The 71,196-nt window shown below is 38.7% G+C and overlaps 5 protein-coding genes across 6 annotated transcripts; 2 read left to right on the top strand and 3 right to left on the bottom strand.

Moving 5' to 3' along the window:
• The first annotated feature begins 14,291 nt into the window (after positions 1-14,291).
• LOC113119556 (importin subunit alpha-7) lies at positions 14,292-32,347 on the top strand. Its single transcript, XM_026289117.1, has 14 exons — positions 14,292-14,436; positions 19,650-19,783; positions 20,023-20,118; positions 20,332-20,431; positions 20,510-20,604; positions 20,707-20,838; positions 20,939-21,027; positions 21,189-21,288; positions 22,272-22,435; positions 23,581-23,659; positions 23,766-23,891; positions 24,076-24,203; positions 27,429-27,607; positions 28,959-32,347. Exons 1-14 carry the CDS (start codon positions 14,433-14,435, stop codon positions 29,144-29,146), a joined length of 1,614 nt encoding a protein of 537 aa, XP_026144902.1. The 5' UTR covers positions 14,292-14,432; the 3' UTR covers positions 29,147-32,347.
• Positions 32,348-33,129: 782 nt separating this feature from the next.
• Positions 33,130-35,200, bottom strand: si:ch73-130a3.4 (THAP domain-containing protein). Its single transcript, XM_026289121.1, has 4 exons — positions 35,043-35,200; positions 34,009-34,201; positions 33,832-33,933; positions 33,130-33,742 (listed from the first exon to the last, which is right to left on the bottom strand). The coding sequence occupies exons 1-4, from the start codon at positions 35,120-35,122 to the stop codon at positions 33,509-33,511; spliced, it is 609 nt and encodes a 202-aa protein (XP_026144906.1). The 5' UTR covers positions 35,123-35,200; the 3' UTR covers positions 33,130-33,508.
• Positions 35,201-35,624: 424 nt separating this feature from the next.
• LOC113119557 (alpha-taxilin-like) lies at positions 35,625-43,809 on the top strand. Its single transcript, XM_026289118.1, has 11 exons — positions 35,625-35,732; positions 36,270-36,430; positions 36,507-36,776; positions 37,815-37,906; positions 38,431-38,601; positions 38,874-39,068; positions 39,259-39,378; positions 39,510-39,584; positions 41,642-41,734; positions 41,870-41,965; positions 42,052-43,809. The coding sequence occupies exons 2-11, from the start codon at positions 36,277-36,279 to the stop codon at positions 42,355-42,357; spliced, it is 1,572 nt and encodes a 523-aa protein (XP_026144903.1). The 5' UTR covers positions 35,625-35,732; positions 36,270-36,276; the 3' UTR covers positions 42,358-43,809.
• Positions 43,810-45,619: 1,810 nt separating this feature from the next.
• On the bottom strand, positions 45,620-51,766 carry LOC113119558 (probable histone deacetylase 1-B). 2 transcript variants are annotated; one of them, XM_026289119.1, is made up of 14 exons: positions 51,611-51,766; positions 50,700-50,812; positions 50,503-50,620; positions 50,300-50,374; positions 50,056-50,194; positions 49,571-49,712; positions 49,407-49,499; positions 48,236-48,344; positions 48,013-48,153; positions 47,820-47,928; positions 47,447-47,574; positions 47,115-47,273; positions 46,935-46,983; positions 45,620-46,358 (listed from the first exon to the last, which is right to left on the bottom strand). In XM_026289119.1, the coding sequence occupies exons 1-14, from the start codon at positions 51,660-51,662 to the stop codon at positions 46,331-46,333; spliced, it is 1,455 nt and encodes a 484-aa protein (XP_026144904.1). In that variant the 5' UTR covers positions 51,663-51,766; the 3' UTR covers positions 45,620-46,330. The 2 variants fall into 2 exon arrangements, with proteins under 2 accessions (XP_026144904.1, XP_026144905.1); XM_026289120.1 differs by having other exon boundaries at positions 47,127-47,273.
• Positions 51,767-57,141: 5,375 nt separating this feature from the next.
• LOC113119555 (MARCKS-related protein-like) lies at positions 57,142-59,860 on the bottom strand. The gene is made up of 2 exons (XM_026289116.1): positions 59,555-59,860; positions 57,142-58,426 (listed from the first exon to the last, which is right to left on the bottom strand). The coding sequence occupies exons 1-2, from the start codon at positions 59,639-59,641 to the stop codon at positions 57,899-57,901; spliced, it is 615 nt and encodes a 204-aa protein (XP_026144901.1). The 5' UTR covers positions 59,642-59,860; the 3' UTR covers positions 57,142-57,898.
• Between the last annotated feature and the right edge of the window lie 11,336 nt (positions 59,861-71,196).

Raw genomic sequence — 71,196 nt, 5'->3', positions numbered from 1 at the left:
AGAGACCTTTTAATGATTTAAAACCTTAGCACAGATTGCACATGGTGAGAGAATCTGCGGGGAGTCGAGAAGATGAAAAACAATTAAAAGTCAGATGAAGATAAATACTGAACAGAACAGTCCGGAAAACCTCGCAGGTATTGAAATATTTGTTTAGTGAGATTCATTATAAGAGGAATTTACACTAGTTTTTTTTCCAAAGCAATTTGATCTAGTTTGTCAATTGAACATAATAAATCAGTTGAGTGAAGCACAACGAAGGTCGCTTGAAGGAAACTGAAGGGGACAGAAGAAAAGTCATCTGACATTGTATTATAACATAAAGGGACCTGAGAGATGATGATACTACAAACTACATGAGCAAGAATTACATTTAAAGAGACAGTTCACGCAAAAAAAAGCAGATTGTAATAAATGACTAACCTTCATATTGTTATTTCTGTCAAAAATATATATAAACTCTGGTGACAAATTCACTGTAATTATATGTAACACAGCAGTACATTCTTCAAAATGTCTTCTTGTCCATAGAAGAAGGAAAGACATATATTTTAGAATGACAGAATGTCTGAATGATTCTTTAATATTTTCTTCCCCTGGAACAAAGCATGATTTTAAAGAACGTCCTCATTGCTCTTATGCATCCAAGTATGGAGACTGAACATGTCAGGCATCTGAAGGGACACAAAAAAACATCATAAAACTGTTCTAAAATTGTCCATATGTATCTTTTTCACTATCTTCCACAACATACTTCATTTAATGCTTATAACTAAATAAGGAAACGGACTGAAATTGAAGTAGTTATTGAATGAACTGCTGCAGCCAGATCATAGAATCACACAGCCAAACTCACTGGATCATCAGACTTATTAAAGAGCCACACAGATGGGAAATCAAAAATTACCTGTATTACAGTGTATGATGTAGCTGTCCATCAGTGTAAACAATGTGCAAATAATTAAACCAAAAAGTACACGATTTATAAAGTTATTGGCTTCTAAAGTATGGAGTCGACTCTGAATCGCTGAAACGTAGATTTAAAATCTTTTGCCCATCTCTATGTACGTCACTAGAACATTTTGCATAATAATCTCCGCCTACCGCCTTGAGAGAAACGGAACTCTGACCTGCCCCACCCCCCCACACAGACGCTCTGGTTGGTGTGAGAGCATCATGTCGAGTGTGTTTTTAATTGTAAAGGCAAGTTTGTTTTATTTTCACTGCCAAAGAATGAAGATCAGAAGAACCAATGGCTAAAATTCATTTTCACCACAATACCAGAGCAGTACAACAAATTCCTTTGTTACTGATGACTGCTTTTCTAATCTCGGTGAGTACAGCGGGATTTTCAAAGCATTTGGCCATAAAAGATGGTTCATTACCAACTTTATTTAGAACAACAAGCATCTCCGAATCACAATGCGAAGTATAATTATGAAGTTATGTGTCTGTTTTCTCCCAAGCGTCTTATCAGTATGTGTGCTGTCTGCAGCCTTTGTCTGCGCTGATCGTCATGTACAAACACGTCATTAAAATGAAGTGTAACTCCGTGAATACTCAACGAAGAGACATGAGAGAGATATCTAGAGAAAGCTTGACATGTCTACTTTACAACTAAACAAGTGCTGCCGAAAACAGATATTCTGTGATAAAGTAATCCATATGAAAACAACGCGATGTCTGTTTTTTACGTCTCCCTTCATTATATCTAATGTGACCACGCCCCTGCGTTGAACACGCTATTAGGATTCAAACTGAAGCGCGCAGCTTGAATATGCCCACACAGAAGAAAAAGCAGCGAGACTGTTCAAGTTTTTTATTTTACTGTTTGCTTCGCGGTGAGAGGAACAAGAGCTAATTCACCCCAAACAGATGCTAACGCATAGTTTACCGTGGAGGTGTGTGCGGAACAACCAATCCAAACTGCTTATGTTAGTTGACCAATCAGAACACAGTATGCTACTGAAAGGTGGGGTTTAAGGAAACTGAATCTTTTGAACAGCTTCGCGCGAACCGTTTGGGGATCTCTGAGAATTGAGGTAATTTTAAAATGATATTTTGACAAAATGACAATGTTTTTTTAACCTTGGATGGATTTAAACCTAATATACAGGACTTATAAACAGTGATAGGAAGCTTAGAATTTTCATCTTACTGGCTCTTTAATGACTGATTTTATGGACTGAATCAACTTTAAATGACTTATGCCATGATATATCTGATCATCATACAAACCAATTCTAGGATTTCAGAAGACTTGAAAGTGCATGAGTCATACGAACTATACTTTTATCTTGCTTTTGGGTCATTTTTAAAGCTTGAAAGCTCCCATTCACCGTAAGTGCGTATAATAAAGCAACCAGCACATTCTTCAAAATGTGCCCTTTTCTTTTCCATGAAAGAAAGCAACCACACAGTTTACAATGACATGAGGGAGAGTAAATAATGACGCAATCATCTTCATTTCTCTCCGAATGATTCCTTCAACTATAAATAACATCCACACTAGGGCTCTCATGGGATTTGTTTACGGTATCAGAAGACCTTTTACTTTGACAGTATTAGTATTTATAGTCCCATTGATCCTCAGGCTCACAGAGCCTCAGGTTTGAAGATTCGTAATGTTGAAAAAGCCCTGCAACTTGTGACAAAGGATTCTCGCTATGGATTTATGAGGACTGGCCTGTCTCTAAGGCAGGACCAGGGTTTGGTCCAGGGCGAGACTGATTTAGTGAGGGAGAAGGAGATGCTGGCCCCAGGCCTCCTGGTCTCTCATGTCCACTGATCCGGGATAACTATGAGGATTTATGTGCACAGCCGCCTGACTAGTGCAGCTCAGTGTAATAATGAGATCACCTTCAGGGGCCGCAGCTAGCACTCTTCTCTTCACACACATCTCTCTTTCTATGTGTTTGGCTTGAGCGATCCTCCAAATAGGCTCTAACCAACTCTTGACAAATTAGCATGTTTATTGCCTAAAGCCAATCCTCTGATACAGACTCGCTTTATTCTTTCAGTAAATGCTTTCCAAGTTTATGAATCTCAGTGTTTATTTCTCATTTTATCAAAACATTATGTCATATTGGCTGAGTTTCTTTCAACTGAATAAATATGCTCAGTTTTTATAAGAGGAAATGTAAACTGTAATTTGATACATTTTGATTTATTGAATTTGCCTTGTCCTTGTATAATAATGTTGTAGATGCCTGCAAAGTGGTGACACTTCCTTAAGTATCTTTATCAATTTTCATTTGTGCACAATAATTGGGCTGCATTGATCTGGGACCGTTAACATAGCTAAGTGTTTTCCAATGTAACCCCCTCACTTTATCGCATCTTGCTGCATAAGGTGCTATTTACAGCTGTGAGCTTTGACAATGTAGCCTGAGGAGAAAGTTTTCTTTCACTGTGCATTTAAATTGAGGCAATGAAATCTGTTAAAGTGAAATTCAATGCTACTATTCTTGGTAAAAGAAATAAAATGCACAGGATTTTCTTGAAAGTGCATTTGTAGTGTATTTTAAATCTTAAAAGTGTGTAACTGTACTTGCAGATAATTATTAAAATATTAGTACGTTTCTTAACACACTTTTAAAAAGTGTATATTATTAATGTCAAATTGAAATATTTACTTAAAAATAATCTTCTGTTGTGTTCTAAAGAAGTGAACTTATTTGATTCACATATTAATGCAATGTTAAGTTATTGATTAAAATGTGTAATTGCAAATGCATTTTAAATACATGACATACAAATTTCCATACATTAAGAAGAAGAAGAAGAAGATGAAAAAGTTGTAAATGAAACAAAGATTACTGTAGACAATTACAAGACAATGCTATTTCAGTTTTCTACTTCAAAGGACAATGAATTTAATTTTACTTGTTGCTTTTTCGTGAAATTTATTAGCAGCTTCTGAGTGAAGTTTATTTATTCTCCATGTTTTTAGTGTAGAAATAAAAAAAAGCTTGTCAGAATATAAATATTCAGAATATAAATATGAAACTACATATAAAGTCCTATATTAGTCAGTCAAAAAAGCACTCTACAGATCAGACGATTGCATTTAAATGTAATTATCTATGAAGATTCGGGAGGAGCGCGTCAGATACTTAGCCTAATCATCACAGGTGGACCACAATCAAGTAATCAATCCCACAGTATAAATATCGCTGACTTACCTCTATCCATTGACGGTTTATCAGCATGCTGGTTCGCTTCGTCAGTCACCTTATCACAGACCCAATTTTCGTACCAACGAAGAGCGCTAAACAGGGGATTTATAAGACCTGTTGCTTTTGCCGGACCCGAGATCATTTCTACCCAGCCAAACACGGCCGTTGAGCAGCATTAAGCGTCATCGCGACAGCTGCTATCCTCGCCAAGCCACACATCGTGGCCAATAGACCGTGCAACTCCGAGCTCGTCTTGCTCGATACACGATCGTGCCGCCCGAGACCGAGCTCTCGTAGAGCGCTGGATTGCAGCAGAAAGAATCCAACCACGGCTCAGTGTTTCACCACGGCGTTCCGGCCGAGTGGCAGCGTGAGGCCGCTTCCTCTAGCGGCGCAGACTAATACATTTCCAGGCGAAGACGCTAAAAAACAGGTTCTTCTTTTTCTTCATTGGATTTTTACGGCAGTTCGCATTCAAAGTGTTGCATCTAAAAGCAGTTTTGCGGCTAAAGTTTTGTTAAACTACGTCTTGTTGTAGTTCTGTCTTCTTCCAGTAGCGTTTTATGGCGGTTTTGGCAAACCAACGTAAAGGTGCATTACCGCCACCCGCTGATCCGGGGTGTGGATCCCGCATAGATTTGGACTACAGATCCACCGTTCCGTCGGATGATGATGCCACTTTTAACCACGAAGCCAAAGGCATTAGGTTAGATTATCGTAATGCCTTGTTCTCAGGCCTTCCAGCTAAATCGTTGAGCAAGCTTCAGTATTCTGCCGCACGCTTGTACTTCTCCTCGCGAACACATTACCGGTTCTTTCACAATTACACGGGCTTCCCGTAAACGTGAGAATTGATTTTAAAATTTCTATCTTAACATACTAGGCACTTCATGGGACTGCACCTGAGCATCTTTGTGAACTCATCAGTCCTTATATTCCATCACGCTCTCTTCGCTCTACTAACTCTTTCACTTCACCAGCCATAATGTGAGCTAAAGACCATGGGGCAAAGAGCCTTTTCACATGAAGCCCCTAAGCTATGGAATGTACTTCTTCTGCACGTCAGATATGCACCTATGTTGGGTCACAAGTCACATTTATTCAAGACTGTCTGTCTTTAATGAATTGTTGTATTGCTTTTGGCGTTTGTTTCTACAAATAAAATGCATTCTTATTATTATTTATTATTATTGTTACATTCGCCTTACCGCGCACGTTTAAACCTCGCCGAAATGATACAGACATAAGTTCAAAAAAAAAAAAACTTAAGTCTCTGGATAAAAGCGCCTGCTAAATGCTTAATTTAATTTTAAAATTTTAATTTCCATGCAAGTCTCCTGGTAGGACCAAATCATTTAGGGACCTATTTTACCATTCACTGGCGTGATCACTCAAAATTAGTCTAAAACGCATCTGCCCTCGTGTTTAGATGCAGGATAGCAAGCGTGAGTAAAATTACCATCGCCTTTTAAGGACCGTAATACGAAAAAACCGGAAAGTAAATCTCTTTAGAAACCACTTGGAAGCGAATAGCACATAACTGCTGTTAACCCATTTGCTGCAAGCATCGCCAACGCCCCCAGTCTACGTTTCATTTTTACAGCACGTTAAACATCACTCTCTTACTTGATCTGGATAAACCGCGCATCAATTGAAGTCCAAAGACTTTGGCTTTTATATTTGACCAATATTTCGATAAAACATAATTCCAGTGATTAATTTTCCATCATGTCAGGAAAACTATTCCTATTCCTGAACGGTAAACGTCAAAGTGTTAGCTCATGGACAAATGTTGATCATGGATCTAGTCAGAAAGAATCATGAACAGAAACATCTTTATTTTGGGTATATAATTTCTGCCTCCATGCCAAAAATGGGGGGTGTCTGGTAAGGGGTTAACGTTACTGCTATAATCATGTCTTTCGGTACAACGCCTTAAAAAGACTAAACATGCTCAATCGTTTCCAAAAGCCTCTGTTTCCACAGTCCATAATACAACGTGAAAACAGCGTTCCAAACGTATCCGCTCGGGAGTCCGTCTAAAGAGCCCGGAGGCCAAATGAGAGGAAAGATGCTTTTCCAACAGGAACATAATAAGGTGGACAAGGCCTGAGGAATTGTCAAATCAGGCAACAAATTGCTAAGCTGGTAACACAGTAGGCTACCCATCCATTTTTAGCTTGCCCCATCAAATATTACTAACACTTTTTACTCTTCCCACAGCCAACATCTACAGCAGCCGAAGCAAGTAGCCTTTTATGTACCTCCTCACTGCCGCAGCAGTGTCTGCTCCCGCAGAAGCCTTTCCTGTACCTCCCCACCGCCACTGCAGTGTCTGCTCCCACAGGAGCCTTTCCTGCATCTCCCCACCGCCGCTGCAGTGTCTGCTCCCGCAGGAGCCTTTCCTGTATCTCCCCACCGCCGCTGCAGTGTCTGCTCCCGCAGGAGCCTTTCCTGTACCTCCCCACCGCCACTGCAGTGTCTGCTCCCGCAGGAGCCTTTCCTGTATCTCCCCACCGCCGCTGCAGTGTCTGCTCCCGCAGGAGCCTTTCCTGTACCTCCCCACCGCCACTGCAGTGTCTGCTCCCGCAGGAGCCTTTCCTGTATCTCCCCACCGCCGCTGCAGTGTCTGCTCCCGCAGGAGCCTTTCCCGTATCTCCCCACTGCCGCTGCAGTGTCTGCTCCCGCAGGAGCCTTTCCCATATCTCCCCACTGCCGCAACAGTATCTGCTCCCGCAGGAGCCTTTCCCGTTCTCCCCACTGCCGCAGCAGTGTCTGCCCCCGCAGGAGCCTTTCCTATACCTCCTCACTGCCGCGCAGTGTCTGCCCCCGCAGGAGCCTTCCTACACCTCCTCACTGCCGCGCAGTATCTGCTCCCGCAGGAGCCTTTCCTATACCTCCTCACTGCCGCGCAGTGTCTGCTCCCGCAGGAGCCTTTCCTACACCTCCTCACTGCCACGCAGTGTCTGCTCCCGCAGGAGCCTTTCCTATACCTCCACACTGCCGTAGCAGCCCCACTGCTGTAGCAGCGTCTGCTCCCGCAGGAGCCTTCCCTACACCTAAATATATATATAAAAAAAAAAATAAAAAAAATAAAAAATAAATAAATAAATAAATAAATAAATAAAAATAAATAAATAAATACCACACATCACCTCTGCCTAAAGGCATGCAATGCATCCGAGCTTGCGGTGATAGCATCATGTATCGACAATAGCCAAGACGATATTAGGCCCATTTTCCAACCAACGTTTTTATAATAATCATTAGGCGGCCTACCTTAAATCGGCTATCAAACTGCTCCGTTATCCCATCTCAGCACTGCATTTCCCACTCGCCCGTGCTCTCAAAGGATGATGTGAGCCCTTAGGTTAAAAAAAAAAAAAAAAAAAAAAAAAAAAATTCACTGGACAAGCGAGATGACCGTAGTGCCGACTACATGACCTAGCAGTATTTAAATATAGTACTTATACTTAATACCAGTGTATCAGTACGTCCGAAAGTATATATTTTTTGATTATTGGTGATTCCATAGGCTCTTTTCGTGCACCTGCATGGTCAAAATGGTAAATAGTAAGCTCAGAAAGTATAAAGAATCTTTCTCTTACTCCACCCATGCACGATTACATCGTCGATATGTACCATCGATCTCACGTGCTGACAATGACCACTTTGCCGATACATGGCACCTATTTGGGGTACACTGGCACAGGAAATCCAATTTATTTTTGCACTCTTAATTTCGGATACTATGACTGCACCAAGATTTTTTCGGACTCATTATCGGAAGCAGCTCATTGGATTTGCTAAACAATTATTCAAGTAAGCCTCACAGCGTCTACCCTCGTAGACAAATAAATCTTTAGTATCGAACTCCCTGCCAGGCCCTGCAAGAGGGCTCCCGGTTGAACCAACCTTTGCCTTCTCCATTCAACTATCAGCAAAGCTTACTCGTCTGACATCGCAAGTATTACAATCCTGCCAGATGCTTTCCCACTTAATCAATCTTGGACTTTCCATCCGACCTCCAGCGAAGCTTACCCGATTAAAATAGGCCGATTAACCAAAAAAAAAAAAAACGACATTTACCTATCGAACACCAATGAGTACATTGCAGCCCAAACAAATTTTCCCTTCGATGGCAAGATGTACCCATCCAATACCGCAAGTTACGCTTTCGCCGAACACTAACGAGCTCTTCGCAGATAAAACAATCTCAATTTTCCCTCCGATGGCTGGAGAGACTACCCATCTGGTGTCGCAATTTTAATAAATATAATAAATAAAAATAAAAATAAATATAGAAAATAAATAAATAAATGATAAATAAAAAGACACCGGATGCTGGCCATAGCCTCCCGACCAGATAACCTTACCTTTTTCAATCCTATGGCCGGCAAGGCTTCTCTCTTCGATGCCAAGAGCTTGAGCTCCCATCGGATGCTGACGAGAGCCTCCTGGCCAGACAACCTCACCTTTTCCATTCTGCGGCCAGCAAGGCTTACCCGTTCGTTGCCAGGAGCTCACACTCCCTTCGGACGTAGGCGAAAGCCCCCGGCTACCTGCTTTTCCATTTCTGTCTTTCGTACGGAGAAGTTTACCCGCCCAACGCATGGAGTCAAGGCTCCCATTGAACGTAGGCGAGAGCTTCCCGGCTAGACAACCTTACCTTTTCCGTCCTTTGGCCAGCGAGGCTTAACCGTTCTATCCGGGAGCTAAGCTCCTGTCGGACGAAGGTAAGAGCCTCCCGGCCGGACAACCTTTTCCGTCCTTCAGCCAGAGAGGTTTACCCGTTCGATTCCTGGAGCTAAGCTCCTATCGGACGTCGGTCCGAGCCTCCTGGCTAGACAACCTGACCTTTTCCACCCTTGGCCAGCGAGGCTTACCCGTCCGATGTGAGTGCTCCCATCGGACGCCGGCGACAGCCTCCTGGCCAGCCAACCACGACCCTACTGTGTGTTTCAGGTTACTAACCTACAAGCAAGCTGCTTAAATGCTGCAAGTACCTAACACACAATAAACTCTCCTTCCTTCCTATGGTCACCAAGGCTAAACCGTCTCTTGCCAGGAGTAGCAAACTCCCTTAAACGCCGACGACAGCCTAACGACCACGCAAACTTACCTTTTCCAACCTACGGCCTGCGAGGCTCACCCAGTTTGTCCCCGCCGGACGCTGGCAAGAGCCTCCTGGCCACCTATCGTTACCTTTTCTGTCCGCCATCCGGAGAGGCTTACCCGTTCGATGCGCGTGCTCCCTTCGGACGCCGGCGAGAGCCTCCCGGTTAGACAACCTTACCTTTTCCTTTTCTATGGTCAGCGAGGCTTACCCGTTCGATGTGTGTGCTCCCTTCGGACGCTGGCGAGAGCCTCCTGGTCAGACTTGCTTTACGTTTCCACCCTACGGTCGGCGAGGCTTACCCGTTCGATGTGTGTGCTCCCTTCGAACGTCGGCAACAGTCTCTCGGCCACACAACTTACCTTTCCATTTGACGGTAGGCGAGGCTTAACCGTCCGACGCCACGAGTCTCGTCCTCTCGCCAAATCCTGCAAAAAAAAAAAAAAAAAAAAAGCTACCCTCAGCTACTCTCACATCTTTTAACCCCGTCTGGCGAGGCTTACCCGTTCGATGTTCTGAGTTTGAGGCCCCATCGGATGCTGCGAGAGTCCTCCCAGTCGGGTTTTCCTTTCCAACCCTCCCCGTCCGCCGAGGCTTACCCGTCTGTCGCGTGCGCTCCCTTCAGACGTCTGGCGAGAGTCTCCCGGACGGGCCTATGCTTGCCAGCCGCAAGCGAATCTCATCCAGCCGATGCCGTGAGTCGGGATCTCCCTTCGGATGTTGCCATAGTCCTCCTTGTCGGCTGGCCCAAAAGCTTTTTATCTGCCTAACCGAGAGGACCCAGACGTCCGTCATCCTGAGTCTCAATCTCCTGTCGGAGGCTTCATGGGCCCTCTCGGTCAGCGTTAGGCCCTTCACCCACTGAATAGCAGGGGCTATCAGCCAGTAGGGCCCGTACGCCGACACCGTGACCTATTCCGGTCGAGGCAACTCGGGTCCTCCCGGTCGGGCACCACAACCACGCCGCTTCTCCTCATCGGCCGGCAGGGCTCACCGATCCAACGCCAAAAAACTCCAGTTGAGCATCGGCCCGAGCCCTACCGACCGGGCGCCAACAACCACGTAGTTCACTAGCTGGCGGCTGTCCTCCTGTACATTTGCCTTTTTGGGGGGTACTCTAGCTTCGGGCAATTCCCGAGCTCGGAGCCCTTCCCCGGACAGCACGCCAAATACGCATACCATACCTCAGCTAATTATATGTAAGCGTGAACTAGTGAAATGTAATTATCTATGAAGATTCGGGAGGAGCGCGTCAGATACTTAGCCTAATCATCACAGGTGGACCACAATCAAGTAATCAATCCCACAGTATAAATATCGCTGACTTACCTCTATCCATTGACGGTTTATCAGCATCCCTCCTCCACCCCATCTCCTCATTCCAAGTTCACTTTACAATATACGGGGAAGGGGGGGTACTCTAGCTTCGGGCAATTCCCGAGCTCGGAGCCCTTCCCCGGACAGCACGCCAAATACGCATACCATACCTCAGCTAATTATATGTAAGCGTGAACTAGTGAATATAAATTTAACATACAATAAATTTTCATTTATTTGCAGTTAAGTGCGAAAACATTCCATTTAGTTTTCACTGGTACAGTACAGTGTATTGTATTTCTGTAGAAGGCTAAATATTTTCTAAAAGTATATATTTTTTAAATTATACTTAAGTGTCCTTCTTTTCCACAAGAAAACATCTTGTAAGACATTGTCTCTATACGAACTGTCCTTGAATGTAAAACTGTGTTTTAAGATTCTTCATCAGTTCTGCTTTTGTGTTCCACAGAAACAAAACAACAGCATGCAGAACAGAACAGCATGACAAAACCTTCATTCTGGGGGATGAACTATCCCTTTAAATCGAAGTCCTGGAAGTTCCCCTGAAAACACCCAATTATAGTATCAAAGCCTGTCACTCAAAATGACAGCTCAGTTTGTCATATCTGGGTGCCTGGTGGTTGCGAGTGACTCTCATAACTAGCAAAACTAGCACCATGCTTTTGTGACATCTGGCACAGCTGGACCGTCTCTCTCGCTGTCATATTTCTCAACTATACGCTTACAGTGTGCTATCTCTTGTGCCACCTTGCTGGCTCCACATGAAGAGAGACAGATAAAGAGGAAGGTGGGGAGCGAGGAAGGGTGTGAATTTAATTTTATGGTTTATTAATAAAGACGTATCACTTTCTCTGTGCCCACACACACCTCTGTTGAGTAGCTGCACCTCCCTCTTCTGCTATCTGGATCTCTCTTTATTAGGAAGACACAAAGGCCTGCTTGCAAGGGATCCAAAGATAGACGAGTGTGTGACAAGCAGTCAACTCTCATTCTGGAGTATGTTAGAGGCTGGTCATTAGCATATGCCGTATAATTGAATCAGCAAATTAAAAAGCGCATTCACTGACGTGCCTTCCAAAGTGCTTTCGATGGTTATCTTGTTATTTTCCAAATGATACATTGAAGGCTTGATTAGCCAAAATTAACAAGCAAACTACGTGGTCTACGAGGTTGCTTTTCATCAACAAACATGCATATACAATAGAAAATGAGAACAGCCGGCATGGTATAATTAAATGGAGTCTAAAGGGAACTTAATCTGTATTTAATCTTAATTATTAGCTGGCTCTGTAATGCTAGACGCCACAGTGGTACTGTCAAGTGTAAATGTGTGCGTATAACCACAATTATGTAGGACTGGTTATTGATTAGATGTACGAGAGCGCTGGCAGGCTTTAATAAATATGCAGGAGAACAATTCATATTTCTATAAATATTCCCTAAGCCTTCCTTCCTTCCTGACTTTATGGCTCTTAAGATTCACTATAGGGCAGAAATGCAACTTTGATCAGAATACAAGATTTTAATATTTCAAAATTTAAATGATTTTCTATTTGTAGAAACGGTAACTACATGGGGTCCGATAAATACGGAAAAAACTTTTTTTGTGTGTGTAAACAATAAGAGCTGTGTGGCCACATTGTTACTAAAACATATTGCTTATGCCGGATATAGGAATTTCTCAGGGTCACGGCTTACCTTTTGAAACTTGGCACTGATAAATGACCCTGTATTATTTTCCCATTCTTTTAAACTGCCTAACTACACAAGACCAGGTTTGATGGTCCTTAAATTAGGAATTTGGTGGAAAACTGTAAACCACTGCAGGAAAACTGACATCAGTAGGGCTGGAAGGGTTGCAGATGTAAAGCCCTTATACATTTAATTATTTCGCATCACACTAAACCAAGCTTAGTTGCTATTTTTCTATGCATGTAAATGTAAACCCACAGTGTCTCAGGAAAACCATGAACATCTCTCGGTGTGGCGAGTCTCCTTTGGGGCCTTCACTGAGTTAATCCAACGTTGCCCCCAAGTGTTTATTGAAAGCAATGCCACCAGGGGCCCAAACTCTGGAGTGGTTCGATAATTTATCGCTACCTGCTCGCAGAGAATTGAGTGCAGGTGCCGCACATTCTGTTTTTGCGTCACAATCAATTTGTGCCCTGCCGAACGTATTAACGGGGTCACAAGGCTGCAAAGACAATGCACTGTGAGCTCTATATTGCCACATACAGAGCAGAGTAAATTAAAAGGGCCTGATGCAGAAAATTAATTTTAAAAAGAAAGAAAGAAAGAAAGACTTAGTTCTAAGATAGACTGTGTATAGATTTGTCATAAAATTATTGCATTATCCACTAATTTTCTGATTGGACCTAATTATAAAGCAATTCAATTAGGCCTGTTGAATCAGGCCTATTGTTATATGTAGTACCTTGTCAATAGCATGGAGAATAGTTTATGATTAATTTTTCATCATTAATTCATTTTAATACAAGTTAGAGTGTTTCAATAGCCCAACTTTCATTATAGATTACATAGAATTTTTTCTATGGTTCCCAAACTCTACAATAGCCTTCCTGATAACCTTTGGGGTTCAGAGACCCTCTCTCTGTTTAAATCTAGATTTAAAACAAATCTCTTTCGCCAAACATTCAAATAATGCATCTCATAATCTTTTACTGCAGTTATATCTGATCAAATGCACATTATTATTCTTTAGCTTGGGTTAAACAAATCATTTTTGACATCCCGTGGTAATTAGGAATTACACAAGCTACAGTCTGGATCCAGCCCTTACAAAAACCTGAGATGACCTGAGATGAACACCTGGAAAGAGATGATGCAAAGGGGTCCTCAGATGATGCCAACTCAAAACAACTATCTAATAGTTGTTTCAAAACAACTTGAAACAACAACTATCAAATTTTGCTTTAAGTTTGATTGCAACATATAATCGTTGCTTTTAATAGTGCTCGTCTGCTTGATTACGTCATTAAATTTATTTTACCATACATTTCTGCCATATGTACATAGTCATCAGTGATAACTTAATTTTTCTGCAAAGCTACTTTGCAAGATTTGTATCGTGAAAAGAGCTATACAAATAAACTTGATTTTTATTTTTATTTTATTTTATTAAAAAAAAATAAAACAAATCAGCAGTTTTGCAGTTGGGAAGAAGTGATAGGCCTATACTTATGTTGCAATGGTAGTAATAAATATATAAAGTATTCTTTTTTTAATTACTGGGAAATTCCATATAACTTACATAAAATGAGATGTTTAATATGACTTTACTTAAAACAAATACATTACACTATTACATATCATACTGATAAATAGTAGGCTAAATGACACTATTTAGTTTCATTTTTAATCTTATTAGGCTACTATTGGCTACTTCCTTATCCACCTTTTTATGTTTACGTTTTCTCTGTTTTAAGTATCTTAACATTTCTCTTGTTATTGTATGTGTTGAAAGTATCTATATATTGTGTATCCTACTGACAACTCAATTTAGCAAAAAAATACAAATATTATAACGAAATAACAGCGATATAATATTGTCTCCGATTTACTTCTGACACACAGCCTACTGATGACGAGAGGCTCGTATTTTGCTCAGCGTTTCGTAGAACACAAATTGGAAACGCTGTCATTACGTTTGTCTCCTTCGGCTCTCCGTAGATCACCGACATATTGTTTGTGAGGAGCAAATTCTGGAACACAAGGAGAGAGTTAAGATTACAGCGTTGATATAACCAGTCATCAAATCGTATATCAGTAAAGAAAGCACGATGGGTAAGTATCCAACCTATACTCTTTTTAGACGCGTTAGTTCTTTTGTTCGCGGCCTTCAGGGACCAAATCTGTAGCTGAAAAGCCGAGAGAAGCTACATCATGTCAGTTAAAACATGAGTGTGAAGGGCCAGTTAGCTTAGCACATTGCTGTACTCGAAATATGTGTTTACCAGTGAACCTCAGAACAGACATTTGAAGCTAAAATGTCTTTATATAAGTTTTATTGGGTGTTGTCTGAAGGGAAGAAGTCGGTTTTGCGTCTTCGTCGATGTAAACGCTTGGTCACGTTCAGCCACAGATTGTGAAATCGTCTCATGTTTGAGTCTACACGGTGAATGAAGAGGAAATGCTCAGACATTACACGTTGAAGAGCACAGTGAACTGCCATCTTCTACATAAACGATGGTCATAAATGCTGTTTAGGTAGACACCTGACTGGAATTAGGTAGAGTAAACAGTCACTAGGCTCCAATGTCAGCGAGTTCAGCAGTCGGCTCTAACATGTGGTCCACCCAGAGAGCTGGCACTTTCTGTTTTAAATCCGTGTAACACAGCGGATGTAACGGTAGTTGTTGTCAGGTATCTTTGTGTAACCCCTTGGTTATGTTTTGTTATGCATGTACTCATGGTAAATGTCTGTTATGTATGACTTGGACCCTCAGGTTGGTGAGTACTATTGAATGGCCTGTTTGGGACAGGGGCGATACAGACAGGACGGTCAGATTGGGTGACAGGATCTGACTCCTGCTGACTTGTTTTTTTCCGGTCTTATGGGCTACCATTTCAATGAATCATCACAGTGGAAATTAATGTGACATCTGACAGCTTTTCCATGACAATTTAAAGGTTTTCATACACTGGCAGTTCAGTTTGCAATTTGAGTATGGGTCAGTTTAGGCTGCAGGTTTGGCTTTCCATCGTGAACAGAACATCTGTTTCTTTTACACTCTGCTTTTATTTGGGGTTTTATTTCTGTCTTTTTTTGTTCCCAGATCAGCCAATGTTTTATATTTTTGTTTGCCATTACAAAATAATCACTGACCCTGCAACACACATTTCTTTTTCTGTTTTTATAAGGTTGATACAACACAAAATTTTTAGATAATAGTGAATTTCTTGCATCTAAATTTCAGTACCACAGCAAAAACAACTAGCTTATCTAACATAAATTCAAACATTATACATGACAAGTAAACAGTCAGCAATAAAACAAATAAACAAATGACAAGTACAGATACATAAAATGGTACATATAACAGTATTAATCAGGTGAGAAATACTACAGATATTGAATGTAAAAAAAAAAAAGCTTGTTTTGTAGCTTGTTAAAGCTACAAAAGTTGTTAAATGAGTGATTTTGCAGGTTGAACTTTGGATAGTCCACACCCTGATCCCGTCTCTTGTTTGTCCCTAGTGCTCCGTCTTTAAGCCATAGCAAACACACTTCTTTAAAATAGTTCTGCGACAGGGGCCCAGCCCACACTGCTATTTGTGAAGCCCATGTGATGGGCAGCTATGTAATGGAGCACATGAGTCGAGTAGAGTCACAGCTTGCTTGTAGAACAGAGTCATTATGATGTTCTTTCTCTTCTTAAAGGAATAGTTCATCCAAAAAATGAACATCCGACTCATCCTTAATTTGTTCCAGATCCTTATGATTGTCTGTCTTCCACGGAGAACTTCATCTAATGTAATGAAAGTGAACCGGTAATGTCAGACTCTAGAGTCTAGAATAACAAAACAATAAGTTGTTCACTGAAAATCTTGACATCTGTCATTGGTTTACTTAGCATCTCTGATAGATTTTTTTTTTTTCTCCGTGATTTGGTCTGAATTTAATTTATGAATCTGATTGATCAAGTTCTCAAGTTTAGCTCATGATACAAAAATATGGTCTTGATTTTGTGTCCCCTTGAAAGCCCAAGTTCCCACTCCCCATTTATTTTAGTTACATGGAAAACAGCAACCAGTTAGTCTACCATTCAGAAGTTGAAGGTTTGCTTTTTAGATCTTTATTTTTTTATATATATATATATATATATATATATATATATATATATATATATATATATATATATATATATATATATATATATATATATATTAGGGGTGTAACGGTTCACAAAATTCACGGTTCGGTTCGATACGATACACTGATGTCACGGTTCGGTTCGGTTCGATACGTTTTAGATACAGCAAAATGTAAAAACATCTCAACTTTTCAGAATGCCGCAAGCGCACCGCGGGTCATGTGACAAGAACTAACCAATCAGCTTCATCCTTTCCCGTAACAACGTTGAGAGCTCAGCCAAGATGAAGGATCAGCTGATCATAGTTGTATATGGATTGCAATTTTGAAATAAATTTAGTAGCAGAGCTACTGCAAGCGATTTTTAGAGCTGCAAATCCATTTATCCTTCGCTGAAATTTCCGCGTCTCATGGAGAGAGCACGTCATTGTTGCTTAGCAAAGACAGACGCCTCATGAGCGCTTCTGCCCAAGCGCTTTGGAAAGGAGGAGAAAGACGCGCTTAGCGTTTTCCATGCGTTTTTAGGCACGATATGTGAACGGCCCCTAAGGCGCTCGCTCACTCAGCACGCGCTGAAGGCTCGTTGCAAAATGTCGAATGCCTTTAACAGACCAGAAATATAAGATCCTAAAATAACCAACAGGTCTGGTGTTTGGGTTGGATTCCCTGTAAGCTATAGTTTCTAAATGCTGCAGGGATAGTTTGCTGCGTGCATGTTTCTCCTTTTTTTCGTCTTTTCCCAGATAGTACTGACGCATATATCCCAGATATTCCCGCTGGTGTTTTTTTTTATTTTTTTTTTTTATTCCCGCTGGTGTACCCTGTCATGTTGCAGATGCAACATACCGTTGTTTTTTTATCCACCACTCTCTTGCCATCACCATTATAGCTTAAAGGGAATCCAAAGTGCACCCAAACACCAGACCTGTTGGTTATTGGAGGATCTTCTCATTTCTAGTCTGTTAAACGCATTGGCTATTTTGCAACGAGCCTTCAGCGCGTACTGAGTGAGCGAGCGCCTGCTGAGTAGCCTAACATAAACATATAAGATGGTGTTTTTTTCTTCTTCGGGAGTGTCAGGGGCGTTGCCTGTTACGTTGTTTGGGTTATTGGGCTACCTTGTTGAACGCATATCATTATATTTCTCTCTCTCTCTTTTTTTTTTTTTTTCAAATATAATTAATTACTCCAACGAACCGTTCGGTATACATAATGCGTACCGCGTACCGAACCGAAAGCGTCGTACCGAACGGTTCAATACGAATACGCGTATCGTTACACCCCTAATATATATATATATATATATATATATATGAATTAAATATTTGTATATGGTAAGATAAAGAAATCAAGTTACAGTAAAGACTTTTATAATGTGACAAGAGATTTTATTTCAGATGAATTATGTTCTTTTGAAAGTCAGAGAATCCTGAAAAAGAAAATATATCCCAGTTACCACATAAATGTTTGTAACATTGATGATAATAATACAGTTTGTTTCTTAAATCAGCATGGTAGAAAGGTTTCTGAAAGATCATATGACACTGAAAACTGGAGTAATTAAGTTAAAAACCCAGCTTTACAGCACAGAAATAAATTGTAAAATATTTTAAAATAGAAACCAGTTATTTTAAATTGTAGTAATTTCACAATAAGACTGGAGAGTAATTGTGGTAAATTCAGTTTTGCATCACATGAATACATTTTAAAATATATACAAATATTAAGCAGTTATTTTAAATTGTAGTAATTTCACAATATTAATAAATGTACTTAAATTTCTAAATCAAATTAATGCAGCTTTGGGGAGCATGAACTTATTTAAAAAATAATAATAATAATAATAGATCTTCGTGACCTCAATCTTTTGAGTGCAGATGGCTTTGGAACAACAGTAAATGGTGACAAATGTCATTTTTGGGTGAACTATTTTTTTTTAAGCCATGGCCTATATTGCTCATGAGTAGATAAATTGTAGGCCTCACCCATCAGGAAGCCTGATTTCAACAGTCAAGCTGAAACTTGTGGTAGTTCTCTGCCCCAGAACTGCAGATCGTTACTGGTTGAAGGTTATGGAGGCCTTCACATGGTGCTAGTGCTGATTTTAGGTTATTTTCCTCCTTTGAGACACAATACGATTATACAGAAAGGATGGGAGCAGATCCAAGATCAGAAACTGTACTCTCAGGCGCTTTGTCTGTTAGAGCCCTGATGTGCTTTCTGTAGCATTAGCCAGTCATCATCCGTAGCCTCCTCTGCTCTCAGTGCCGCACGAATGCTGAGACAGGCTGCTTTAGCTGCTTGCTCATGCAAACAGCGTTTAGACACCCTCACTAAAAGTGGTTTTGCTCACTCACTCCGGGTGGCTCTGTTCAAGTGTGTCGTGCTCAGCACAAACAGACCAAAGTGAGTAATGAAGGTGGAGATAGCTGCTGAGATTGCTGAACGGTTTCTCCGGCGTTCATTGTTATGTTTTGAAGGGATGGGTTTAATAAGCTATGCACTTCCACATTAATTTTCATCTGGTTACTGACGACATGCACGCTCTTGCAGATGGCGCACCCATTGAAATGGTCACAGCTGTTTCGTTCTTCCTGTCAGATGCCCAATTACATGAGCATATTCGTCCACCGTGGACCGTTTGTGCAGGTCTTGCACTTATCGTTTCCTCACTCTCGCATCTCATTGACAGAAATATGAACTACAGTACAGTAGTTCAGTTTTCATTGAAAACAGGCTCTGCATCCCAATTCGCAAACTTCAAATCAAGATATTTATTATTTAGCCAAAAGTATGTTTATAAACTACCATTCAAAAGTAAAATTCTCTAATGTTCACAAAAGCTGCATTTATTTGATCAAAAATACAGTAAAAACAGCAATATTGTGAAAATATTGAAACTTATTTCTGTTTTAATGAATTAAAAATATATATTAAGATGTCATTTATTCCTGTTGGGAGACTCTTTTATCTGAGCTGTGATGTCTCACAATTTAAAGTAGACAAAAGAGACCGGAGATTTGAATGATATTAATGCTAATCTTGCATATTATTTAAAATCGATAGAATGCAGCTAGAGGGTTGTTGGGGGGGGGTTCATTATCATGGTTTATTTAGGATCAAAGCCATATGTTGTGTTTTTGGAGATGTCTGTAAGCTATTACTGATTCGTTCTGTTCTGCAGAGCCTTCAGGAAGTCCTGCGAAGGATAATTTCAGGATGAACCGCTACAAGAACAAAGCCCTCAACCTGGAGGAGATGCGTCGGAGAAGGGAGGAGGAAGGCGTTCAGCTGAGGAAACAGAAGCGAGAGCAACAGGTGACTGTCCACTTTTCTTTTCATGTTCCCCAGAGCATGTACTGTCTTTTAAAGGTAACCTGAAATTATAATAAACCTGGATTTATTTGGAATAGAAATAGTTTGTGTTATTGTGTTCTCGTTGACTGTCCTTCTGTTAAAGAAGTTAAGTGGTCTGTGAATGCAGTTTCATGTTAACTTTAACTGTCACATCAACGGATGCCATTTGCACCACTGATTCTCTCGATTTCTCTTGGCAGCTGTTTAAGAGGAGAAATGTGGAGCTGCTTGGTGAAGAAGGGGGGATGTTTGACAGTCCACTTATGGATTCCTACGTCTCCTCCACCACAGCCGCAGTGAGTTCAAACCCAAATGCATAGTTCACCTTCTCCCGTTATGTCACTTTCAGGCCGAGGTAACACTGGGACTGTTGTTAGTAGTGCATTATGACCCCTTAACTCAATACGCACTATTGATTTGGAGTTCTCAGAGGTGCAAACCTGGGCCGAAAACAAATTACACTCATTGATCTAGAGCAAGTTTGTCCTGTGTGTTTTTTTTTTTTTTAGGATGGAGTAATTACAAGAGACATGGTGGAAATGCTCTTCTCAGAAGACCCTGAACTACAACTGGACACAACGCAGAGGTTCAGAAAACTGCTTTCCAAAGGTATCTGACACAAACACATGTCTGGAGTTGCCTAGAAGCGTGGATGAGTTTTAATAAATCCTCCATCTTGTTGTTCAGAACCAAACCCTCCTATTGACGAGGTGATAAGCACACCAGGAGTTGTGAATAGATTCGTTGAGTTCCTTCAGAAAAGTACAAATTGCACATTACAGGTGAGATGCGATGAAAGCTACACTACTTTCTCTTTGTGTTCTCATGTTGAAGTCCTAAAATCTAAAATCAGATCCTTGAAAGGCTGTGGTTTTTCCCCTTAGTTTGAGGCCGCTTGGGCACTGACCAACATCGCGTCTGGAACATCTCAGCAGACAAAGTTTGTGATCGAGGCCGGTGCCGTACCTGTCTTTATCGAGCTTCTCAACTCCGAGTTTGAAGACGTGCAGGAGCAGGTACAAGTTACAGAGCTGCAAGGGATAAGTCACCTTGTTCTGTTTGTGCTAAACGAGTATGAATCCCATGTGGGTATGTTAATGAATCTTCATGTCACAGGCTGTTTGGGCTTTGGGGAACATTGCGGGAGACAGCGCTGTGTGCAGAGATTATGTGCTAAATTGTAACATCCTTCCTCCTCTACTAATGTGAGTGCTTGGTTTTTCTGTTCACCTTACACGAGGCCACAGTACTGGTATTTATCTGACATAGCAGTGAACGGAAAATCTTTTGCAGAAGAAACAAACATTTTTTTTTTGCTGAAGATAATGATTATTTGTTTCCTTGATGATACTTTTTCCGTCCCCAGGCTGCTGACCAAATCAACTCGTCTCACAATGACCAGGAATGCTGTGTGGGCCTTGTCCAACCTCTGCAGAGGCAAAAGTCCACCCCCAGACTTTGAGAAGGTCTGTACTGCTTGTCTGTGCCTTTGGCAGCACTCTTTATTTTCCTTGCGTTTAAGAAGGCACTTAACAGGATGATAGAGATACAAACAAATTAGGTACCTAGGTGATATTAAATAAAATAATCATATTAATAAATGTACAGCAATGCCAATTTATCCACTGTATATCCTAGAGGCTTAGTGTGAGCTTGTTTAACTTGAGCTAGGAAGTAACCCACAAGAGTGCCCTAGCAACCAGCCATTACACCCTAGCAACTACCTAAAATACCCTCCTATGAAATGCTTAACTGATTTGTTATACTTTTTTTTTTATACATTTAGTATCAGAATTTTTTTAAACATTTTAAATATAGTAATTTATTTCAATTATTGATACACTGATGTTAGAAGATAGCATTGAAATATCCAGAGAAAATAAATTATGTAAATGAAAATGTAGCTTTGTCATTGCAGGAGTAAGTTGCATATTAAAAAGATTGCTCAAGTAGGAAAGTGTTTTTAAATTGTAATCATATTTCCCAATATTGTTGTTTTTAATATATGTTTGAGCCAAATCAAATAATTTATTACCTGTTTTTTTATTTCATACATACATACATACATGCATGCATGCATGCATACATACATACACACATACATACACACATACATACACACACACATATATATATATATATATATATATATATATATATATATATATATATATATATATATATATATATATATATATATATATATATATATATATAAATAATCCTTAAAAAAAATCATTACGAAATCTTACCAATCCCAAGATTTGAAACAGAAGTATACATTTAAGTAACATCTCAGATATTATGCATCAAATGAAAGAAGTGTTTGCACACATGACTCAGTCATTTCATTACGCAGTATTTTTTATTTTTATACATCATTCAAGACCTAAACTACATGTACATATTCCACAGACTTCATATTGATAGCTGTCTTCTGCTTTTGCAGGTGTCTCCATGCCTGCCTGTGCTGTCGCGTCTTTTGTTCAGCAGTGATTCAGACCTGCTGGCTGATGCCTGCTGGGCTTTGTCCTATCTCTCGGATGGGCCCAATGAGAAGATCCAGGCAGTCATTGATTCAGGGGTCTGCAGGAGGCTGGTGGAGCTGCTCATGTGAGTCCGCTACATTGGCATTTCTAGCTCATGTTGAAACTGGTTTTAATTAACCTTTAAGTTTCATAATGACAGATTTCAAAGTGAAACTGAATATTCAGCAGGGCATAACTAAAAATGTGGATTTGATTAAATCCTCCACATTTGACTATGGGATAATGAAAAGGGGGAAGTATGACAAGACTACTACTGGGAAACTCAAACATAGATGTCTTTAAAATGATTCATGTTATACATTTTCCACACAGTGAAAGCATTTTTGTGACCATTAGCAGTCAAGCTCAAAAAAGACCAAAAGAATAAATGACTGATGTGCCATATTTCAAATCCAAATAATTACAAACTTGAAATAGGATTTTTTTTAAATTTAATTTTGTTTTTAAAACTCAGATTGCAAAAATATGTATCAACGAAGAAAAAAAAAAAGAGCTTTACCTGATCAGTCTTTCTCAGAAAACATCCAAGGGGTCCGCAGGCTACATTATTATTATTATTATTATTATTATTATTATTATTATTATTATTATTATTAATATATTAAAATCAAACACTAATCTGATAAAAGTGCTAAACAAAGCAACAGATAAAATATAGATTATACTGAATTTTATTATTATTAATATTATTATTGTTATTATTATTCTTTTTTTAATATTCTTCAAACAGCTGGAAACACAAAATGAGTCATGGTTTATTAATTTAATGTCAGTCCTCTGTTTTTTTTTTTTGTTTTTGTTAAGTCTGAAAATGGCAGCAATACAGAAAATATCTATAACCTTTAGTCAGGATAAATGCCATATTTAATTTAAAATAGATGAAAACGAGCCTGGGATGAATAGACTTGCAGTCTTTACAATGGCATGCACTGTATAAAATCGGCATTTTCACATCTTTTTGTTTCCTTAAAGGTTCTTCAGAAATTAGTCAGCTCAACAGTCGCTATGTTGTCAGACAGTGTGCAACCTATTGAACGCTCTGTACTTCTGTCCCTCGCGGTCTCGTGTTCATTCCTGTCAAAAATTAAAAATGCCTCTACCCTGACTGAGGATCTATATCAGGCGCCTTTCAAATATTGTGTCCTTTTGAATCCTAAAGGTTGAGAACTACCGGTCTTAATAGATGACCCCTTTCCTCTTTTCTTGCAGGCACACCGATTACAAGGTGGCCTCTCCTTCTCTGAGGGCTGTGGGAAACATTGTTACAGGAGATGACATTCAGACACAGGTGTGTATGTGTGTGAGCAGATGTTTATTGTTCTTCATGTATGATTATCTCTGGTTTCGTACAGGAGATGGATGGTCTCCTTATGCTTCTATTCTCTCTGTCCTAGGTGGTGTTGAACTGCTCAGCTCTCCCCTGCCTCCTGCACCTGCTCAGTAGCGCAAAGGAATCCATCAGGAAGGAGGCCTGCTGGACCATCTCCAACATCACAGCGGGAAACAGAGCGCAGATTCAGGTACACCATGACCCACACTCCACATCTGCTACCCAGAGGCACACTGGAGGGCTCAGCTTGTTTATCATGTGCAGCAGGGTTGCACGGCTGCGCCCTCAAACCTTCAAAGGAGAGAACATGTTTGTAGTGTCTACGTAGGATTTATTTTTGGCTTTAAGGATGACTTTAATCCTCTGTTCTGCAGGCCGTAATAGATGCAAACATCTTCCCAGTCTTGATAGAGATCCTACAGAAAGCCGAATTCCGCACCAGGAAGGAGGCGGCGTGGGCGATCACTAACGCCACGTCAGGTGGCACGCCTGAGCAGATCAGGTGAGCTCTGAGTGTGCGCTTTCACACGGTTTCTTTTAAGCATTCAGACTTCTGACTAAAGTGTCTCAAAGACTGCTGTATCATTTGTCATCGCCATTACTTTGTGAATCAGGTCATTGACATGGAGCTTATTTTTGGCGAGCAGATCTAATAGCAATATATGAACTGATATCATAGAGAGGACCCCTGCAGACCTGCATCACTGTGTGTCAAGGTTAATTAATCGCCTTAATTTTGATAATTTGACTCTATGACAAGGCCAGGTTAGCTCAGTCAGTAAAATGTCATGTGGTGCGACTTCCCAGAGATTTATAAAAACGTGTAAGGAAAATATGTTGTTACTTTTTGCTTGATGGTTATACCACATGACATTTCAGAGTAATTCAGTTTAAATATTTAATAAATGGTATAAACATTTTTCAAAACTGAGGGGAAAATCGAAGGATGACAATACTTTTAAAGTTTCCTTTTTCTTTTTTTTTTTACCCTCTTGTCATAGACCTAATTGTAAGCCTAGATTTGGCTTTGCATTCATATTTACTAAGGATGCACTGGTCATAATCTGAAATTTTGGTACATAGAAAAATTGCACAAAAAAAAAAACTAACAAAATAAAACAGCAGATGGGCTAAATGAATCGCTCTCTAACAGTAGGTGGCGCTTACGGAACAAAAGCAATAGCTTCTCCTTTGTTAAACTGGGTTTCCCAGTGGCCTTAAAAAGTCTTAAATTGTGCAAGAAAGTCTTAATTATGATTTCAAGAGGTCTTAAATTTGGGGATGGAAAGACCAGAATTGCGATATTGCTGAATGTGATGATTAAACTTCAAAAGCCTAATGTTATGATTTTCTTAAGCATGGGCTCTGCACATTCAAAGTCAGTTGCTGCTCTGCTTTGTATTCTGCCATTACTGGGGAAACTTTCTACCAAATGCTCCACCTGCTGGCAGACATTGATTCAGCATTTTCAATAAAAAAAAAAATGTTGTTTTGTTCAGAGCATAGACCAATGTGAAAATCCACCCATGTTTTTACCCTGCAAACAGGCAGAGCTTTAAATGTGAGCTGATGGATCGATGAGAAGACAATGCGTTATAAAAATCTAAACATGGGGTGGGCGATATGTATGGTCTGTGATTAATATTGTAATTGTTGTTTTAAAGATGGGCGATATTTATATTAGGAGTATATCGTATATCATCTACTAAAATGCATTAAGAATTAACACATAATTTAAGATATAGGGCAAAAAATGTATATAATTTCATATAATATCACACAAAGAGTGCTGTTTTGTGTTCCTCAAATTAAGCATTATTACAAATGTTCAATACAACAGTTCAATAAACAAGTAGTTAATATTAAGAGACTTAAGTTTTAGACTCCATATTTCCATATTACAAAAATCTTTTCAAACACAGCCGCTGTTTTCTGTCTCTGAGCAACAGGACACTGTTTCCTTTCTGAATGAATCGACCGTTTAAATGATTTGGTTCAAACGTAATGACTCGCTTGCTTATTAACAGTGACTTGCTGCCGACTACTGGTGGTTTTTAATTTCACATTTAATGTACCTTTTCATTTTTCAATGTTTTATGTTTAAAATATCAAAACCTTATTTAATGCATTGGCAAATGCAGGTTAAAGTATTTATTTCTGGACACTCCATACATTCAGAGATGCATTCATATAAACCTCCACCCCAATTCAATATTTAGAAATTTCTTCTTCTGCCTGCTACAGTATTTTCTGTGCTGGCATGTCTGTGCTCTCAAATTTGTGTCCAGTCTCTCTGTTAACATCCTGTTTAATACAGACTTTGTAATATTTCTATTACAAACTCTGGGAAATGAGTCGACTGGAGTCGACCCTCTTTGCAGCCTCTTTTTGTCTGTGTTGCATATTTTGACCAAGAATCATCCACAATGCTCACATCATATGCTGTTTGTCAATATGTTTGGATTTCAAAACACATGCCACCTTTGGTTGCTGGAGAATAATGCGCCACACTCATCAAGATAAAACCGGGTTGGAGCTGACCTCAGAAACAAATTCTCAAGATAGTTTAAGTTTAGCATGGCAGCCCATTTAAAGTGCCCCCCCCCCCCCCCAGTCCTCGTCTGGCCAACTTGGGTCTTCTCAGAAGGCTATTAGAATGGCACAACTCAAGCGCTAATATTGGAGTAGTTGTCTTGATCACCGGGGAGCACTTGCGTTATGTTTATCCAGATTAAATTGCAGTGTGGTTTTCATGCCATCTAGTGAGATCACACCGTCTGGAAGTAGCAGTGTGCTTAAAAGTGTTTATTGCTATGCACACTTAGAGCAAATGGCTTTCAGTTTTTTATCAGACATACACTTACGGCATTTTGCAGCGGCTTAAACAGTGCTTTATTAAATGTATGAGCCTTTAATGTGTACTTACAGAGTGCTTGCTTTAGCAACAACTTACCATCTAAGATCTCATCTAATCATATTTATAATGTACGAGACATGTTTTAACTGGAGTGTAGCATAAGTGTGCTCTTTTGACTTGATGTTATTATTGATGTGTTATGAGTATGCTTTACTTGTGGATTGTGCTCAAGGAATTTTCCTGATTCTTTATTTGTGATGTTTTTTTAGCCTACTTTTAGACTGAAAGATAATTTTGGCTGTAATAAAAATGATGTGGCTCTCCTATCCTTCCACGTTTCACATTGCTTAAATGTTTTCTTGAATCCGTGAACGAGAAAGGAAACTAGGACCAGTTGCTAGCCTAATGTTGATGTTCACTTGCCGACCTTGGGATGTTTGGCTCGTGCTCATGGCAGCATTGTCTGTCTAAATCTGAAATGCAGATTATATTACAAACAGTGATTTGATGGGGTATGGCTTGCCAAATATAAATTCCCTCATCTTCAGTTATTTGTATTGTGGGAAATTAAATGATGATGTTTATTTTCGGAGAAATTAAGTACTGAAGGACAAATATTGTCCCAGTCGTACTGGTGCGTGTCTAGTTTTACAAATTGATTAATTCCACGAATTACACAAAGCCGCAGAAGGGGAAATAAACGATTTTCTGTGCCAAAAATATAGCAGACGTTGGACTTAATGCTTGAGGGCAGTATTCCAAGCATAATGTTATTTGGAATGTGTTTTTCCTATTGAATTAAGACAGAATATGGTGGTACACTTTGCAGCTTATTCATTTCATCATCTGTTTTTTTTTCTTTTTCTGCAGGTATCTGGTAAATTTGGGCTGCATTAAACCTCTCTGTGATCTGTTGACTGTGATGGACTCCAAGATTGTTCTGGTGGCTCTGAACGGTTTGGAGAACATCCTCCGACTCGGCGAGCAGGAGGCCAAACAGAACGGCAGTGGCCTCAACCCTTACTGCAGTCTGATAGAGGAGGCTTATGGTAACATTATATTCATCAAACCAAAAAAAAAAAAAAACTGCCTGTTGTAAGGTTAATTTTGCTATATGGGTTAAGTTTAGGGTTGGATTTTTTTTTTTTTTTTTTTTTGTGGGGGAATTTGTTGTCAGTTTTCTTATGCTCATTTTGACTGCATTTATTTAATCAGTAATATAGAAAAAAATATGTAATATTGTGAAATAACATTAGTTTAAAATAAAAATGTATTAATTAGGGCCGGGACTCGATTAAAATAATTATTCTAATTAATTAAAGGCTTTGTAATTAATTAATCGAAATTAATTGCATATAAATATTTGACCTGAGAACAATGAGAAGTATTTTTTTTTTCACATGGATTTATAGTATACGATTGAATAATGACTGAATACATAAGCTTAAGCAACAAAATATTGTTTATTTTTGTTCAACCAAGTCTAGCAGACCAGTGCAATTTTTGCCATTAAGTGTAGAAATAGCCTATTTAGAAACAATTTACATTCAGAACATTGGAAACACTGACTATTAGAAAACATCTCTCTGTTGCTTCAGAGGCCATAACATACCAAGTCCAACTCTCAATAACCTTGGCCAAAACAATAAAGAGTTCAACATAAACTGTTGCACCAACAAAATAATATATAGTTCAACATAAAGTGTAAAGTCCAGGCTAGCTGCTATATGTTTTGCGTTGAGGTGATACTTGAGACTTGATGTGAGGCAGTGATATGCGAATGCTAGTTGGTGCTTCAGTATAATCGGTCCGCCGAAACTCATCCAGTGAGAAACGTTCCGCGGTGCAAAAATAAGTTATTAAAAATGTGGGAATTTTTTTCCTGTAACTAATTAATCTTAATGCGTTATTTTTTGTGTAATTAATTAATCTCAATTAACGCATTAAAGTCCCAGCCCTAGTATTAATATTGCAGAAGTTCAAAATTAATCAAACTTTGCATCACACAGTTTTTCTTCACAAAATAAATGAATTCACTGAAATTCTATGTATGTTTCAGGTTTAAGTAGTAAAATGTCAAAACTTTAGAAACAAAAGTTTGTAGGCGAAATGAACAAGTTTTCCACAAAATCAGTCATTTTCTGTCACTATTAGTCTTTGTGGCAGCTTTTCAGATGGTTTAAGTCATAAGGCAAGACTTATATTAGGGGTTTCTGGATACTTTGATTTAAATAGTAAGTTTGTAAGAACATCATTTATTTGAAATAGATGTTTGAATGTATAAGTCTTCATTATAATTTTTGATCTATTTAGTGTAAATAATTTTACTTTTATTTATTTATTTATTTATTTATTTTTGTTTATGTAAACTCTCACTCTCTTTCTCTCTCTCTCTGTCAGGGTTGGACAAAATCGAGTTCCTACAGAGTCATGAAAATCAGGAGATCTACCAGAAAGCCTTTGACCTCATCGAGCACTACTTTGGAGAAGATGAAGAGGATGCCAGTCTGGCGCCACAGGTGGATGAGAACCAGCAGCAGTTTCTTTTCCCGCAGCAGGAAGCCCCCATGGAGGGCTTCCAGCTATAACCAGCCTGTTCAACTCTTACACCCATCCCTGCACCCCATACCGCTACTAAAACATACACCAGAAACACTCAACCACTGAATTCTGAGTGAACCAAATTTCGACCCATGACCCATTTAGACACTGAGGTGTGTCTCACACAGGGGAACATATCCACTGCCCCGTCACTCACAAGAGAGCTTGAGTTTCTTTAGTTCCCTCACCCCCTCAGTGATGCAGCTATATAATCATCCCCTCAGGTAGAAATCGTGGCGCTGTGTCCTTTTTTTTTTTTTTTTTTATAGGGGAGGTATTCTACAGTTCTTCCCTTTCACTGAAAGAAGAGAGAATTGTTTTCTCATTTATTTAAAATCAGAGAATCCAGATCATCATCTTATTCTTTTGATCCTGGTTTGTTTTTCATTTTTAGAATTCTTTTTTCTTTTTTAGTTATTCATATCCTGGTGATTAAATAAGCCTGGTTGTGTTTGATCTGGCCGTGCTTTATAAACGAAACTCTACCGTAATACCTGCAGCTGCGTTTCATGAGCATTCTTCAAAGCTTTTGTGAAGCGGTTTCATTTCTCTTAGTATTAGAATTCATAATTTCAGACCATGCTGGGTGTGGAGTTTATGTAGAGTCTATCTGACGTGGTGGTTTTGAAATAATCCAGGTATTTAGTAAAAGAGTATCCTAACATACAAAGTCATTACTGTTAAAAGACATCGACTGGAAAAGTTGGGCCCAAAGAGCCCATTTAGTAAAAATAATGCCCAGTTTTTTTTTTTTTAAACCAGTCAGAGGTGAAATATCTAGTTGTAGGATGTTCGTGGTGTGCAGTGTTATAAATAACTCTTCTTTTGATCGAAAGGCTTTAACTTTAACTGGGGGAGACACACACACAGACACACATCTGAGGGCCGGGTGGATGCACACGAATGGAGTCTTAATTCTGCTCTGTGTTTATCATCATTAATCGGCGCATAGTCATTCTGGGTGGTTCGAGGTGTTAGTTCAGCACAGCCCTCAGTATGTGCATGTTGGGGTTTTGCATGGTGTTCAACAATCATTTTGTATCCCTTGCCAGATCTTCATTCAACAGTTAGCTTGCACTCTTTAGATGGAGCAGTTCTGGTTTCTGTAGTTTTGCGGGTGCTGTAGGTATGGCAAGGAATACTTATTTAACTAATGAAATATATGGGCAAAAAAAAAAATCTAGAGAGATATTATGTTCTATTTGCACACACCTTGCACACATACAGACACTTCATAAACATGTACACAAACAGATTAGCCTAAAACCGAGGGGAAATGACTTCCATGATCTCTCAAGTCCTTTTTTCTCTCTCTCTCTCTCTCTCTCTCTGTATGCGAGTATGTTCCCGTTGATTTGTTCCACCGTTTGGCACTTTTTGAGTTGATGCACTAAAAGTTAAACACACCTGGGTTTGATGTCTGACTGCCGTGGATTGAATGAAAAGTTTGAATATCAACCCCTCGCCCCGTACGAAACTTACTGTGGTTTACTTTTAAAAACTGTGAGTATCCTGTGTTTGGTTGACGAGTATCTAGAAGCCTTTTCCTTCTATAAATGTCAATCTGATGCGATTTCCTGATCGGAACCGATAACCGAAAGTAGGATTCCGTACTAATTCTGGTTCAATAACCTTTTCGAAATCGAGACTTGAATTGAACTCTTTGAAAATACCTCTCTACGATCTGATGTTTTTTGACAACAGTATCAACTTTAAATCAGTTCAGATCCTAGTTCTGCGTGATGTTAGATGACATTTGCTGCATTTACAGGAAGTCCATCTCGGAATGAGGATGCTGCAGTCATGCAGATTTCCATACGCATCAGAGAAATGGGAAAATGGACTGAAATGATAGGGGAAGGGAAGTAAACTATGCTTGTATATATCAATATGTCTAATGGTCTGCAAGACCACAGGTGTGTTGATCAAAAAAACACAAAGAAATGATCTCTTAATGGAAATGCACTCCTATTCACAAAAGTGCCAATCAGACCAACAAAGACAAGAGGCTGATGCGTATCAATCTGTCTTTGATTTTTTTTTTTTTTTTTTTTTTTTTTTTATTTACTTGAATGTGCACATATGTTGTGCGAATATTGCTGCTCTGTTTTCTTATCTTACAAATTGTGATGGTCTGCTATTTGTACACCAAATTGGTAAACTCAAAGGTATAAAGAAAAACTGCATAATTTATTGTGCTGGATTAATTATTTTATCCAAGGCCAATGCAATGTTGAAATACTGTCTCCGTGTGTACTGTTTGCAAAGCTTCTGTTCCTTTTGAACTTTGTTCTGTTGGCATAGAGGAAGTGAGAAACATTTCTAACAATTGAAGGAGAAACTTTTCTTTTCTTGCCCATGAGTATTTTTGTGTCTTGTTTATGAGCGCACTAGCTGACCATGTAGACCCAACTATGTTGTTTCAAGTCTAACTTCCCTGTGTAACGATCAATTACAGCAAATCCAAATCGGTTCAGGCCTCTTTTGTAGATGTTTTGTTCTCATTTAAGGACCTTCGCTTTAAGAAGCCAAAAGATTATTTTTTTTATTTTTTTTATTTTTTTGGATAACAAAACAAACTGGGTGTCATATGATTCTTGTTATCTCTGTGAACAACAATTAAACCAGAAATTGAACGGTTATATTGTTATATTGGCACAGTTCAAAGTTGCAGTCCTTGCACTGCTCTTTACTCCTTAAAATAACTTCTGAGAAGTGCAGAAAACAATGAGATATTTACAAAAGGCCACAAATAAGTGAAATTGGGTCTTTATGGTCTTCCGTCCTAGATCTTGTAGATGTTGACGTTCGGAGACTTTTTGTCTCTTTCAAACCTGGAGCCGATGCATAGGGCTGTGTCTATTAATGCTGACTCGCCTGTGTTTACAATGCTACATGTTTAAGTACTTTTCATACACCATATTAAGACTTGCCCAGCTGGATCTTGTATCCTGGTTTGGTGATTACTTTACTTTCCTTTTAAATGTATTTATATTTAAATCTTTTTTTTTTTTTTTTTTCACCTCTGCCTGCAGTTGCCCATACTGTGACTGACTTGACTTTACCGACGATATGAATGAGTGACGGACACACGAACTGAACATGTCACACAAACATATACATGAACAATTCTGAACAAATGTTTTCGTTTTCTTTTTTGTCCAGATACCAATAAAAGGATAAAACACCTGGTTTGTAATCGTGCTTCTGTTGGTATATATAGGAGTGATTAATACAGATGTTTTAGAAGAAAAGAAAGATTTTGAATTGACTTTGCTTTCCCCAATACTTTGAATTGCTTTGGTAAAACATATGCAGGTTACAAGTGCAGATACAAAATGTTCAACAGTGACTTAAAAAAACGGGGGCGGGGGGGATTATGAAGCAGTGCTTTTACATATATTTTGAAAGTTTTTGTCAGTTAAATAATTTTCAAGTTTAAGTTGCAGTATTACTATCAGTAGTCAGTATTATAAGTCAGTATTACTATAGTAAACAAAAGCATTTATGTTGTTCTCAAATAGTGGATGTAACAGGCTGAATTAGTTCAGATGCTGAAGATTTAACCAACACCCAATTTTCTGATCTGTACAGAATGACCATTAAGATGGCAAGATGTCACTGTTTGAACGCTATTTTGAATAAGTGTAGTACCATGTTTTAAGCCCCTTTTAACTGACCCCACTGGTTTAATGATATACCGTGAATATACATAAAATAAACCATATTGCTAGCTTCTGATAAAACACCATTCAAAGGTATGCAATAGATAGATCAATAGAATAGGTTCCATATATGGAAATAGTTGTAAATGTTATGAAAAGTTGTTCATTATTTTGTTATAATGGCATATAAAGTAGTGCAGTTTTTTTGCAGATTGCTAAAACATTTCTCAAAATTAGAAACCACAAATCTAAACTCAAAAATCCATGTATCTACCCCCCCCCCCCTCAAAAATAAAAACAAAATCTAAGTTACCAAAACAGTTTATTGATAATTGTATTACAATAATGCAGTCAGAAAAAAAAAGTTACATTTACAGCACATTTTCAATATTTCTCGGACAATATTGTAGTAATATTTATTTCAATATACTTTTTTCATATTCATCCATTCCTGTATACACAATATTTTAAAATACAAAAAAAAAAAAAAGAAAAGAAAAAGGCATGACTAGGCTATGGCTGACAAATTGTCACAAAACAAATGAATATCACACAAGACTCGAGTCTTTTCCCACCAAACCAAAGCACCGGAACTATAGACAAATCAAATATACATATCAACATATATAACATCATCACTTTCACACCAGGCTGTGCATCCATGCAACTCATCCGCCACACGGTTCAACTTTTTATTTTCATCTTCCCCGAGTAGAAATTGAGCTTGTGTTTCAACTCGTCATTTATGACGTTCTTTCCGTTGAGGTCTTCTAGAAGAGCTAGCACCATGTTCTTTGCCCTCTGTTCTCGTTTCTTCACGTTCCTCATGTCTCGCTCCAGACTCTCCACTCTAGCCAAGGCTTCCCCGAGTCGAGCCTTTAGATCAGTGGGATCTGCTGGCAAGGCATAGGAGTGGTCCTAGAAGAAAGGAAGATGACATTTTTATGTTATCATGTTTATAACACATCACTCTAGCTTTTTGCTGCATAATTCACACAAATACTCACAACATTAGGCAGAGGTTTAGTCTCCTGTATCTGCTGAGAACAGTCCACTTGTGGCCTCTCTTCAGCTTTCCTTGATGTTCTTGTCTTCCTGGGTGCCACCGGCTAAGGTTGAAGAAACATTTATAACTGAGCCTCCTGACAAGCGATCACAATTGTGTACTCTAATGGTAAACCTACTCTTTGTAGATGAGCTGGGAAACTGAAGACGGATGGTTTAGCTCCTTCTCGAATCCTGACAGTTTGACCTGTCCTGTCCACATCCTGTGGCTTAAAGTGCTCACTGCACAGCACCGAGCAGTGGCTGGCGGAGAAACCCTTCCTTTTAGTAGCTATTTCCCATTGCCTCCTCAATGCTTTCTCCCTAGGAAACCTGCAAAGCGAGAGAAAAGTTAGACAGCCAGCGAACAATCGTCAGATTCACAATATGTCAATCACTCACCCGAAACAAGTTGCTTGTCATTAAGTCAGTTTATAGAAAAATGGCAATATAGATGAAAAGTCTTGGTCAATTCGGTTCATAATGTAAACCATGGGTTCTCTAAATTTTAAACAGGTTCATTGCATTATGTTTCTTCCTAACAAAGGTCCAAACAGTAATAAATTGCATGATGTCAGTATTTAGTACAGCTATGGAGATTTTGGAACAGTTTTCAGTAAAGTAAATGAAGCAAAAGCCATTTTAGGATTTGGTTTCACGTGACAAAAATATTTTGTATACTATACTTTTTTTTTAATAGTAGAAAAGGCTTCTGATAACTAATAATGTAAGTAATAAACAACGACAATCTTGTTACTGTGTTATCAGCTGAAATAACAAGGAAAGTGAAACTGTCACTTTTATTTATTTATTTTTTTGTTTACCTAACGTTACCTGAAACGTCATATCACATAAAAACACAAAGTTTCAATTGGCTTCGTTTCTTTTCTGTAATGTGTTTTAGCTGAAAGTTTAGGTAGACAGCTACGTGGCTTGGTGGCGCTGCTCAAAACACGGCGATGTGTTGTTAAAGTCGAGATGGACCACTATAATAAATCCTTATAAACTATAACACAACCAGAGACGTTATAAGAACTTCAGCTCATAAGAACTTCACCTCGTGTGTCTTATACAGTCTCAGCTTTCACCGTTAGCGACTGTTATCGTTAACAACGAATAGTATGGCTCTGTTCATGTAAAAATGACCTAATACAACCAGAATCAACATTCTTACTTGTGGAAAGTAATTCCGCGGTGTCTGCTTTGTATTGTGCGGCGGTTTTTGCAGCCCCAGGCAGCACACGAATCAGGCATGTTTACTCTAGACAAGTCTTCTGACAAAGAGCTGCCCGCGCCAATATGGCGGCGACACTGACCCACAATGCGGATGAGAGGCGCTGTCGGCACGAAGAAGATTCGAAACATTTAGTTCGAATCTTTTGTTCTGAATCAGTGGGTCGGAACTTGTGATGTCAGAAAATGAGGACTCTGTTATCGAAACATTTCATTTGTGTAATTTCATGTTTACAGTTATTGATTTATTTATTATTTATTCATTTTACAGCTTTTGACTAGCAGGTTCTATTAGTTTTCCGGTGTTTCGAGCACGGATCAATTGGTTCAATTGATTCAAAGCTTCGGTTCGCCATCACTATCGCCCAAATCGGCGTTATTGAGAAATAAGTTTCTAGCAATATTAAATCAAGGCTAATATAAAAACAAAATAACGAAAAAATACATAATAAAGCACTGCAATACAATAACAGTAATAAAACATTTATACACCGGAAGTTTGCAAATGTTCGACCAATTATCTTCGAGTGTTTCCCTGGCGTTTCCGGTGTCAGTTGGAAGAAGCAGTTGGGAAGGGTAAAGAGTGGTGACCAACATCAGAAGGGCTTTCTTGGACCAAACTAAAACACTGGTATTAATTTAAACGGTTATTAGCTGACAGCACAGACGCGTTGAAGCTGTTTGTTTTTTGAAGCTGTAAAACGGTAGAAGAGCGCGTCAAGTCAGTTAGCAGATGTTTAACTGAGCATTTGATTAGCCATCTCTGCTAAACTAGTCGAGCGAGATGTTACACAGCAGCAGCTCTCAGTTACACTTCAATGTTTATCTACGGTTTAAACCGTCACTTAAAAGTAACGGTTTTTTTTTTTTTTTTTTTTTTTTTTTTTTTTGACGTCTGTCACTTGATAGTGACTGAAACTCTCACGAAGCATTTTACGATTGACAATCGACTTCATGTGCAAAGTGTGATCTGTAGTCTTCGTTTAGTGATTAGCGTGTTATGATATTGTATGTAGTGAGTTAACCAGTCATCTTCGTTTGTTTTGCTAGTCTCTCACACAGTAGATTCGTTATAACTGAACTGAAACCGAAACTGTTCGAGCTAATAAAATGCAATATGATGTCTTGTAGTCGTTTATCTGTGTGTTGTTTTGGGATTTGTTCATAGATTAGCAATGCAGAGCAGTGAGGTGAAGGATCCGGTAGCTGATAGCAGTGCAGATGAAACAGAGGAGAGCACTTCTGCTTCTGAGATGACCAACAGCCCTAAAGAAGCTGTAACACAGCCGGATGGCACACCAACCAACAATTTTCATGCAGGGGAAGGCTGTAAGTGTGTCCTAGAGTGTCCAATTATTCACTGCCATGTTTCTTCTCACTCAGCTCCCATGTTTCTTGTGTTCAGTGGCAGAGGCTGAAGCGAATTCTGCCTCCAGTGACATGGCTGAGGAACTGAGCCGACAGCTGGAGGACATCCTCAGCACCTATTGTCATGAGGGTGGTGGTGTTGGTGGTGAGGACACGGTGGTGACCAACGGCCAGCCTGATGGTGTGGAAGTGAATGGGCTGTCTGAGAAGGAGGACGGCAAGCAGCAGGAGGCCAAGCTGAATGGCAATGGATGCACTGAGAAGGATCAGAAAAAGATGCAGGACAAGAAGAAAGTGAAAGGCTTGGGTGAGTCTATGTGTTTGCCTGAACATGCATCAACACCTACCTTTGACTCACTGTAAATGCCTTTTAAATTATCTGGTACAGTTAAACGGTGACAAGACAGTTATACTGTTATGAACGATTTCTATTTCAAATAATTCTTTTCATCCAAAAAAATATACAAAATATATCATTCTTTCCCCCACAAAAGCCATTTTCAACATTGACAATAAGAAATGTTTCATGAGCAGCTAATTGTCATATTAGTATGTATGTGTGAAACCCAGTCATTCCTATAGGAATCCAGGCGATCAGGAGTTTCATGTAAGAGTGAAACATATCCCCAAGCAAGGTTGCAAATTTTTAAGTTTGCTGCATAAATTCTCTGCATCGTGACTTCTGTGTGATCTGTGATTCTTGCATCTCTACACAACTGAGAAGAGACAATTATTGCTCGAATTTTCTAATGTGGCTTTAAGTTGCAGAATGGTTTGTGTTTGTGCCAAATTATCCTATAATTTGGGAGTTTTTTTTTAATTATTATATATATAATTTTTTTTTAAGCTAGGCTTTCAGTTAGGGTGAAAATATTGATGACCATTTTAACAAAATTAAATTGTTTTCAGTTGAAATGTGAATAAAGCTTTGTTATTTGTACATTGTCTTCCAAAACATGTTTTTATGACAGTGACTGTTTATATGATTATATTTCAGTGAAGAAGTTCAAGGTGAATTGGAGCAGAAACATAATTATATAATCAGAAAGTTTAAATTGGCAAATTAAATGTAAACTGTCAGTTTATTATTTGAGTGTGGATTAAAAATATCAAAAAAGTAATAGCAATTTAATTGGGGCTTTCTTGTCAGTTAAACATTAATATTAAAGTTGTGAACTATGCAATTAAGCATAATTTTAACAATTGCCTGAAATATTCCTGATCATGATCTAAATCAAATTTAATCGAGGGCTTATGTTGTCAGAATCAAATCTAATAGTGAAATCTGTGTCGATAACCTGCCCAATTCTTAACCTAAAATCATTTTTTTGCTTGTGTGTTTTAGGCAAGGAGATCACCCTTCTTATGCAGACCCTCAACACATTGAGCACTCCAGAGGAGAAGCTGGGTGGTCTCTGCAAGAAGTATGCTGAGCTGGTAAGACATGATGATGTCATCATCTCAGGTCATGTGTTGTGTAAAAGAGAGAAGATGGAAAAAAAGCTACCTTTTTGGGTGTAAAAAGCCTTTACTTACATCATAAATGGAACTGGGGGATAAAAATAAAACAATAAAAAAAGTTGCCGTTGTGTCCTGATGCGCTGATTTAGCATTTCAACTGACTGGGCTTGAGCTTGTTTACGTGAATACAGTACTAGGAAATGCGTGGGTTTCCTTGGTGCATATTTCCACATTAATTCAGTGATAGATTTCTAAAGATGTTTCACATCTTCATGCTATCACCACTATAATTCCCTGGAATGCTATGAAGTATTGGCCTGTAATCTAAATTGGCTTATAAAAGCAAGTCCTTACTTGTGTCCTTACTTCATCTTCTCCATTTTATCACAAAATTCACACAATACATGCAGTTTTGATCCCCTTTAATAGTCATTTTTATGATTCAAATAATATAGTAATATAACAAATTTGAGTAATGTGCCTGTCCTGCTTTCTTTTAGCTAGAGGAGCACCGTAATGCTCAGAAACAGATGCGGGTTCTGCAGAAGAAGCAGACGCAGCTGATCCAGGAGAAGGACCACTTACGAAACGAGAACAGCAAAGCCATCCTGGCACGCAGCAAGCTGGAGAGTCTCTGTCGAGAACTGCAGAGACACAACCGCACACTTAAGGTACACTCACTCCATATGAATGCAAATAACATGATAACCGTTATTTGCGCTCGGAGGGTTTAGCATAATTCATCATCTGTGTGGTGTCTGCCTAATGCAAAATTTCAATTCGGAGGTAATCAGAGCAGAGATCTTGCCTTGGCAGTTTTCCCTCCCTGCTGCTCTAAGTACTGTTTCATCTGCTCTAACTCCACTTTTCACATAACTAGAGGCTTGTTGCATTATATATTACATAATGAGATAAATGGATTGATGTTTGCTGTGCTTGGCAGGAGGATGGTGTGCAGCGAGCCCGTTTGGAGGAGGAGAAAAGGAAGGAAGTGACTTCCCATTTCCAGGTGACTCTGAACGACATCCAAGTTCAGATGGAGCAGCACAATGAGCGTAATGCAAACCTAAGGCAGGAGAACATGGAGCTGGCTGACAAACTGAAGAAGCTCATTGAGCAGTATGAGCTCAGAGAGGAGGTGAGAGACACCAAAATAAAGGATGAAGGAAAAATATGTTTGTAATGACTTAACAGCTGAGCTACTCAATCATAATTTGTTTGCAGATGAAACTTGGTATTATATTTTATAGAATGCAGTGACATATTTTAGTATGACTTGTTGTTTGGGAGCCACTGTACCTAAGAGAGATGTTTTCTCTCTCTCTCAGCATATTGACAAGGTGTTCAAGCAGAAAGACCTGCAGCAACAGCTGGTGGATGCTAAGCTTCATCAGGCACAGGCTCTGCTCAAGGACTCAGGGGACAGGCATCAGAAGGAGAAAGACTTTGTGAGTTCCTACAGCCTTAAAACTGTATTGAGACTTGCAGTATGTATCCATTGATGTGGTTATGCTTTCTGGGCAATAGCTTCCAGTCAATAATTAACATTTATATGGTTTGTAATTTCTTTCTTTTTCAGCTCCTGAAAGAGGCAGCGGAGTCGCAGAGGATGTATGAGCTCATGAAACAACAGGAAGTCCATCTGAAACAGCAGGTGAGGAACATAAGATAGATCATGCACCTAAAAGACAGCTCCAGATATTAGTTTTTAAATGTATCTTTTATTCAGCAAGATGCATTTAATTGGTCAAAAGTAACGGTAAAGACATTTATAATGTTACAAAATTTTTTAAACAAATTCTATCAAAGAATCCAGAAAAAAAAAGTTTTACATTTTAAAATATATTAAAATAGATTAGTTACTTTAAATTGTAACAACTATCACAATATTAATATTTTACTTCTCTTTTTTTTTTTTTTCGGTCAACCTCATGTTTTACCAAACCCGCACCGATTTTTTTTCTGACCCTCCATAACGTACATGTATAGGTGCTGGTCATATAATTAGAATATCATCAAAAAGTTGATATATTTCCATTCAATTCCATTAAAAAGTGAAACTTGTATATTATATTCATCCATTACACACAGACTGATATATTTCAATTCTTTATTTCTTTCAATTTTGATGATTATATCTGACAACTAAGGAAAATCCCAAATTCAGTATGTCTGAAAATTTGAATATTACTTAAGACCAATTTTTAGAAATCTTGTCCAACTGAAAACTGAAAAACGTGAGCATGTACAGCACTCAATACTTAGTTGGGGCTCCTTTTGCCTGAATGCGGTGTGGCATGGAGTCGATCAGTCTGTCACTGCTCAGGTGTTATGAGAGCCCAGGTTGTTCTGATAGTGGCCTTCAGCTCTTCTGCATTGTTGGGTCTGGCATATCGCATCTTCCTCTTCCCAATACCCCATAGATTTTCTATGGGGTTAAGATCAGGCAAGTTTGCTGACGAATTAAGAACAGGGATACCATGGTCCTTAAACCAGGTATTGGTAGCTTTGGCACTGTGTGCAGGTGCCAATTCCTGTTGGAAAATGAAATCCGCGTCTCCATAAAGTTGGTCAGCAGCAGAAAGCATGAAGTGCTCTAAAACTTCCTGGTATACGACTGCGTTGACCTTGGACCTCAGAAAACACAGTGGACCAACACCAGCAGATGACACGGCACCCCAAACCATCACTGGACCTCAAGCAACATGGATTGTGTGCCTCTTCTCTCTTCCTCCAGACTCTGGGACCCTGATATCCAAAGGAAATGCAAAATTTACTTTCATCATAGAACATAACTTTGGACCACTCATCAGCAGTCCAGTCCTTTTTGAAGCGATGTTCTTCTGACAGTGTCTGTTGTTCAAGAGTGGCTTGACACAAGGAATGCGACAGCTGAAACCCATGTCTTGTATGCGTCTGTGTGTAGTGGTTCTTGAAGCACTGACTCCAGCTGCAGTCCATTTTTTGTGAATCTCCCCCACATTTTTGAATGGGTTTTGTTGCACAATCCTCTGCAGGGTGCCGTTATCCCTATTGCTTGTAAACTTTTTTTTTTCTTCTACCACATCTTTTCCTTCCTTTCGCCTCTCTATTAATGTGCTTGGACACAGAGCTCTGTGAATAGCCAGCCTCTTTTGCAATGACCTTTTGTGTCTTGCCCTCCTAGTGCAAGGTGTCTTTTGGACAACTGTCAAGTCAGCAGTCTTCCCCATGTTTGTGTAGCCTACAGAACAAGACTGAGCGACCATTTAAAGGCTTTGCAGGTGTTTTGAGTTAATAAGCTGATTAGACTGTGGCACCAGGTGTCTTCGATATTCAACCTTTTCACGATATTCTAATTTTCTGAGATACTGAATTTGGGATTTTCCTTAGTTGTCAGTTATAAACATCAAACTTAAAAGAAATAAACATTTGAAAAATATCAGTCTGTGTGTAATGAATGAATATAATATACAATTTACAATTTTCACTTTTTGAATGGAATTAGTGAAATAAATCAGCATTTTGATGATATTCTAATTATATGACCAGCACCTGTATATGCACTTGTACAGCACTCGACTTGGCATGGCATTACATAGATTTTTGGAATCTACTCAAAACTCCCTTACATTGTGATGGTGGTTTTTACACTGTCAAGCGGCACTCACATGTTACTGCTTCATGTGTTTAACCACTGAGGCTAAAAGGTTTTTATTTGCTCTTATACAGCTCTCGTTGTACACAGAGAAGTTTGAAGAATTTCAAAACACTCTTTCCAAAAGCAACGAGGTGTTCACAACATTCAAACAAGAGATGGAAAAGGTAATGAAAGCTAAACTAACACCAAAGAAACTGTTAGACTGTGTTCATGCATTGCTACATATTTCCCAACACAAAACATAAATCTCTAAACCCTTACGTAAAGGTGATTTCATCTGAATTTGTATGGTCCCACAGATGACAAAGAAGATTAAGAAGCTGGAGAAGGAAACATCCATGTACAGATCACGATGGGAAAGTAGTAACAAAGCCTTGCTGGAAATGGCAGAGGAGGTGATTTGTTGTCTTGCAAATTCTGTCATATTTGACTGTTCAAGCTTTGTTACACCAGCTAAAAATCGTATCTTTTCTCTCTGTAGAAAACGCTACGAGACAAACATTTCGAAAGCCTGCAGGTGAAGGTGCAGCGACTTGAAATGCTCTGCCGTGCGTTACAGATAGAACGCAACGAGCTGAGTAAGAAGGTTGAGGGTGTCTCCACAGGTGTTGAGAGTAAGCCAGAAACAGAGGCGGGGTCTCCATCAGAAGCCACAGACTCGGAGGAGGGCAGCCCTGTCCATCAGAACAGCGCAGAGACTCCACAGACCGCTCTTAGCCCAGCGTGCCACTCTGCTCCAGATCTAGAGGCCGAGAGTCCCAGAGAGGTTTGCTCAGCCCAGGATTGAGTCTCGCTGCTGCTGCTGGGCGGCCAGGACACATACAATCCTTCCCGCCTCCACCAGACCCCCGACCCTCCGTCGGCAGGCAGCCTCTGTTGTTTTCCGAATCTGTGTCCACAACGGAACCGCTGACTTGACTGCTCCCGGGGAGTTTCATTGTGTCAGGGAAGATTGTGCCTTCAACATGATTCCTATGCTGCATTTATAATCTTTGGTTTTTATGTGGCTTGCTTTATCCCATACTTTTCCCAAGAAAATTCCATATTTGCATTTAGAGGGGCATGTTGCTGCTGTGTCGGAATGCTCTGTGTTTGTCCACTAAATGCTTGTCTCGTTTCTGTTTGGCTGATAAAACGTAAAGAATCGTAACAGGCAGATTGCTGAAATCGGTGAAACAGCAGTTGTAATGCGATGCTATTTCTTTGGGTGTTTTTATTTAATTTCTCGCCTTAAGTTGTTGTATCGGGTAAAGTCTGCTTGTACTCTTTCCAGTCACCCTCTTTCTTCGGTTTAAATCCCACAAATCATAGTTTGCACCAAACAAAGAATGTATGATTTGTTATTCATCTTCACTACTCAAGAGTTTAGAATTGTAGACGCAGAGTTAAGACTAACATTGTTATTTGAGTTTAAGGTTCATGTAATCTGAACCCGGATTTTCTTTTATTCTTTTGCACAACACTTGAATTTGTCACATGTATCTTTTAACTTAAGTTTACACCACTAGCTTTCTTTAAGTTAATTTATCCAGCATTGTAAGCGCATTCCTTTAACATTCCGTTAACTTCTAATTAGGAATGTGCACATAAATGATGTCATGACCAATGAGGGATTCTCCTTCAGTGTGATTTCAGTTTGGACAGTTTTCATGTTCAGTTGTTTCAACTACTGATCACATGACTTTGTGTTGATGGCTTAATAAATGTGTTTAACATATTCAAAATGTAAAATAAAATAAAAAGCCCAGTTACATCAGATTAAACTGGAAGATTCAAGGACACACTATGCAATTCTAGCTCTGTTCATGTCATCTCAGTTAGTGTTGAGCCTGTGCGCAAAGCACTGACGAGCTGAGAAATGAATGTACGTTCCACACAAAGTGACTTAGTCTTGTGATGTCAGTAAATTTCAACACTCTTGAATTTTTTTCTTCCCTTCAGTATCCTTGCTGAGTGGAGTACAAAAGTATTTATTGGTGAAGTTTTGAGCGGTTGGTCATATAAACCCTTCCATATTTCATTCAGTCAGTCAAGATTTCTGTACTTGTTTAGATTTCGTTACAAAACATTTGTGAACTGGTATGTGTGTGAAAAAAATATATTTTATTTGCTGGTCATTAAATAAAAATAAAAATTACATTACCGTTACATAAGGAGGTACCAAAGATCTTTGTTGATTTGTTTCCCCCCACACCATGTATACATTTATTTGTGAATTAAAATACTAAGAAAATTAAAATGTGATTTCTGTATTCATTGTTGATAGACTGACGTGATAACGTAAACCAACAACATTGCTTACATGGCTGAGAAACAAAATTGTGAACTTTTCAAATATTATGTAGTATTATTCAAGGAAAATGAAAAGATTGTGTTTTGTAAATTAAGTATTAAATTAATTATAAAAATATTAATAATACTCAGAATGCGTAAGTGTGATCGAATACAACCATAAACGATTCATTAACCGTCCATTATAATAAGAGTGACGTGGGTTATGATGTCAGTTGTAAAACTAAAGATATCAAAATCAAATACATTTTTTGTTATTATTACAGACCGGACCGTCGGAATGGTTTTAATGTTCAACCGGCATCTTTTTGCCTGTACAGGAAGTGAAGTTGGTTTGATACCTTTATCTCAAACGGTGTCAGAGTTTAATTAATTTAAGTGGGTACAGTATATTAAACATATGAAAAATATGTCTATATAAACTTTGTTTTTACTGTATATAAAAACAAAGGCACAATCTCAAATAGTGTCAGAGTTGAATTTAAGTGGGTACAATATATAAAACATGAAAATATGGATTCAGTACTGTATATAAAAACAATAAAGGCATAATATGAAGAACCATGCCTTGTGCATCATAAGGAATAATATTCTGAATATATTGCAGTTATTTTGATACCTTTAGATCAAGTAGTGTCAGAGTTTAATGGATTTATATTATTGCATACGTTAAAAGTTTTACAATTATTATAAAACACATAAAAAGGTAATTCAAAAGACGGAGCTTTGTGCAATAACGGGGATGTTTTTTTTTTTCTGAACATTTTAGTATAGGTTTTATATTATAATGTCACGTAGTTCAATTGTTTAATTAATTTAAATGTTTTTGTTTTTTTTTACATTTTGTTTTTCCTAAAAAATAAGGCTTGTGCGACGTAAAGGACATATATCTTTATGACTGAGTTAGCTTGGGCTCAAAACATAACAGCCACAAACAGACAGGTTGGCAGTTTAGTATGCCTCTCTGTTAAACAACTATCTTAAACAACCATTTCATTTTCAAAAATATAAACACTGCTTTGATATCAGTTTAAATGCTTTGTCAACGAGCAGCCTTTTACAAGTGTGAGTCTTGTTGAATGAGGTTTGCGTGTTGACTTCTTCAGGAAAGCAGCAGGCTCTGCTGGAGACGAGCTCGGCGGTGAGGACGTGTGGCTTTGACTTCAGTAGGAACATCATAATGTTTTCCACAGACAAGCTACCAGTGCTTTCTCAGCTATTTAGACAAGCGAGACCCCCAACAGATCGTTTAGGATTTGACCATTGGTGACTAAAGCATCTATTGTATTTTGTAAGAATTTATAAAAATCTAAATGATTTTAGAACAGAACATTTGAAAGATGAATCAATAATGTATGATTTATTACTCTTGTATGAATATGTAATCAGTAAAGATTTAACTGTAGGCTGATTACAAGTATCTTAAATTGTAATTTAATCTTACTACAAGTACTTAATTTTTGTAATCTGATTACTTAATACAAATTACACATAATCAGTTTTATTACCCAGCTCTTCAGAGGTATTTAAACACAATTACTTACTATTGACTATTTACCACACGTTAATTTAGCATAGTAGAAAGGAACATGAAATGCTGTTATACCTGCTGTCTCACCAGTGTGATTCAACTGAGCTTTTACCTAGTGTAGTGTTTGCATTATCCAGTTTGATCAACGATACATACTACAAAACTGCTGCTGATAGACAAACTGAACATGAAGAAAGTGTTCGTGTAAGATTAAAGAAAAACCACAAAATATCAGAATTTTTATTTTGTTTACCAAAGTCATTGTAATAATAAGGACATTTCACAACCACTGAACTCTTGAACTCCAAACGGCTATTTCCAGTCAGCCGTGAGACTGACGTGCTAGCGTAACCACAACAGAAAAGAATTGGGAATCTAACAGCAATACAGCAAGCCTTTGCAATGCCCCACCTGCCAGGGGAAAGTTCAATACAGAGCCTCAATAAAAACAAACATTTAACGCTTAAAAACGAGGTAAAGGACACCATTCGCAAACAGCGTCCGCAGAGAAAACTAAATAAGAGCGGCCAATAAGTGTGTGTCAATCCATGATTAAAAAACAAACTAAAGGGGTGAGATTCCCATGATGGGAGAAAAAAGAAAAGAAAGAAAAAGATGTGCTATCCTGGTCCTGTTTGAGGTGCTATCGTCGGTAAACAGTCACATAAGGACTATCAGTGGGAGGCAAACAAACATGGTTTCAAAAGCACAAGAAAATAAAGAAAGAGAAACATCTGTCATTTCACACTTGAAAATGTAAAAACTTTTATACCGCTTCATTAGATTACAAATAGTAAAACGAGTCTTACAAAATAATTTACAGTCCTTAGCTCAGGACTCGAGCTAACACCTAGGATGTGTGTGTGTGGGTTTGACGTTTGAGAGGATGAGGGTGTATGACAAGTTCATGCATCCATGAGCACCACGTGTCCTTTTCTCAGACGGTTTTTAACTCCTCTTTTGGCCTGTAAATAATAATAAATAAAAAAAATCAATGATCCATATGCAAATATTTAAAAACATAAACTGTGATGTATGGTATAGTTCAAAAGTACGGGGTTGGGGAGATGGTTTGAAAGTATCTTAAGCTCACCAAGCTACATTTATTTGAAAAGAGAGACAGAAAAAAGAAACATTACAATATAAAAACTTTTAAATGTTTATATTAACATTATTATTACGTGTTAAAAGCTGTTGTGATCATAATTCTTTGAGCAGAAAGTTCAAAACAATGGCATTTATTTAAAATAGAAATATTTTGTAATATTATAAAGGGTTTTTACGGTCACTTTTGATCAATTTAATTCATGATTGATGAAAAAAAAATAAAAAATAAAATTGTATAGTATACATTTTAAAAGTATCAAATTTCAATTAGACATTTACAAAAACACCTGTCTAGCTGAAAACACAAACAATGAGGCCTATTGAGTGGAGTTTTTAAAATGAATAAAGCAAGCCCTGCCATTTAGAATGATGTTTTACAGAATCAGAAAACCGGAGCACATATTTCATAATCCACGATGCGAGAGATAACTTACCCCTTTGTGTCCATTTTTTCTTCTGAAGCTTTCTCCTCTTCTTTGACATCTGGTATCAAACGAGAGGGACAGCACGTCAATCTCACGGCTCTTAACAATATGTGAACAGCTCAAACTCACGAGAGTAACTGCTGTTCTTACTTATAAGAATGAGCCTGAAATGAAAGAAACCGACTTTACCTGTTGGCTCACCTTTCTTCTCTTCTCCATCCTTCTCTTCTTCAGTCTTCACTCGTTTAGGCTTCTTGTAATTGGCTGCATTTCTCCGGCCGCCCTGTCCTTCGTCTTCAGAGTCTGAGAACTCCTCGTCGCAGGCTATCCGCTTGTCGTGGGCACGGACTAAAGATGAGAAAAACAAGCACTTTTGCTCTGCACAACTCGGATCTCAAACTAAAACATACATTTTGTTTACATCAGTACATATTGAAAGGTTCACGACGACAAATCAAGGAGTTTTCATGTTTGTGAGTATGCGATAAAGTTGCCAGCAAGTGAATAAAGGCGGCACTCACTGGAGATGCGTTTGTCGGGGTCATCCTCCTCATCTCCGCTGTCTTCCTGAACAGCATCCTCTGGGATCGCCTGCATCTGAACCCCTGGAGCATGAGGCAACATCCGCAGATTCTCAAACAGACGCTGTCTGTATAGAAAAAGAGAGGCAGCAGATATAAAACACTTGTTCAATGTACATCCTAAAGACAAAAAATAAAATAAAAAAACACTTTACACGTTCAAATTTGCATTCCGGAGTTAAGTCAGTTGTTTTTTTGTTTTTTTTGCAACAGGAACAAAACAAATCCCATAAAACCTAATTGCAACAAACCAAGTCAAACCAAAAACCGATATGCCATTGTACTCTCAATTGTGGCCCTTCATCCCACTTACTTGATTTTTTCCAGATAGTCATTTGTATTTTGATTGGTCATGTTGGAGGGACTGATGTGAAGTTTAAAATCAGGTCCAAAATACTCGAAGTAGTCATTGTACGGGAGCTCTGATGGAACAAAAGAATAAAGTTCAATAGTGTTCACCATGGAGAGAACAAAACATAAATTCTAACACAATCAGTGTCTCTCACCATTGGGAATGGTGCTGTCCAGTGCTACAGCCGTCTCATAGGTCCAGCAGCGGGCCACGTTCCTGATGGTGTAGCCTCCTCCTCCCAGCATGAGCAGGGGCAGGTTAAAGCTCTTTATATACTCCACACACTTGGCATGACCTGAGAAACCCACAAGGGTTTGGTTAGACACAAACAACAGCTCACTTTAGAGATGCATTTGCAGTTTGATCATGTTTGACACCTTTGATGGTGAGGTTAAAGCAGCCCAATCGATCTCCAGACAGAGAGTCGGCGCCACACTGGAGCACCACAGCACTGGGCTGGTACATCTCCATCACTTTGGCCATGATCTGCAGGACAATTCAGAAACAGGAGATTTTCAAGACTGCTAATTAAAAGGTACAATTTGTAAGATATTTGCAATAAAATATCCAAAATCCACTAGGCTAGTGTTATATATTTTGTCCATCTGATAACTAAAAATCTCTATAATGTTTTCAACTACTTGTAAATCATGAGAAAATTCCCATTTTAAACAGTGACACGGGACAGTGCAGTCGCCTGTCAATGATGTTTGTTACCCTTTGTTACCGCCTTTACTGACGTAGAAACCACATGACAACAGTGTCGTGGACAAATGCAGACGTAGTGTCTAGCGTCCAGCAAACCACTAGCTTGCTTCAAGCAGTTCCTTATTTACTTCTTGCACATTTTAATGGTGGATTGTGTTACTTATTTATGGAACATAATTACTGTCTGCCGCTAGTTCTGTCGACAAGGACAGTTCCTGTAAACGTAAGCGTATGGGCCAACCGAACGACCTGAGAAGAGTTTGGGACAAGAGGAGAGAAAGAGCGAGGATCAATATCGGGGTTGCATTTTCTAGATGGAGAGAGATCTCCATCTCCGCAACAATCTTCAACTAGAAAGAGATGCCGATCTCGCTTGTGTTTTACTCGACAGGTGAGTTGTTTTGATTAGTATCTTTACAGAAAATGTATGCTATTATAGTGATCAATAAGATTAGTATTATCGGGCAAACACACCAAACGTGGGGCATCGCGTCTCTAGACCTGCACGAGGACGCTTCTGATTGTGTCTTTGCATTGACTTTGAATGTAATCTACTCGCGCAAATTGTTGAACTCACGTTTGCTATGTATGCCCAATTACTGTGTTTGAATGTACACGAGTGTATATTTTTGTTGAACAAGTTGTGCCTTGAGAACTTCAGTGGTTGGGTAGAAGACAACAAATCTCATCATTCCATGCTCCTCCTCAGCGTCAAACCACACGATTGTTATTGTTTCGGTAGTGTGCCCTCTAGTGGCTGGTCTTACAACCTGTACCTTTAAGACAAGAACACTTGAATTTTTTTTTTTTTTTAACACCTGCAAAGGTTTACAGACTTACAGGTTTGAAAATGGCTTCGTAGGACTCATCATCAATACCATCCCTGAGCGGGTAATTCACTGCGTAGTATTTTCCCTTCCCTGCACCGATATCCTGAAAAAAAAGTTATATAGCTTAGCACTCCTCTTTAACCAGAAAGTAATAATTTTACTTGAAATACTTACTCTGAGGTCTCCAGTACCCGGGAAATACTCTCCATACTTGTGGAAGGAAACAGTCATGACACGGTCTGTTGTGTAGAAAGCTTCCTCGACTCCATCTCCGTGATGAATGTCAATGTCGATATAAAGCACTCTTTGATGGTACCTAGAAAGAGGAGGCTTTTAGTCTTTCAGTTTTCACAAAAATATTAAGCAAATATAAATTTTCAACAATTAAAAATATGTGACTGAAAACTGGAACAATGATGCTGAAAATTCAGCTTTGCATTACAGGAATACAATTACATTTGAACATATTCCTATTTAGAGTATTTTTACTCACATAAAAGCAGCAATAGTGAGCATGGGATATTTTTCAAAAACACAAACATTTTAATTATCCCAAACTTTTGACCGGTAGTGTGTGTGTGTCTGGTATGTGTGTCCATAAATAAAAATTAATTAATAAAAGTATTGTTATCTGTAGTAGTTTCTATTAAAGGACATACTTGAGCAGCTCCAGAATGGCGAGTACGATGTCGTTGACATAGCAGAAACCAGACGCCTCAGATTTCTTGGCATGATGAAGGCCTCCTGCCCAGTTAATGGCAATGTCTGTCTGCTGCTTGTTCAGTTTCACAGCCCCAGCTAGAAAATTATTAGAATATATGGTTAGGAAAAACACAAACACATAACTATAACAAACTGCGAGAAGATTCTGTACAGATTAAAAGGAGAGAAAAAAAAACTTACCAACAGATCCACCTGTTGAGAGCTGACAGAACTCAAATAAGCCATCAAAGACAGGACAATCCTCCCCTACATTAACTGCATAGACAATAAAGCATGTTTACTGTACATTCAAGACACAGAAACAACTGCAAAGGGAAGCAACTTGCATCATGGTTGAACTTCCCAACATTTAAAACATCTTAAAGGAAAACCAAACAACGTACATCTCTGCATCTGCTTGCTGTACTCAGACATGTTGTCTGGGCGGATGGAACGGAGGAACTTGATGTAATCATCACTGTGATACTTGGTCATTTCTTCACCATTGGCTTTATGAGGCCGCTGAACATGCAAACAAGTCAAGAATTCAGCTTAGCCAAAATAATAGTAAAGCATAAAAGAAGTTATTAATGTCTCTTACATAAATTTCCATTTTCCTATACAGGCCATAGTTGAGGAGGAGGTTGTGGGTCATGCGAATTCTGTGGGGTTTCATGGGATGACCCTGGCCATAGTAGTAATTCCCAACATCCCCTGGAAAAGAAGGAAAAACATTATATTAATACATTAAATTTACTTATATATATATATATATATATATAAAACAAAGATTAAAATATAACAAAGATTAAAGAGACATAATATAACTACAGACTCTCAAAAGATAAACTATCGAATGTTAATTTGTTTTATGAAATTATCTGAATTATTGCTTAATTATGGAATTTATTGACTAATCCATTTTTTTTTCCCAAATAGGCCTAGAACTAGACACAAAGCCAGCTGCACGGTTCGAGACGAGCATTACTACACGACAAACCGAAACATGATGTTCATTCGTGACCATGAGGGCAGATGAAAGCAAAAACAGGGGGAAATGAAGACAAAACATCTTGTGCTATAAACGTAGAGCATATCGGAGTGATACTGCTGCTAGCAGTGAAGAGATGAGTAAAAGAAGCGAGCTCATTTCATCTCAACTCTCCATCACGTCGAGCTAATTTTATCGACGCTATATGCGGGAAATAAAGAATACCCGTGTTGAAGTGTAACGTTGCATAGATATACTGCACTTGCAAAAAAAAAATGTGTGAATTGTGCTGGTATTAACTCCATGATGTGGTCTGGATGCTAACAGTGAACAAGAAGAACAACAGGATGAAGAGCAGCTAGGCTAACACTAGCATTAGCGACGTGCGGCTAAACCCGGCTAACAATTAGACTGCACTCAGGAACTAAAGCGTTTTGCAGAATTTATCCAAAGCAGACACTGCGTTTTATTTCTCTGACAATAACAGATCGATTTACCGCCGGTAAAAATGTAATTCTTACCGTCATAATAATAGCAAACTTTCTTCTTTGTTCCTTGAGAACTCAGCGCCATTTTACCCTCCAATTACAGCCTGCGCCTGCCGGGTTTTCTGCGAACTGAGGAACTTCAATAGCAACTTGTCTCGGGGAGCTTTCAGCCAATCACAGTTCAGATTCCATCACGAAGGGCGTTGCTCTTGCGTGTCTCCGCCAATCATTTCTCTTGCTGTCTTAATCAAGTATTTAGGTTTAGTTCTATTTACTTAGCTGTTTAAACGTCCGCTAATATACAGTAGTCAACATTTGAAGTGGATGAAAAAAGTTAATCAAAGTTGCCCTAAGACAATAACAATGTTGATGAAAGGGTTTGATCCACTTTAAATGTTGACTACTAGGATAGACCGAATATATAACAATCACTGAATAATTTTAATAGTTTACTTGTTATTACTTTTACTTATCTTGTTATTACCTTAAATAAGAGAGAAATTAAGTCTGTATGTACTCACAGCCTTTTTCTTTAACATTAATAACTGATAGAAAGTGCTGGGTAGATTACTTATAAATTGTACTCTATTATTACAAATTACCTGATGATAACTGTAGTCAGTAATGTAATATATGATCATTTTAGGTCATCTATTTGGCCTACTTTTGGATTACATTAGATTACTTTTGATCTAGCCTAACTTGTTTATATATTTGAATTATGGTTATAAAAAAAAGAATATGTATTCCTTTGTTATAAACATCATGAAATGCATGTGAAATGATTATTAGTAGAAGTAGTAGCATAGTGTTTTTTTTTTTATTTAGTATCTGCATGTCAGCGTAACCATTAACCAGCTTCAGAGAATTGTGAATATGCAAATGAGTTAAATTATCGAAATATGAACTTTAAATCTCAAGGAGCCTTCGAATAAGGTTTAGGTCAAATGGTTTGAGTGACAAATTTGTGAATCCATGCATCACATGAACAAACATTAATAAACATGAAAATAGGTTAAGCTCTTCCAAGCTTTAAATATTTGCAGTTATACATCAGCATTGTTAAGTAGCTAACTAGGCCTAGTTGAAGTTCAGAAGCCAGGATCGCAAATTAATGTATATCACATGTATCTCTATTCTGTTGCAAATGTTAATTACTGCCATTGTGTGAATAATACAGGTGCTTCTCAATAAATTAGAATGTTGTGGAAAAAGTTCATTTATTTCAGTAATTCAACTCAAATTGTGAAACTCGTGTATTAAATAAATTCAATGCACACAGACTGTAGTAATTTAAGTCTTTGTTTGTTTGTTTTTTAATTGAAAAACAAAAAACCCACCAATTCACGATCTCAACAAATTAGAATATGGTGACATGCCAATCAACTAATCAACTCAAAACACCTGCAAAGGTTTCCTGAACCTTCAAAATGGTCTCTGACAATCATTGACACTCTTCACAAGGAGTGTAAGTCACAAAATTTAATTACCAAAGTCGCTGGCTGTTCACAGAGTGCTGTTTCCAAGCATGTTAACAGAACGTTGAGTGGAATGAAAAACTGTGGAAGAAAAAGATGCACAACCAACTGAGAGAACCGCAGCAAAATCGACTGAAGAACTTCAGTGAACTTCTCAAGGAATGGACTGAGGCTGGTGTCAAGGCATTCAGATGTGTCAAGGAATTTGAAGAAATTTGTCAAGAAAGAGTCATCTTACCTGGGCTAAGGAGAAGAAGAACTGGACTGTTGCCCAGTGGTACAAAGACCTCTTTTGACACGAGAGCAAGTTTTGTATTTCATTTGGAAACCAAGGTCCTAGAGTCTGGAGGAAGGGTGGAGAAGCTCATAGCCCAAGTTGCTTGGAGTCCAGAGTTAAGTTTCCACAGTCTGTGATGATTTGGGGTGACATGTCATCTGCTGGTGTTGGTCCATTGTGTTTTTTGAAAACCAAATCACTACACCCATGTACAAAGAAATGTTGGAGCACTTCATGCTTCCTTCTGCTGACCAGCTTTTGTAGATGCTGATTTCATTTTCCAGCAGGATTTGGCACCTGCCCACACTGCCAAAAGCACCAAAAGTTGGTTAAATGACCATGGTCTTGTTGTGCTTGACTGGCCAGAAAACTCACCAGACCTGAACCCCCGAGAGAATTGATGGGCTATTGTCAAGAGGAAAATGAGAAACAAGAGACCAAACAACGCAGATGAGCTGAAGGTCACGGTCAAAGAAACCTGGTCTTCCAGACCAACTCAGCAGTGCCACAAACTGATCACCTCCATGCCACACTGAACTGAGACAGTAATTAAAGCTAAAGGAGCCCCTACCAAGTATTGAGTACATGTACAGTAAATGAACATACTTTCCAGAAGGCCAACAATTCATTAAATGTTTTTTTTTTATTTTTTTTATTTTTTTTATAATTATTGGTTTTATGAAGTATTCTAATTTGTTGAAATCGTGAAATGATGGGGTTTTGTTAAATGTGAGCCAAAATCATCACAAAACCAAAGACTAAAACTACTTCAGTCAGTTTGAATTTAATATATTTAATACATGAGTTTCACAATTTGAGTTGAATTACTGAAATAAATGAACTTTTCATCTACATTCTAATTTATTGAGAAGCACCTGTTATCAGGTTATCCATAATAACTGTAACCTGATAAGCATTTAAATATAATCTAAATAGAAGTATTTTGGGGGGATCTGAATAGGCGTACATAATCCAGATTACATGCAATCAGTTACAAACTGCAGTCCAGTTATTTCAAATTACATGATGTAATGTAATCTACCCTATTAAGGCATGTAAGCATAGGCAGAGTTTCACTTTTATGCGTGGGGGGATTTCTTATATGTTCTACATTTAATGTATTTATATAGCACATATTCTACATTAAAAATGCATTTAGAAGAACAATAACTGCTGTACAAAGACTAAAACAAAAACAAAAACCAATGCAGAAAATACGTTTTCCGAATTGCGTAGAAATTACCACTATTTTTCTTTCATCTTCTGGCAAATTTTCAGTCAAATCATTCTGTGTGCTAGATCCGAGCTAGTTTCTTATTCACCTCATAACTGAGAAACTATTTCTGATGTAGACGAACTAGAGCCCTGATTTTCAGCCCTATAGATATTTTTATATCTATAGATTTTATTTAAGGCAAGTCGTGATGATTTTATAAGGCTAAATTAATCAAACATATACTAAGTCACTGTTGGCTGTTTGATCATTACTTTAAAAAACAAAAACTTATATTTAATGAACAAAAATGCTCCAAACGTTTTTATAAATTAACTTAATAAAAAGGAAATATAATCACTTTGCCATTACATAAAAAACTGGATTCTGGAGTATAACTTGTTTTTCTATAACAAACTATAAAATATTTTATATAAAAATGTTAATGTCCTGGCAGTGGAAAATAGCTTTTTTTAATATTTAATTTAATAAAATTAAGTTGAGATTTAGGCTACAATAAATATTTTAACAGCTACTGTGTAAAAGGAACACTGCTGTAAAAAGCTACTTTTTGCAAACCAAATGTTATTGCACTTTTGTACATAGAGCAGTAGGCCTATACTTTTAAATGAAAAAATACACTATACACTATACGCAATACACTATTTTTGAATGCATTATTAGTTTTGGGCATAACAATGTGATTAATCACAGACAATAATATATATATGTATATATGTATATATATATATATATATATATATATATATATATATATATATATAGTCTGAGTGGTGATTTTGTCCCAAAATTCAGAAGCATGAATTGCTGTCTACAAAAGATATAAAGGTGCATTTGTGTACATTTTTGAAGCATAATACACTATCAGTTCACAAAACATAAAATAACTTTACTACACTACTGCAGTATGAACTACACTGATTTTGTGCATTGTAATGCGTTTAAAAGACAAAAGCTTTCCAAAAACACATGACTGGCTACTTATCTGAATAACAATTCAAATGTTTATCAGGGGTTGATCAGATATTTTGAGAAATTATACCAAAGGTTATTTTTTTTTTCATTCTCATTTAAGACTTAATGTATTATTCTTTACAGTTGATAGAGATCCGCAGGCCAAGTTTATACAGCAAAGTAATGTTTTTTGCCATGTGTCTCTTTCAAAGTGAAACAACTTCTAACCTGTCAGTGTCGAAAGCGTGTGGCTAGACATTTCTATAATACATAATACATTTCTGCACATGATATGTAATGATGTAATAAAGTAACTCTTATTATGAGCATTTATTTATTTTATTTTATTTTTGTGCAGTGCTGTAGCACGGGTTTGTTTTTTCATTTAAGTAATTAAATCACATGAAAAGTAACCCTAAATTCTTGGTTTCGAGTAATTTGAATATAGATAAATCAATACACTCTCGGATATGTTTTTCCTATTTATTTAAGCCAAATTATTTTAGAATGACTTAGGCCAGATGCTGTATAGTCCTATTCAATTATGAACTTGTTTATACAGAGAGGAAAGAAGATAAAAAAGAAAGTCCAAAAAGGTACAGACAGAGGGTTAAATGTTTTAATTCAGTTCTTAAATAAGACTGTCTGCACAGAAAGCATCATCAACAAGGCAATAAACATTTATTAGTAATGGTGCCTCTAAACACACATTTGACAGGAGTGTTTGTCAGAAGAGAGATGCAATAAAACACCCATTTATCAGAAACTTAAGACTAAGTGCAATAAATACTTCTAAACATTTACACTTTGTCCACAGGTCGCCTGTGTGCAGCTCATCTGAAACTAGAAAATGTTGCAAGTGTGACTGTAATACTTCAATTCAACACATGATGGCGCCATATGTTTATATTTGATCCCCTGATCTCCAGCGAGAAATCTGTTGGCATCCAGACACGGACGAAAAAAAAAGACGTTTTTTTTTTTTACTTAAAATGTGATAGTTACTCATTGAAGAACGGGTAGGGGAAAAATATCCACAGTAAGCCATTAATTTATTAATTTACACGTCTACTTTCGTTAATGAATCGGTCTATCATCTGATGCCTCACCTACCATACCTTGCTTAAAATTCTTCACAAGTCAATTATCTCGGAAGAAAAATGCAAATTAATTTCTAAAACTGATTTTTACATAATTAATAATAAAAATAAATGTTCTCGTCTGAGCTTCAGTGAACCATGAATGAAATTTGAAGCATGAGCATGTAATGAAATACAAGAGACTATTGATTATTTAATTAGATATTTTTTACCAGTCTACTATACACATTTCTCAGGTGAATTATGCTTTTTCTTTGGTGCTCCAGTCTTACATTAAGATATTCTTATTTGAAGTTAATTTCATACATTACTCTGTTTAAACATTGCCACATCACAGAATATGTTTCTATATGTCACAAAGTATGAAGAAGATGTTTTCTATTTTCCCAAGTGGATTAATTGTACATGTCTAAATGTAGGTAAAGTGGTTTATGAGTGACATGTGACCAAACATGAACATGTTCTGGGGGGCTTTACCTTGGAAAACAGCCAGTGTGAAGAAGGACACACACAAAGTGAGCATCTGTAGGTAACCAACATTTATTTACCATTATCAACTTTACAATAAAACCAGTAACATCTTTAAACATTAGCAAAATAAAGAACAAAATTGGTCAAATGTATTTACAGAGACCAAAAAGCAGATCAAGGCTCACATTTAACACATAACAACTCTGCTTCTTTTAAAACTTCAAATGTGAACATAGCAAGCTCAAATGTGTTTTTATTTTGTTTTTGTTTTTATTTTAAAGCCAAGATGAAAATTAAAATGCGGTTTCAAACAAACGAGACAAAGCCTTCTGGATATTTAAAATGGTTCTCTATACACCACAAAATACTTAAATTTGGGTTAAAATATAGGAATGTAGAAAGTTGGCAAGTCTTTTTCGATTTCCTTTTTTTTTTCTCAACAGTCATTATATGTGGTGATGTTGGATCTTGCACAATTCATGGGTATAGTCGCATCTATTTGGGCTTGAAAGATGCTCCTCCTTGATCCCATCCTCAACTCACTCTTGCGTTGACATCCCGCTTCCAAGAGGTTTCGGCCTTCCACATCTTTGAGCCATTATCAGGGAAGTGAACTAGTGAATCTAGTCTGTCGTTTGTTATTAATCTTGAAGAAAGTGGCACGAGGAGTCTTTTTTTTCACATACATGTGTATATATACATATACATATATCCATGTATATATACATATGTATACATATACACATATATATAAATATATATTTTTTTCTTGGAAAAACAGTTCACAAAGTCCTTTGTGAAGTACAATCACTCCTTCTGTTCGGATGGTGCGGGTGTTGAGCTGGTCTCCTCTGTTGGTTTTGTGGGCTCTGCAGCAGCCTCTTCCTTGGGGGCAGCAGGTTCCTCAGCCTTGGCAGCGGGTTCCTCGGCCTTGGGGGTCTCTGCCGGGGCGGGTGTCTCCTCAGCCTTGGCCTCCTCCTCTTTTTTCTCCTCAGCGGCTGCCCCGTTCTCCTCGGGCTTCTCTTCGGCGGCTGGGGCGGCCTCAGCGACGGCCTCTTCCTTCACCTCGGCGCTCTTCTTGTTCTTCTTCAGTGAGATGCCCTTGAATTTGAAGGAGTTCTTCAGGGAGAACTTCTTCTTCTTCTTCTTGGGGGTCTCCTTGGTGGCCTCGCCCTCAGGTTTGGCAGCCTCTCCCTCGGCGGCGGGTGCAGGTTCGATGGCGTCGCCGGCTCCAGCCTCAGATTCCTTGGCTGCCTCCGCAGAACCGTTGGTGGTGGCGGCGTCTCCCTCTGCTTTGGCAGAGACGTCACCATTGGTCTTAACGTGGCCGTTCTCCTGAGAAAGAAAAATGAAATTTTCATTTTAATAATGCAACACAAACCAACACGGGTGAAAATTTACTACGGGTCTAGTATATATGTAGCAGGGGATTCCTTGAATCGTCGACGGACACATCAGTGACTCGTCACGTAAATAATAATGCATGTCTTCGAGGTGACGCCTTGCAGTAGCGCGCACCGCCGAGCGAGGGCGATAGAGACGCGCGCAACTCACACACAATGCCGAGCGAGACAGACGGCAGCTCTGGAACAAAAGACTGAGATCGAGCTCATCTCATTCAGCTTCATTCACTATTTAACCATCGACGACGGAATCACAAACATACAAACGTCGATTTAAAAGAGTAACATAAAATATAAGCACACTCATTGATAAGAATGGGGTTTAATCGCACAAACCCCCAAAAGGATGACCAAACGTGGACTCTCGCCTCAGTGTCTAGACTTCAAAGCCCGAGCGTCTATAAATGAAGACTCCACGCGCTTCACAGGAGAAAATAGATAAATAAAGCATAATGCGATTAAATATTACGACTGTGAAGAGAGAGAGAGATAGTGAGAGAAATGGTTAAATAAATGATAAACTGAACAAAAACTTGAAAATGTAGCTAGTTGAATGTACGGGATTCTAAATAAAAATAATAAAAAGGGGAAATCGCTTAAAAGCAACATATTATGTTCTAAAACTCCAATTAGAACCAAATTGATCGCAACCCCCTGCTGTTAACCCATGCATGCAGAGTACGTGCAGCATCCTCCTACACAGATCGCATGGCAACAACACCGACCGTCCCCGAGCGCTAGAAACGGACGTTAAAGACGGAAATAAATCGTGAAAACGTTTAGAAAAAAATGTCCGTTTGAGTGCGAGACAGAAAACCGTGTCTGATCAGCCTAAAGTAGTGTGATTTGCGTAATGCTTCTCCAATGAAGTCGCGTGCCGCGAGACATGAATTGAGAAATACGACAGTGAATGAATGGTAAACTAGCATATCTTTATTTTTCACTACAAATCACCGCCTTTTCTGTTTTTTGATGGTTAAATCGCTGGCTGTGCTTTTGTAACTCTCTGTGAAGCACTTGTTGGTCGGATGTGGGTGTGTCGCAGATGGAGATGTATTACCTGTCCGTTAGTCTTGGCGGCAGCCGGGTCAGCATCGGCGGCTTTCCCCTCCACAGCCACTCCTCCCTTTGATGCCTGGGATCCCATTATTCTTGATGTGGTTTTAAAGTAAATGAAAAACAACTCAAATTCAGGTAGGTGGGGAGAAAATTAATCCAGACCGACGGGCGTAACGTGCATCCAAAGGCGCAGGAAAGTTGTTGATTTTTTCCCCCCTTTAATAAGGAAACCTTGAGATGATCCACTCTTGTCTTCCACCCGTGAGCGTCGAGGGCGACCTACTATTACCAGTCCTAGTGAACAGCGCTTCAAGATAACCCAAAACCCCGCCCAAGGGCGTGTCTCAGTAACGCCAACCAATCTGAAACACGGCCCCGCCCACTTATTGAGCTGTCGGTGTCCCACCTCTTTTGATTTCGCATTAGGTCCATAGAAATAAAAAATGGCATCAAACTGGAAAGAAGATGGAACCGACGGTGTGACTTGTTGAATTGTCTGGTTACTCAGAGCAATGGGGCTTCAGTTTAATTGAACCCATTGAATTATACTCTAAAACTACAGCATTTAGGACTGGTGAATGTGCCTGTAGTTCATTATACTCGATTGACTTTCTGCAAGACCACACTATTTAATGATTAATAATATCAGTGCATGCTTTCACCTACTTCTCTGATAAACAACCTGTATGCTTCATTAAACCTTTCATGGTCAATAGTGAATAGACTGAATTAACTGTTAGATAACATTTTACACTGTACTTTTACATTCTGGATTATGCAATTTAATGATTTATTTTCATTTTTCATATCGATTATGTATAATGATATTTTTAACAATATTTACGGCCGATATAGTAATACATGAGCTCACTTGAGTGTTGAACTAGAAATCAATGCATGTATAAAAAAAAATTAATTTGCATGAAGTGTTGAAATGTATTATGTTTTACAATGAACTGCATAGCATGACATAAGCATAAATGTGAATAATCAACTGCAAAAGTGTGATTTACAAGTGTAACGCAGTGAATAAATACTGCAGCAAACAATGTTTTCCTGTTAGCCACATTAATAAGTAACAAGAATTTGCACCAAACTACCATAAACTTTGATTGGACTCGTGACCTTTGGCATTAAGAAAAGCTATGAGAAGAGACGTCTCCTCCCTTTTAAAAGTTTATAAACCGATATAATTTATGATCCTGTCTGTATGATTTTATGGTTAATTCATTTTATTATCTGCATTTAAAAGGAGAACAGACCTGTGACCCATTTTGAGGCTAAGATCTAACACTGTTTTATCGGTTTTCACTGTTTATATTGATAATCAGATCTTCTCAAAGTGCCACCAAGGTTTCCCCGATACATATCATACATATTAAACTTTATCCCAGTTTTCATTCTCTTTCTCCTCTCGTCACGTACCCCTCTTGTTTTTTTCTCTTCGGCCTCGTAAATGACAAAGTCTAAACTGTTTGTGGAGGAATGCGAGGCATGCAAACGCTCATGAAGAATGTTTCGCCGCATCTGCATCTCGCCACTTTCTCAGAATGTCCAGAACCTCAGGGAGGGGGATCGGGGCAGAATACATTTTTTGTATGTGTGTCAGATGAGAGAATGTAATGAATAAGCTCATATATTGAAATAGTCTCCTCTTCTTCTCCAGGGAAAGGCTTGGGGGGTTGGGGTGTGATGGAGTGAGGAGAAGGAGGGGGGAGTTTTCTTGTGCCTGGAGCTTTTGTGATGTGGTTCATTTTCTTGATGACGGGTCAGGACACATCACCTCATCATCCATGCGTCAGACTCTCGCTTTCCCCTTTCCTAACGGCTGAAAGGCCTTTATTGTAGCCAGATCATTCGAAAGCTGGAGGGAAGAGTAAATGGCCGGTGTCCTCCACAGTGAGGCCTGCAGTTCACACCTTCCATACAGCAGAGACTCTTCTTTGGCTGGGTGTTTCAATCCCTGTGGAGATGCACGGCCAGACAACAAATAGCTCCTGCAGGAACAACATCTCGCATATGAATGTCAATGGGTGTGTTGATATGCCAGTGATAGGCCCATCAGTCCGGGCAGGGCAGGTGAGAAGAGGTTTTCAGTTACCGATGAGCTCTGTGACTGTTTTGACCACAGCAGGGAGCGAGAGAGGAGGAGGATGATGGTCTGAATGCGGGGGTTGGTTGCCCTACAGCATTATGGACTCAACTGTAACTGGATTGGATGCTGATATTACATTGTCCAGCGCAGGGAACACTGGGGGAAATTTGCCAAGGAAAGAAGAAATGACACATTCAAGTCTCACAGGATTGTTCCCAACCAAAGCAGAGTTTTTTTGGTAGTCTCAGTGGTAACCACTGTGACCTTTAGGTCAATTGAGTTCAAATTCCTCTGAGTTTCCCAGATCCCCCTTGGTGCTTGGTGATGTGCTGCCCATCTCAGTGGCGATATCTCAATATTTATCAGTCTTTTGTTACATGTGTCATGTAAGAACTAAAGCACAATCAAGGCATGTTTCCCATGTGCTGTTACTTCTTTTAATTTCGATGCAAAAACAGAGCAACACATAAAAAAATTGTGGTATCAGAAAGATTTTTCAATGTTTTTTAATTCTGTCTTTTATACTCACCAAGGCTACATTTGATCAAATGTACTGTACTATTGTGAATTATGATTACAATTTAAAATGACAATTTTTCTCATTGAATTTTCAGCATCATTACTATTAATAGTTTTCTTTGATGATTCAAACGTTTTAACTGCATTTTATTTAAATATGAATCTTTTATTACAGATGTCTTCACTGTCACTTCCGATAGGCTATACATTTTTGCATCCTTGTGTTATATAAAACTATTAATTTCCTAAAAAAATAAATAAACAAATGTCTTTCTTACCCCAAACCTTGCCGTAGTGTAAATTTTATTTATTTAACCTTTAATTTATTAATTCCAAAAATCTTTAAAATATGATTGTTACACGGAAATGTGATATTCTTGAGTGATGGCAAAAGTTGCCAGAGATCAAAGATCAAATGTGTGAAAGACTTTGAACTGACTCATAAAAATTAATCAAACTTTAACAGTTTTTACTTCTAAAGTTACATTCTGAGGTGCTACTAAAACATCTAAACTGCCTCTCACAAGTCACAAGACAAGGAAGAACTGTGAAAAAAGAAATCAAAATGAAAATATTGTCTAACGATAGGGCCTTATTAAAGGACTTAAAAAAGGTAAAACATGTACAATGTTGACCACCGACTATCATTACGATAAAAGACAAGTTTTCAGTGCATCCAAGATTGAAAAATTCTTCATTTTAGATCTTGTAAAGCTCGTGGAGAGAATCATGCCATCCACAGCGAGAGATGCAACTGTAGATGGGCAGATAACCGAAAACATGTCTGTGTGCGTCGTGCATGCAACAAGGGACTAATCAACAGCACACTCTCAGGATCATGAGATCTAGCGTGTGATCGATTTGAGCCACGATAATCATACAGGTTATGTTGTTTCGTATAAGATCAAGGGCAAGACTCCATGACTCAGCAGAAGACACAGCACTCTTACACTTTAAACTCGGCCGTCTGGAAGAGAAGTCAGCACATGAGCAAACTTCGCCCCTGATGGAAGTGAAAGCACGGGGGAGGGCATCAAGGGGAGGTACGTGACCCACTCCAAACTCTGCCTACTTCTGATGCTTAATAGCATATCTCTCTCTCTCTCTCTCTAAGATACGGCCTAGGGGCAGTTGACTGGTTTCTGCTATATTCGTTGTGGGGCATCTTATCTCTTTCTTGTTTTTTTTCTTCTTCAAAACACTCAATGGCCCTTTTTGTGTGGCTGCCCAGATTTCATGCCTGAACACAGAGTGAGATTTATATCCTCAAAAGGCCCTATTGTTCTCCATTCAGAAGGCAACTGATGAGCATCACAAGCTGGGATGAGGGGAGGGAAAGGAGAGAGAGAAAGAGCCAGAAGAAAGATGTAGCATTGTATTGCTTAATAAATCGATGTATCACAAATTACTCACTCAATACAGTTTCACACAAATCGACAAGTTTTCACAGACATCCCTTTTTCTTCTTCCTATTAACCGAAAGATTTGACGAAACAGTTTTGCCAGCTGTGAAAATTTCAGTGTTGCAAAAGAATGGTGCCATTTTAGTATTTTTTTTTTCCACACCAGAGGTGACTTTAATCTCATTAAACATACTCTGCTTTACCCAAAACATGACTGCTGCTTTAATCTGGCCGCCATCATGAATCAGTACGACAAGATAAGAATCTCCGGAGACAATTGCAGCATATGGCATGGCTTTTTAAGAGACAGATGTTCAACTCAGGCAAAGATGAAGGCAAGAAAATAATTTTGACTTTAGCTTTAAGCCTTAGTGTGCTGGAGGGTCAAAGGCCAAAGGGTCGCTCAGCTCTGGGACGTTTTCTTAGATGTTTCATATGAGGCCTGACTAGCGTGTCACAATAATAAACTATCTGGTCTGGAAACAGAGACCCGACGTGCAGCTCCTCATCCTCCAGGACTTGATGCAGTTAAAACATCTTTTATCAGTTTATCACATAAAAAGTGTTGTGTAATCAGTGACAACACACTAAATTTGAATCTGCAGAATCGGACAGAACAGTTCAACCAAAAATGTTCCTAAATAAGGCATTTAGAAAAATGTGGATCTTTCTTTGTTCGTACAGTGAAAGTCGATGTTGTTTAATAATGTTTTAGACCTGATTGTTAAGAACACAAATCTTTAAAACTGTTTTGTGTTCAACAGAACAAAGTCATAAAGGTTTTGAACAACATAGGGGCAAGTAACTTTTTAGATTTTCTCTTTTAAATTTGGTGAGCTCCAAACATAAAGCAGAGGTTTCATCTACCTTCAACTTAGAATATATATATATATATATATATATATAATGTATTGAGCTTAACAGCCTAATGTCACTATATGATTTTGTGTATGGAAAATGCAGCATGAACATTCTTTGAAATGTCTTCTTTTGTGCTCTACATGACAAATATTTTTTTTTCTTCTTAAATAAATAGATATTCCTTAACCCTTTAGATCAGGGGTGCCCAACCCTGCTCCTGGTGATCGACTGTCCTGTAAAGTTTGGCTCCAACCCTAATCAAACACACCTGCCTTTAATTTTTAAGTGAGCCTGAAGACCTTGATTAGTTGCTTCAGGTGTGTTTGATTAGGAATGGAGCGAAACTTTGCAGGACATTCAATCGCCAGGTGCAGGGTTGGGCACCCCTGCTTTAGATTATAAGATTATTCACTATTAACTAGTTGCTAGTAGGCTGTTTATTATAAAGCACATATTAATGCCTTATTCTGCATGACCATATTCTAAATCCCTTGATCCTAGCTCATACCTAAACTTAACTACTACAACCATCTTTCTTACTATCAATAAGCAGCAAATTAGGATTTTATAGAGGTATATGTTCCCTAATCTAAAATGTTTTGGTGTATTTTCCCTTTAAGCCAGGACTTTTCATCATTTCCAACAGTAGAGTCCCTAAACGAGGGACTTTAATCCATCAAACATTCCCTTCAGTTCCCTTGAAAGCAACACGGTGTATTTCAGTGCACCAGCACTTGGCAAATGTTAGTTCTGCATTGACACTGACCCTGGAAAACACCTGCCGTCCCCTCACGTACAGCAAGAAGTACTCGTGATCCTATAGCAGATACACACCCCACCTGTGTTTGCAAACTAACTGACACGTGGTAGGTGCTTTCTGAGCCGAGACATTCACTGGGAATCCCTCAGATGAGTAAATTATTGCGACATTTAGTCTCAAAGCGTGGCTTTCACTTTCGCTTTTGCCACATCACAGCTGTGTCAGTTTCTGCTTTTGCTTTCCCTTTTTGTGTAACCTACCCACAACGGCCTGCATCAGCAGTATCTGGGAATTTCCAGAAGTCAAATTCCAGCAAATAGGCCATTTAGCCATTAAAGAGAGTGAGATCAAATTTACAAGGGCATTTCTGGCTCAGTAAGTACCAAGCTATTCATTGAGCGGAAGGTCCTATATTGCATTAGAGGCGACTGTTGGCCATCTAATAGTGTTTACTTCGTATTTGCGCGCTCATTCCGCGACAGCCGAGCCCTTCTCGACAACCCAGCAGTTTGTATCACAAAACAAGGTGGATTTGTTATTTAAATGTTATTATCTACCACCTATCACACATTCTCCTGACCACTAATGAGTCACACAATGGCCCTCTTGTTCTTTCGCATGGAGACACTGAAGCGTCTTACTGCAATCTTCAGATTAGAAAAATGGTTTGTTTACTGCATGGAGGAGAGATACTGTGAATTGAATTACGACACTGCTCAAGCTGTCTGAGGATTGTGAACAGATGCATGTCTTTCACATGCGGCTGCTCTCTGGCCTCCTTACTTAATCGTATTTACCTGCATTAAAAGCCAGGTCACAACGTATCGTGATTGAATCAATGAAACCACATTCAGAGGTGGTCAGGGATGGATTCTGGCCATATTGCACAAATATGAGTTAAAGGGAATGAATTTTCACTATCCGGATAATTATCTGTAAGTCTGGGGTGTCATGTTTTTTAGTCTTACCCAATTGGTTCTCCTTATCGCTCTTTTCTTGCAATGTGAAAAAGACAATAAAAACATAGATCTTGCAATCTGATCACCTGATTAAATTAATCATATCCAATTATTATTACACTTAAAATTAAGTATAATTTCCCTCCGCAAATCCTCAGTTACAGTTAAATCATCTGCAAATCCTCCTTCAGCAAATTATTCAGCAAATTATTATTTTGTTATCTTTCAATTGTTTTATTAGTATGTAAGATTAAGTATTCATAAGAAAACAACGCCCATAAATAGCATTTTACATTTTAAGATTGTATCTCAAAATGCAATATGTAAATGCAGTGGAGCTCAGTAATATCCATGTACTATCAAGATACAACATGCATGTTAATGTCAGGTGTAAAAGGGACTTCTCCCCGTCTCTCTCTCAGAAACCTCACACACCTCTGGTTTCAGCTACGACATGAAACCACTGTATTCACAGTGTAATACTGAGAACTGTGATTCTCCTCCTAGACGCTGCCACAAATGGCCTGAGGCTAGAAATTAATACAAGGAGCACAATGCAGACACAGGTGAGCCAGGTGATAACATGTAGGCCAGCCAGAGTGTTCCAGCCAGTGCCATTTTGATGGACAGTCAGGTGAATGGATTTAGGTGCACAGGCCAACCACTTTCCAAATCCCTTTGCCATTATTGAAAAAAAAAAGAATCTCTGTCTACCTTTGGTCCATCATTATTCTTCTTATTTTAATGGTTTTGCTCCTTTCCCTAATTTTTGGTCTGTTTCTCCTCTCCAATTCTCATATTGCACTAGAATTGGGAGAGGAAGAGAGAAACGTGGGCTAAATCCACTCACATGTATCTAAAGGTTATTTTTGTTTTCCTGCGTGGGGCAGAGCTCCCCCCACACACACATTCACCCACACACAAAAGCACATGAGGAAGTGAATGAGCCATTATAGGAAACACATCCGCATTCAGCAGACACATCCGATCAAAGATAGTTTGCATAACAAATTATTATTTTGGAGTTGCAAAATCGACAGTGAAATTAATTCAGATTGTTATTGTTTATATGGATGATTTTTATACTTTATGGTGATTTAAACAAATACCATAACTTTAAATATTAACTGCCAAAAACCTCAGTAACACCATATCAACGACCCATTACACCCAAGTGATGCCACTAAACACCCTAATGTCCTAGAAACCACCCGGAACTAATGCCATAGTAACTACCTAGAACATCTAAAAATACATTGGACACCCTAGTGATGCCCTTGCAACCACCCACAACACCCTAACAATGCCTTGGATGCCCTAATATCCTAGAAACACCCTATTAGGCCCCAGCAACCACCCAGAACACTATACACTCTAAGAAAAGCTGTGTTGTTTCAACTCAATTTTGGGTCAGATTGGGACTAACCCAGCGATTAAATTTATTTGTATATAATTTATATCCCAAAAGTTGGCTTAGTCCATATTTGACCCAAAGCTGAATTTTTAGAGCGTAATAATGCTTTAGATACCTGCATTTCAGAAAAAAAATAAAAATATTTTTTTTACACCTGTGATGTCTTTGCCAATCAGAACCAGAACACCCGAGTAATGCCTTATCAGCCACCAAAAATATCCTTTAAACATTCTAATATTGCCCTAGCATCCACCCAGAGCACCATACTAATGACATAACAACCACTCATAGCACCTAATAATGCCTTAGCAACCACCAAGCACACCATAGAAGCATTTTAGTAATGCTCTCTCAACTAGAACACCCTTGAAACACCATTGCACCAAAGCAACAATCCAGAACCCATAAAACATTTAAACCACCTTAGCAACCCCATCAGCCACCCTCAGTCAATCATTCTGGATAATCTTACTCGTTCAAACACAAGTCGCGTTTACTTACTGTTGATCACATGTAAAATGATGATTTGTTTGTAAGACTATCTGCGTTGCAGTACACAACTGATTCATTTTAAATGCATCGACCTGCTGTTATGTTTCGATTACGCCATGAGTTTTGGGTACATGCATTTGCATGGCTCACACAAACAAGCCTGTTTACAGCTGTTGGTGTAGTAATAAGGTCAGGAGCACACTCACGTGTCAGAAAGGATTTGCACTAGCGCTTCACCATTTACCAGCGCTGTGGACACAGAGTTGTGTAACCCAATTTATGAATGTGTGATCTTACGTGTGGGTGTGTGTAGAGTTCTAACACTTGTGCCAGCAGATATACAGGCTACGTGCTTACTTTGTTATCACTGGATGAGACAAAATGACCGAATGAATGACACCGTAACGGTTGTAAATAAAACAGACTTGATTATTAAAGAGTCTTTCTACTTCAAAACTTGTACTTGCATTTTCTGAGTGGAAAGTGTTTCTACGTGGTTTTTTTTCATTAGTATTCGCCGCATACAAGAACCAAACCAGCCAGTTCTCCCTAACCCTGGAGGTTGCAGACACCTTCATTGACAGAAAAGAAGAAAGCACTCCCACTGACCACATCGCACAGCGCTTCACTAGCCAGCACAGTTTGGCATTTTTAAGGGTGATGTCCAACAAGAAAGCACGAGGGAGGGAGAGAGAGAGAGAATAGTGATGCCGTATAACACGATGGCACAGTGACCCAGTAATGCTGCAGCTGCACTGCCAGTGGGCCTGCTCTGCCCTACTGAACCACACTGATCCTCCCCAACCCGTACTAAACCCATACACACACATTCACACCCAGCTGTCACTCATTTTGTCTGCTCATAATAACCCCCTATTAGATACACAATGATAAAGATAGTGTAAAGAGAAGATAGAGCTGTTTATGAGCAGAGAACAGTGCTGACACACTGCTTTAACACAGCTCGGTTATGAGTGGGGAACACACAGCCTTCCTTTCCATCGCAGCACAAAGAAACAAAATGGAGGGGCGACCAGCGACGTGCAGAAAAGGCATGCATCTGAATGATGGAGCCGTGACTTTTAAGCCTGAATTCTCTGATAGAGAATAGTGTGCTTTGGCGACCACGCTGTGGACATTCTGGACTGAGAGATAAGCTCAATTTTGGTTGACAGAGGCTAAACCTAATTAATGGAAAACGAACAGAGCAGTAACCCTCTTTTGTGCGGTGTGTGTGCATTAAGATGGGGTGATCGCCTCTCCTGCTAAGAGCAGTAATGAAAGATACTTTCATCTCCGTTCCTGTCTTCTCTATGTCCAGTGGTGGATTATCGTGTCGTTCTTATGCTTTTGTAATAAGACTCTTATGCTCACCAAAGCAGCATTTATTTGATCAAAGATAGAGTGAAAACAGTAATATTGTGAAATATTATTCCGATTTAAAATAACAGGTTTCCATTGTAATATATATTTTAAAGGGGTCATATGATGCTGCTAAAAAGAACATTATTTTATGTATCGCATGGTGTAATGAAATGTGTTTATGCAGTTAAAAGGTTAAAAAACGCATTATTTACCACAGATTATTGTTTCTCCTCTATGCCCTGCTTTCTTCAAGTTTTATCAGTCTGAAAAGTGAGGTGTGCTGTGATTAGCCAGATATCCAGTGCGTTGTGATTGGCTGAATAAGAAGTAGACCCCCCACATGACACACTATCTAGCCGTTTTCTAAGACTGTAAACTTGCTAGGTTTTTTTAATGATATCTGTAGCATCTGTATTCACCCTAAATATATTTGGAGATGGAAAAAGAACAGTAGAGCCTTCGGCAACTTTACTGAGCTCGAAAAGGTTAAGCCTGCAGGCAACTGAAATTTCCAAAGAGATTTTCTCTCAATCTATCATGCGCCTTTTCCACCAACAGAATGCTGAGGATTGATCCAGTGTGCAATTCAATGCATTTCCTATTGCTCCATACTGGCATCATCTCAGGTGATTGAGACTGATGCATCACAAAACTAGATTGCTTTCATTATAATAAATGATCAACAAACCAGAGAATGTGCCGAGGGTATTGAAAAGTTGAGAATGCTCAACTTTATGCAAATAAGCAGTGGAATATGCCGGCCGGATGTAAATCACAGGTAGCAACATCTGTCTTCAAGAGTTTTTGCCTCAAGAGTTAGCAGATAAATCACATTGTTCACATGAGGAGACCCATTGTCTAGCAGAGTTTTGTCCCATCTCCAAATTAAACACACCTAAACCAGATAACTAATGTCTTCAGAATAGCTTGATAAATCACAGGCAGGTGGGTTGAATCAGGTGTCAAACAGTCTCCAGGAGCTGGTTTTAAGACAGCTGTTCCCAAAACTAGTTAGATTTGTCAATAATTATTGGTGTCTGTGTTGCTTTTCTGTGGATAAGTTATGTAGTAACTAATATCATTTTCAACTCTCAAATCAGTGAAAACACAGGTAGTTTTCTAAGAGAGGTCCTGTCTGTCATTTTGGATGCTTACTCTTGCTTTTCCCTGGGCATGCATAGTTAATTGTGTTTTCAAACTCCACTAATGGCTCTTTTCTATAAAGTGTGAAGTAAAGTTCCTCATGAGCAGCATTCAGTTTTTAGGATGAGCGGCACCAGCGCTCCCTTTCCTCAAAGAAATGCAGAACAACTGAAGCAGTGAGAGCAGGCCATTATTCGCTCTTTTGTGCAGATGAAAACTATGTCAAAGGTTCTCTCTCTACTCAATATGAATGGCAGCCAAAGTAGGTCACCAACCAAAATTTGAGGGAGAGCAACCCTCATCGCAAAGCAACTCGAGAGATGAGCCAGGAGATGTCTGGAAAGCCGCCCCGTCCCTCCTCATTGGAGGACATCACAAACCGTGGCTGCATATTAACCCTGAAATGACACTGAAGCCTTTGGGATTATTTCCTTTCATTTATCGCGTATGCTGCGATAACAAAACAGCTGTTATCATGGGTATGGCATGGTGCCATCACAAAAATAGTCAGCTCAGAAGAGGAAGTGGATACATGGAGGATCTGAGGAAGAGTAGCCCTGTTGGGGACTGTCACAACAGTTTGCTATTTTCATAATGGTTGTAGGCCTGCTGTATCTGCGGATGCAAGTGCT

This window comes from Carassius auratus, chromosome 19 (assembly GCF_003368295.1).
Source record: "Carassius auratus strain Wakin chromosome 19, ASM336829v1, whole genome shotgun sequence".
Lineage (NCBI taxonomy): Eukaryota > Metazoa > Chordata > Actinopteri > Cypriniformes > Cyprinidae > Carassius > Carassius auratus.
The sequence above is the reverse complement of the archived record's forward strand: the minus strand, read 5'-3'. Positions and strand labels throughout refer to the sequence as shown.

Excerpts from the sequence above, each read along its gene's own strand:
- LOC113119556 (XM_026289117.1), top strand. Across the intron at positions 21,289-22,271 it reads CACCCCCAGACTTTGAGAAG|GTGTCTCCATGCCTGCCTGT; the intron begins GTCTGTACTGCT and ends CTGCTTTTGCAG. Across the intron at positions 27,608-28,958 it reads TCTGATAGAGGAGGCTTATG|GGTTGGACAAAATCGAGTTC; the intron begins GTAACATTATAT and ends TCTCTCTGTCAG.
- si:ch73-130a3.4 (XM_026289121.1), bottom strand. The coding sequence starts at position 35,122 with ATGCCTGATTCGTGTGCTGCCTGGGGCTGCAAAAACCGCCGCACAATA. Across the intron at positions 33,934-34,008 it reads TCCCAGCTCATCTACAAAGA|CCGGTGGCACCCAGGAAGAC; the intron begins GTAGGTTTACCA and ends CTTCAACCTTAG. Across the intron at positions 33,743-33,831 it reads CTAAACCTCTGCCTAATGTT|GACCACTCCTATGCCTTGCC; the intron begins GTGAGTATTTGT and ends CCTTTCTTCTAG.
- LOC113119557 (XM_026289118.1), top strand. The coding sequence starts at position 36,277 with ATGCAGAGCAGTGAGGTGAAGGATCCGGTAGCTGATAGCAGTGCAGAT. Across the intron at positions 36,777-37,814 it reads GAAGAAAGTGAAAGGCTTGG|GCAAGGAGATCACCCTTCTT; the intron begins GTGAGTCTATGT and ends TGTGTGTTTTAG. Across the intron at positions 37,907-38,430 it reads GCAAGAAGTATGCTGAGCTG|CTAGAGGAGCACCGTAATGC; the intron begins GTAAGACATGAT and ends GCTTTCTTTTAG.
- LOC113119558 (XM_026289119.1), bottom strand. The coding sequence starts at position 51,662 with ATGGCGCTGAGTTCTCAAGGAACAAAGAAGAAAGTTTGCTATTATTAT. Across the intron at positions 49,500-49,570 it reads CGGGTACTGGAGACCTCAGA|GATATCGGTGCAGGGAAGGG; the intron begins GTAAGTATTTCA and ends CTTTTTTTTCAG. Across the intron at positions 46,984-47,114 it reads GAAGAAAGGTGAGCCAACAG|ATGTCAAAGAAGAGGAGAAA; the intron begins GTAAAGTCGGTT and ends GTTTGATACCAG.
- LOC113119555 (XM_026289116.1), bottom strand. The coding sequence starts at position 59,641 with ATGGGATCCCAGGCATCAAAGGGAGGAGTGGCTGTGGAGGGGAAAGCC. Across the intron at positions 58,427-59,554 it reads CCGCCAAGACTAACGGACAG|GAGAACGGCCACGTTAAGAC; the intron begins GTAATACATCTC and ends TTTCTTTCTCAG.